A 72,089-nucleotide genomic window follows, 5' to 3' on the forward strand; every position below is an offset into this window, starting at 1 on the left:
CAATGATTATAAAGGGATCCCTGGGTGGCGCAGTGGTTTGGCGCCTGCCTTTGGCCCAGGGCGCAATCCTGGAGACCCGGGATCGAGTCCCATGTCGGGGTCTCAGTGCATGGAGCCTGCTTCTCCCTCTGCCTGTGTCTCTGCCTCTCTCTCTCTCTCTCTCTCTCTCAATGTGTGACTATCATAAATAAATAAAAATTAAAAAAATAAAACAATGATTATAAAGATAGCACCTGGGCTGGCAAAAGAGCACAGAAGAAAACTCGAGAATCCCTTACTGTAGAAATAAAAGAACTAAAATCTAGTCAGGCTAACGTTAAAAATGCTATAACTGAGATGCAGTCCCAAGTGGAAGCCTTAAAAACAAGAAAGGTTATGGACCACAGAGACAGACGTAGGGAACTCAGCCACTTACTAAAACAATAACATTCATATCATAGGAGACTCAGAAGATGAAGAGAGAGAAAAGGGGGCAGAAATTTTATTTGAACAAATTATGTAAACTTCTCTAACCTGAGGAAGGACACAGACACTGAAAACTAGAGCACAGAGAACTCCCACTAAATTCAACAGAAGCCGACCATCGCCAAGGCACATCGTAGTCAAATTCACAAAATACACAGACAAGGAAAGAATCCTGAAAGCGGCGGAGGCGGGGTTTGTGGGGGGAGGGAGTCCTTAACCTACAAGGGAGGATGAATCAAGTTTGCAGCAGATCTGTCCACAGACTTGGCAGCCCAGAAAGGAGTGGAAGGAAATATTCAATATACTGAATGGGAAAGTATGCAGCCAAGAATTCTTTCTTCAGCAAGGCTGTCATTCAGGACGGAAGGAGAGATAAAGAGTTTCCCAGACAGGCAAAAAATAAAGGAGTTCATGACCCTTAAACCAGTCTGGCAAGGAATTTTAAGGGGGACTCTTCTAGTGGGGGAAAAAAGAGACGAAAACCAACAAAGACTAGAAAGGACCAGAGAACATCGCCAGAAACACCAACTCTACCGGTAACACAAAGGCACAAAATTCATATCTTTTGATAATCACTCTGAATACAGATGGAATAAATGCTCCAACCAAAAGATATAGGATATCAGAGTGGATTAAAAGAACAATATCCGGGACGCCTGGGTGGCTCAGGGGTTGAGCCTCTGCCTTCGCCTCAGGGTGTGATCCTGGAGTCTGGGATCGAGTCCCACATCAGGCTCCTGGTGGGGAGCCTGCTTCTCTCTCTGCCTAGGTTTCTGCCCCCCATCTCTTTCATGAATAAACAAAATCTTTTTAAAAAAACCAAGATCCATGTATATGCTGCCTACAGATGTTCACCTTAGACCTATAGACACCAGCAGATTGAAAGTCAGGGGATGGAAAATCATCTATCACGCTAATGGACATCAAAAGAAAGCTGGAGGACCCATACTTATATCAGACAAACTAGATATGAAACCAAACACTGGGGACACCTGGTGGCTCAGTGGTTAAGCATCTGTCTTCAGCTCAGGGTGTGATTCTGGGGTCCCAGGATTGAGTCCCACATCGGCCTTCCCTTGGGGAGCCTGCTTCTTCCTCTGCTTATGTTTCTGCCTCTGCTTCTCTCTGTGTATCTTTCATGAATAAATAAATAAAATCTTTAAGTTAAAAAAGAACAAATACTATAAGAAGAGATGAATAAGGGCATTATTTCATAATTAAGAAGACTATCAATCTCTATCTGATTATCAGATCAAACAACTGTAAATATTTATGCCGCCAAAAAGGGGGTACCTAAATATAGAAACCAATTAACAACAAACATACAGAAACTCACTGATAATAGTACAATGACAGGGGATTTTAACACCCACTTATAACAATGGACAGATCATCTACGCAGAAAATCAACAGGGGCACAATGGCCTTGACTCACTGGACCAGAGGGACTCAACAGATATAGTCAGAACATTTCATCCTAAAGCAACAGAATACACATTGGTTTCAAGTGCACATGGGACATTCTCCAGAACAGATCACATCATAGGCCACAAATCAACCCTCAACAGGTACAATAAGGTTGAGATCATACCATGTACATTTTCAGACCACAACACTATGAAACTCGAAGTCAACAGCAAGAAAAAATTTGTACAGACTAAAAATACGTGGAGATTATGAACATCCTACTAGAGAATGAATGGAGCAACCAGGAAATTAAAGAGGAAATTTAGAAAATATATAGAAACAAATTAAAATGAAAACATGTTTCTCCAAACCTCTGGAATGCAGCAAAGGCAGTCCTAAGAGGGACGTACATAGCGATACAGGCCTACATCAAGAAACAAGAAGTCTCCAATACACAACCTAAGCCTACACCTAAAGGAGCTGGAAAAGGACAGCAACAAAGCCTAAAGCCTGCAGCAGAAGGGAAATAATAAAGATAAGAGCAGAAATAGACAATACAGAAACAACAAAACAGTAGAATGGAATAGCGAAACTAAGAGCTGGTTCTTCAAAATAATTAATAAAATGGATCAAGCCCTAGCCAGCCTTGTCAACAAGAAAATAGAAAGGACCTAAATAAATAAAATCACAAATGAGAGAAGAGAGATCACAATCAACACCAGAAAAATAAGACAGTTATAAGGGAATATTATGAAAAATTATATGCAACAAACGGGAGACCTGGAAGAAATGGACAAATCCCTAGGAATGTGCAAATGAGCAAAACTGAAATAAGATGAAATAGAAAATGTGAACAGACCCATAACTAGCAAAGGAGTTGAATCAGCAAGGCACCTGGGTGCCTCGGTGGTTGAGTGTCTGCTTTGGCTCAGGTCAGGATCCCGGGGTCCTGAGGGATTGAGTCCCACATCAGGCTCCCCGCATGGAGCCTGATTTTTCCCTCTGCTTATACCTCTGCCTCTCTCTGTGTGTCTCTCATGAATAAATAAATAAAATCTTAAAAAAAGAAAAAAGATGAAGAAAGACCCAAATAAAATCACAAATGAGAGAAGAGAAATAACAACCAACACCACAGAAATTTTTATAAGACCACAAACCAAACACCACAAACTTTTATAAGAGAAAAATTATATGCCAACAACTTAGAAAATCTGGAACACATAGATCAATTCCAGGAAATATATAACATAGCAAAAATGAAAAGGAAGAAATAAGAAACTTGAACAGACATATAATCAGCAAAGAAATTGAATCAGCAATCAAAAATCTCCCAACAAAGAAAGTCCAGGACCAGATGGCCTTCCCGGGGCTTTTCTACTGGACCTTTAAAGAAGAATTAATATCTATTCTTCTCAAAGTATCCCCCCCCCCAAAAAAAAGAAGAAAAGTAAGGAAAACTCAAATTCATTCTATGAGGCCAGCATTACCCTGATACCAAAGCCAGAAAAAGACCCCACTACAAAGAGAGAGAGAGAGAGAGAGAGAGAGAAAGAAAGAATTAAAGGCCAATATCCCTGATTAACAGAGATAAAAAACTCTCAATAAAAAACTAGCACAGTAAATCCAACAATACATTAAATAAATTATTCACCATGATCAAGTGGGAGTTATTCCTGGGTTGCCAAGATGGTTCAATATTAACAAATCAATCACTGTGATATACCACATTATTAAAATAAAGGATAAGAACCAAGTGACCATTTCAACAGATGCAGAAAAAGCACTGACAAAACACAACATCCAGTCATGGTGAAAACCGTCAACAGATTAAGTTTAGAGGGGATGAACTGCAACATAATAAAAACCTTAGATGAGAAACCCAGAATATCATCCTCAATAGGGAAAAACCAAGAACTTTTCCTCTACAGCCAGGACCCAGACAGGGATGTCCGCCCTCATCACTCTGATTCGACACAGCCCGGGAGTCCCTAGGCACAGCAATCACACAACAAAAAGAAATAAAAGGCATCCAAATCAGCTGGGAAGATGTCAGGCTTTCACTATTTGATGATGAATGATTTTCTGTATAGAAAACCCAAAAATATCCGTCAAAAACTGCTAAAACTGATAATTTCAGTAAAATCACAGGATACGAGGTGAACTAGCAGAAATCGGTTGCATTTCTATACAACAATAATGAGGCAACAGAAAGAGAAACTGAGGACTCGATCCCATTTATACTAGCACCAAAAGCAATAAGATATGTAGAATTCAGCCTAACCAAAGAGGTGAATGCCCTGTACTGTAAATCCTATAAAACCCTGACGAAAGAAATTGAAGATGACACAAATAAAATAGAAAGGCATTTCATGCTAAATGATTGGAAGAACAAATATTATTAAGAAGGCTATACTACTCAAAGCAATCTACACATTTAATGCGATCCCTATCAACATAGCTATAAATTTTTTCACAGAGCTGGAACAAATGATCCTAATATTTGTATGGAAAAACAAAACATTGAAAATAGCCAAGCAGTGTTGAAAAAGAAACCAAAGTTGGGGCATCACAATTTCAGACTTATAGTGATATAAACCCTAACCCTAACCCTAAAAACTAACACTAAGCCTAAGCCTAAATAGAACCCAAACCCTAACCATAAGTTGAACACGAACCCTAACACTAACATTCTAACCCTAAACCTAATCATAGCCCTAACCAAAACCTTAAACCCGAACCCTAAACCAAACCCTAACCCTAACTCTAACCTGAACACGAACCCTAACCCTAACCCCTAATACCTAACCCCACCCCTAATGGCAACCCGTAAACCCAACCCCTACCCCTAACCCTAACCCTACCCCTAATACTAACCCCTAACCCTTAACCCCTACCCATACCCCTAACCATAACACCTAACCACTAACCCTAATCCAAACCCCAATCCAAACCTTAAACCCTAAACATTAAACCCTAAACCCGAACCCTAACCCACAACCCCTATTCCCTAATCCCTAACCCTACCATAAACTCTAACTTTAACCCTAACCCTAACCCTCTAACCCTAACCCTAACCCTAGCCCTAACCCTAGCCCTAACCCTAGCCCCAGGCCTAGCCCTAACCCTTAGCCCTAGCCCTAGCCCTAGCCCTAAGCCATAGCCCTAGCCCTAACCCCTAAGCCCTAACCCTAACACCTAAGCCCTAGCCCTAACCCTAACCCTAACCCTACCCTTAAACCTACCATACCCTTAAACCTACCTCTACCCAATCCTTACACCTAAGTCTACCCCTTCCTAACCCTAATCCTAACTTACCTCTACCCTTAATCTTCTGATTCCTACCCCTACCACTACACCTATGCCTACCTCTTGAGTTCCACTTCCTCTAACTATAACCTTAGTCCTACCCCTACCCCTAACCCCACTCCTAACCCTACCCTTACCCATATCCTTAAACCTACCCCTACATGTAAACCTACCCCTACAGGTACCCCTACATGTAACCTACCCCTACATGTACATGTAACCCCTACCCCTAACCCCACTCCTAACCCTACCCTTACCCATATCCTTAAACCTACCCCTACATGTACCCCTACATGTAACCACTCTCCCTACTACTAGTAGTATGCCAGAACTAACACTATCCCTCTCCTTTATCTTATCCCTAACCTTAACCCTACTCCTACAATGACCCCTACCCCTAAACATACACTGTCCTTTCAAAACCAAACTAACCCTACCAATAACCCTGTCCTACACCTTCTACTACACCTAATCAACCTTCTACCCCTACCCATGTCTATCTTCCTACTGGTCACACTACAGCAATACTTTCCCCTAACCCTGCCCATCACCAACCCCAATCTCTATTCCTAACTTGAACCCTACATATACCTCTACTTCTACACTTGACCATACCCCAAACCCACTGATAACCCTAGTCCTAACTTTAACTCTACCCACTCCTCTAACCTACCCATAGCCCCACCCCTAAGCCCTGTCATGACACCTAACCCAGACTATCCTTAACAATAGCTCTACCCATCCCTATCTGTGCCCCTATCACTACCCCTACCCCTATGCCTACACTTATCAATATGCCATAAAAAATTCCCATTTGAAATGATTTGAGTGGAACTAGACAATATTATGATAATTTAAATAAATCATCAAAGAAAATAAGATACCATATGATTTCACCCATATGTGGAATTTGAGAAACAAAACAAATAAGCAGGAAGGAAAAAATGACAGAGACTCATCAATAAATAGACTCTCAACTATAGAGAAAAAACTGATGGTTACCAGAGGGCAGATGGGTTGGGGATGGATGAAATAGGCGATGGGGATTAAGTAGTGCATCTGTTGTGATAGGCAAAAAAATTATTTGATTAGTGAATAAATGTACATCAGCGATCCATTTAAGATCTGGGATTTACTGAGTAAAAAGTTTCCTTTAGAAGACCTTGTTACAGTGGTCTTATTCTCCTTCAAACATTCTAGAGCTTAATATTTAGACCTGCACTAGCCTCATGGGGAATTACACTATTTAGTAATAATATAATTTATTACCCTACTTTATTCACTTTTCTTCTCACTCTTTCCTCCGAGAAGCTCCTCTGTTCCACCGTGTAGAAATGTAATTTTCAACCAGGTTGCAAACGTATTGGGAATAATATGAGTGGATTGCATGGATTTAAGCATTCATAATGTCAGGATCAAGAAAGAGTGTCCTATATAGTGGGAATAAATTGAAAAGAAGGTGCAAAATGAATCTTATCTCTTATTTTTTTCTTAATAAAAATTTATTTATTTTATTTTAGAAAGAGAGAAAGAGAGCTAATGATGAGGGGGATGGGCAGAGGGCAGACTCCCCTCTGAGGGTGGTGCCCTATGGGAATCAATTCCACCACCCATGAGATCATGACTTGAGCTGAAACCAAAAACAGGATGCTTAATCAACTGAGTCACGCAGAGGCCCCAAATCTCATCTCTTCTAAGTTGCCCAAATACTGGCATCACACTTTGGGCAGATGCAGTGATGAAAGCACTAGTTTGCAATTTCTGAGACTTGAATTGGTTATTTTCAAAGTATCTGTGTTGAACTGTCTGTTGCCATCTCAACATCACATTATACATCCTTAGTTGTTCTCTCAGCGCCGTGGAGACACTGGGATGCTGCATCTGAGAGCGTCCCTTGCTGTCTGGTTCTAATTAATGATTTGTCGATGAGATAACTTGGTGCAAAATCTGGAAGTTGGAAGGGAAGCAGAGGCATTTCAGTTTGTACTCAGGCTGGTGAGTGCAAGGTAGAATCACAGTGCATTTTCAAAAGTATTTGAAAACTACCAACTTTACTGCTAAGACCATAGGTAGATGCTTTCTCAGAAATACCTGAGAGTCACTGTGATTTCCCATTAAGCTACTTGAACCATTCTCACAGGGTTTCAAAGTGAGATCTTCGGTGTTTGTTTCAACAGATCTCTTCGGTGCTCAAACTTTTCCTTCCCTCTCTCTTTCGTTACTTTTAAAAGCCGTACTGCCTCCACTAGCACCTTTCTTTCCAGTGTGATCACAGAAATCCTACCTTCGGCCGAAACCTGATCAATATAGGACCCATGTTGTAAGAATATGCACATTTATGATTTCTTACAATTACAATGTTTTGTGATTCCATATATAACTGACAGCATAACTTTAATCCAAATATGATGATTTGTCAGGTCTGAACCGATACCAAAAGATTGGGATCGTCCCTGCGTATTCTCAGACCATAATGCCTTGAAATTAGAACTAAATCACAACAAGAAATTTTGAAGAAACTAAAACACGTGGAGATTAAGGACCATCTTGCTAAAAGATGAAAGGGTCAACCAGGAAATTAAGGAATAATTAAAAAGATTCATGGAAACTAATGAGAATGAAGATACAACCGTTCAAAATCTTTGGGATACAGCAAAAGCAGGTCTGGGGGGGAAATACATCGCAATACAAACATCCATCCAAAAACTGGAAAGAACTCAAATACAAAAGCTAACCTTACACATAAAGGAGCTAGAGAAAAAACAGCAAATGGATCCTACACCCAGCAGAAGAAGAGAGTTAATAAAGATTCGAGCAGAACTCAACGAAATCGAGACCAGAAGAACTGTGGAACAGATCAACAAAACCAGGAGCTGGTTTTTTGAAAGAATTAATAAGATAGATAAACCATTAGCCAGCCTTATTAAAAAGAAGAGAGAGAAGACTCAAATTAATAACATCATGAATGAGAAAGGAGAGATCACTACCAACACCAAGGAAATACAAACGATTTTAAAAACATGTTATGAACAGCTATACGCCAATAAATTAGAATAAAATGATTGAATATGCTTTCATGTAAGGTATAAAATTTGATTACATTGATATAACTAGAATGAATTGGGAATTTTTAATTCATAAATGGGTTAACATATGAAAAGTTCCCCAAACAGACATAAATAAATCATACCTCTAATTTATTCTAAGGGTCACTACCATTTGTATAATATGAATAACTTTGACCAAAATCTGCAGTTCAATTATTTCCACACAGAAAATATTTTAAATACCATAGGTTGCAGTAAATTTCTTCCAAACTCCTGATCATGGTTACACTCTTTGGCTTCCTCCTTTGAATCACAAATGTTCTTAATGGCATCTAGAAAATGTTCTATTTACCTTGCTGCCCAGATCCAGCATAGGAATCAATGCTTATGGCATTTCTAGACTTAAGAATGTTATTCTGTATGTTGGCAAATTGAACACCAATAAAAAATAAATTTATTAGTTAAAAAAAAGAATGTCTTAAATTATAAGACTTGAAAGTCAGAATTACCTGTTGATCCGTGGGCTGCAGAATGGCTATTGTGTTAGCAGACATGAAAACCACATGAATCTTATTGTGCCTCTACACAGAGCTCTTGAATGGTCAGGTGCACTGCCAATAGAAAGCCATATTTTGAAAGGAATCTTTCCTAGAGCAGTAGGTCTCCACAGTGAGCTTAAAACCTTAGTAAGCCTTGTTCAAACAGATGTGCTGCCGTTCAGCTTTAATATTCCCTTTAGAGAACACAGGCAGAAGACAGTCAGCTTAATTCTTGTTTTTTTTTTAAAGACTTTATTTATTTATTTATTTATTTATTTATTTGAGACACAGAGAGAGAGAGAGAGAGAGAGGCAGAGACACAGGTAGAGGGAGGAGCAGGCTCCATGCAGGGAGCCCAATGTGGGACTCGATCCCGGGACCCCGGGGTCATGCCCTGTGCTGAAGGCCGCGCTAAACTACTGAGCCACCCAGGCTGCCCACCAATGGACTTCTTGATGCAGGATCTCCACAAACCTCCAACTGTGAGAAATGCAGTGTATGTAAAGTGCAACAGTGCAAAACAAATAAAAATGACATATACCTGTCCTACATTTTGTTTGTCCATTCATCACTTGGAGGTTACTTCCGTGGCTTCTGCTTTTTGGCTCTTATGCCTGATGCTTCTATGAAAATGTGTGTAAAAGTTTTTGTGTGAACCTATGTTTTCAATTCCTAGGTTAAGAATTTCTGGGTTATATGGCCCCTCTGTATTTAACTTGATGAACTGCTGTATTTTTCCAAGGGGCTGCACATTTTACAATCCCACCAGCAATGTATGAGGGTTCCAAATTCTGTACACGATCACTTGTTATTATGTACAATAGCACTTGTTATTGTTTGTGATAGATATAACCAACATATATGTACGAACAGAGTCACAAAGGTACACACACATACACATACGTATTTTAACTGTCTTACTGGCTGTAAAGTGGTATGTGTCTGGTTTTAACTCTCATTTTCCTAATGACTACTCTTCTCAAGTGTCCTTCTATGTGCTCTTTGCCTGTTTGTATAGCTTCTTTAAGTCCTTTGTCTATATATTATGGAGTGTTTGTTGTTCAGTTGCAGGAGTTATTTTATGTAAATTTAACCAAGGAAGTGCCACATTTTTACCAAGAAATAACAAAAACATAAAATTTAAGAAGTCCTGAATAAATAAAAAGACATCTCATGTTATCGTATAGTAGACTTGACATTGTTAATTAAGATGATAATAGTCTCAAACTGACCCATAGAGTTAATGCAATGTAATCCTTATTAAGTTTTCAACTGAATCTTTTGCATAAATGAGCATTCTGATCCTAAAATTCATATGGAATTGCAAGGGACCCTGAGTAACCAAAACAATACTGAAAAAGATGGGCAAAATTGAAAGAGAAATACTTTCCAATTTCAGAACTTAATATAAAGCTACAGTGATCAAGACCATGTGATACTGGCATAGCAATTGAGCAATAGCTCAAAGGAATAGAACTGAGACTCCTGTAATAGACCCATTTATGGTCCATTGATTTTTAACAAGGGTGCCAAGTTTATCCAATGGGAAGATAATAGCCTTTTCAACAAAGCATGTTGTGATAACTATTATCATGGAGAAGGTGACTTTACTCTCTACTTCAAACCATGCACAAACATTAACTCAATAGAAACATTTCAGGTTGTACTACAAAGCTGTGGTCATCAAGACAGTGTGGCTCTGGCACAAAAACAGACACATAGATCAATGGAACAGAATAGAGAATCCAGAAGTGGACCCTCAACTTTATGGTCAACTAATATTCAACAAAGGAGGAAAGACTATCCACTAAAGAAAAGACAGTCTCTTCAATAAATGGTGCTGGGAAAATTGGACATCCACATGCAGAAGAATGAAACTAGACCACTCTCTTGCACCAGACACAAAGATAAACTAAAAATGGATGAAATATCTAAATGTGAGACAAGATCCCATCAAAATCCTAGAGGAGAACACAGGCAACACCCTTTTTGAACTCAGCCACAGTAACTTCTTGCAAGATACATCCATGAAGGCAAGAGAAACAAAAGCAAAAATGAACTATTGGGACTTCATCAAGATAAGAAGCTTTTGCACAGGAAAAGAAACAGTCAACAGAACTAAAAGACAACCTACAGGATGGGAGAAGATATTTGCAAAAGACGTATCAGATAAAGGGCTAGTATCCAAGATCTATAAAGAATTTATTAAACTCAACAGCAAAGAAACAAACAATCCAATCATGAAATGGGCAAAAGACATGAAGAGAAATCTCACAGAGGAAGACATAGATATGGCCAGCAAGCACATGAGAAAATGCTCCATATCACTGGCCACCAGGGAAATACAAATCAAAACCACAATGAGATCCCACCTCACACCAGTGAGAATGGGGTAAATTAACAAGACAGGAAACAACAAATTTTTTTTCTTATTTTTTTTATTTGTGTTCAATTTACTAACATACAGAATAACCCCAGTGCCCGTCACCCATTCACTCCCACCCCCCGCCCTCCTCCCCTTCCACCACCCCTAGTTCGTTTCCCAGAGTTAGCAGTCTTTACGTTCTGTCTCCCTTTCTGATATTTCCCACACATTTCTTCTCCCTTCCCTTATATTCCCTTTCACTATTATTTATATTCCCCAAATGAATGAGAACATATAATGTTTGTCCTTCTCCGACTGACTTACTTCACTCAGCATAATACCCTCCAGTTTCATCCACGTTGAAGCAAATGGTGGGTATTTGTCATTTCTAATAGCTGAGTAATATTCCATTGTATACATAAACCACATCTTCTTTATCCATTCATCTTTCGTTGGACACCGAGGCTCCTTCCACAGTTTGGCTATCGTGGCCATTGCTGCTATAAACATCGGGGTGCAGGTGTCCCGGCGTTTCATTGCATTTGTATCTTTGGGGTAAATCCCCAACAGTGCAATTGCTGGGTCGTAGGGCAGGTATATTTTTAACTGTTTGAGGAACCTCCACACAGTTTTCCAGAGTGGCTGCACCAGTTCACATTCCCACCAACAGTGTAAGAGGGTTCCCTTTTCTCCGCATCCTCTCCAACATTTGTTGTTTCCTGCCTTGTTAATTTTCCCCATTCTCACTGGTGTGAGGTGGTATCTCATTGTGGTTTTGATTTGTATTTCCCTGATGGCAAGTGATGCAGAGCATTTTCTCATATGCATGTTGGCCATGTCTATGTCTTCCTCTGTGAGATTTCTGTTCATGTCTTTTGCCCATTTCATGATTGGATTGGGAAACAACAAATGTTGGAGAGGATGTGGAGAAAGGGGAAGCCTCCTGCACTGTTGGTGGGAATGTGAACTGGTGCAGCCACTCTGGAAAACTGTGTGTGGAGGTTCCTCAGAGAGTTAAAAATAGATCTGCCCTACGACCCAGCAACTGCACTGCTGGGGATTTACCCCAAAGATCCAGATGCAGTGAAATGCCGGGACACCTGCATCCCGATGTTTATAGCAGCAATGTCCACAATAGCCAAACTGTGGAAGGAGCCTCGATGTCCATCGACAGATGAATGGATAAAGAAGCTGTGGTCTCTATATAATGGAATATTCCTCAGCCATTAGAAACGACAAATACCCACCATTTGGAACTGGAGGGTATTATGCTGAGTGAAGTAAGTCAGTCGGAGAAGGACAAACATTATATGGTCTCATTCATTTGGGGAATATGAAAAATAGTGAAAGGGAATAAAGGGGAAAGGAGAGAAAATGAGTGGTAAATATCAGTGAGGGAGACAGCACATGAGAGACTCCTACCTCTGGGAAACGAACTAGGGGTGGTAGAATGGGAGGTGGGCAGGGAGTGGGAGTGACTGGGTGATGGGCACTGAGGGGGGCACTTGATGGGATGAGCACTGGGTGTTATGCTATATGTTGGCAAATTGAACTCCAATAAAAAATTATATAAAAAAAAGAAATCAAAGACCTAAAAGTATGGTATAAAACAGCAAATTTCTTAGTGTAAGCGGTAGGTATCCATCTTTGCAACTTTGGATTAAGCAATGGTGTCTTATATATGACCCCCAAAGCACAAGCAACAAAACAAAAAATAAAAAATTTGACTTCATCAAAATTAAAACTTTTGTGACCAAAGGACACTAACAGGAGAGTAGAAAGACAACACCAAGAATGAAAAAAGTACTCACAAACCCAATCTAAAAGGTGTCTAAGTAGTTTTAAAGAAACCTATTGGAAAGCCTTGTGAGGCTTGAATATAATAACATGAACTTATCCCTTGTAATTGCCTTAGAAAAGAAGATGGTTAACAGTCCTGACTTAACATAGTAAAATAAATCAGAACATAAACCTGAAGTTAAATTTTTTCTTCTTAGGGCCACATGGATAGGAGTTACAGCATTAAATATCTTTTAATTTTTCCACTCATATTTCTCTGAAGGACAGAATAACTAAACTTACAAAATGATTTCAAATTTTTATTTACTTTTTTCTCCAAGATTTGAAACTTGAATCTTCTCTTTATTTTCTGGAAAGAGAGAAAATCTTTTGGAGTGTGTCCTTGAAGGCTTGTTTGACTTGCTGGTTTCTGAGACTGTAAATGAAAGGGTTTAATAAAGGGGCAACCGAGGTATAAATAACACTTACACCTTTGGACAAAGTCACCCTTTCCTTCGCTGTTGGCTTTATGTAATTAAAGATGCAGCTACCATACGTAAGGGAGACCACAATCATATGAGAAGAACAAGTAGAAAAAGCCTTGGTTCTTTTCTGAGCAGAGGGGATCTTGAGAATGGTCTTGATAATGTATGTGTAAGAAAGAATCACTAATAGTAAGGTCACCAGAAGTGTTACAATAGCTAAGGCAAACGAAAGCAATTCCAAGAAACGAGTGTCAGTGCAGGAAAGCTGCAGCACAGGGGAAATGTCACACATGAAATGATCAATTATTCCGGAAACACAGAAATCCAGTGTGAGGCCCACAGCTAATGGTGAAAATGACAGCAGAAAGCCCACGGCCCATGAGCTGAACAGGAGTTGGTAGCACATTTTATTGTTCATGATGATCAGGTAATGCAGGGGTTTGCAGATTGCTACATAACGGTCAAAGGACATGGCAGCCAGCAGGTAAAATTCTGCAATTTCTAATTGGAGGAAAAAGAATAACTGAGATGCACAACAATTGTAGGAAATGACTTTGTTTTTAGTTATGAGGCTTATCAGGAATCTGGGAATACAGACTGTTGTCATTGAAGCTTCCATAAAGGAGAAATTTCGGAGGAAAAAATACATGGGAGTCTTGAGGCTGGGATGTAGCAGGGTGAGAAGGATGATGGTTAAGTTTCCAGTCATGCTCAGCACATAGTTGATGAAGAGAAACGTAAAAATCACAATTTGCAGTTGTGGGTCATCGGTCAGCCCCAGGAGAAAGAACTCAATCTTTGTTGACTGATTCCTCATTTTAGACTTGAGGCTTATGAAATCAACATAGGAAAACATCTCCAAGAGTGGAAAGAAGAGAGATTTTTTTTTTAAAAACCTCAGAAAAAATATAATCAGAAATGTAAGCAAGTTTAAAAGGTTGATCCAATTTAACAAGACAGATGATACTTAAAAATACAGCACAGATTAACCTAGGCGCCTCTGACTGATTGTTCCACTTTTGCACAGGCATGATAACGACATTACCAATTTGTTTTTCTTTTAACCTATTTGAACCTGAAAGAAAATGGAAATTTTAGCTGATCATTTCCAAATTATTTAATTCTGTTTCAATGTTCTAGGTAAAACATCAGCTTGTCTGTATTTGCTCTGAATATCTAAAAAATTATTTGAGAAAGTTCTTCTAACACATCAAAAACGATACCAATGTCAACTTGTAATGTTTATTCAAAACTCCTTAGCTCACTAACATGTTTTAAACAGAGGTGAAATATGGAAATAATGAGATACACATTTTTGTATGATTGAAATTTCCTGACATATACTATTATTTATTTTGTCCCGATGCAGTAATTCCCCATTGTCTCTTTATCTCATTTTACTTACTTATTATTTTTCTTTGGTTTCACATACCTCAGTCTTCTCATATCAGTTGCTTTTAATCATGAAATTTTGACTCTTGTATCTACATAAAAAAAAGAAGAATATATGACAGTTCAAAAGTCAGGGAATTCTACCTCACTTGTACTTCTGAGATTACTTTCATTTAGGATCTAGATATTTATCACAAATTACAAGTGACCTAGCATATCTAGGATACATTGATGTGAATTTCCCCCTATGGGAATATGGTAGAAACGGGGGTCAAAAATAAAGGATAAATTTTCTCTCTTTTATAATATATTTTTAAACTCAATATTTCAAGAGGAAAGTTAATTGCAAAGCTTTTCTCCAGAAGGATTCTAAAAACAGATATGCATTCTGGAAATTATATGCATCTGTTAATAACTTTCACTTCCACTCACAGTCATTAAATGACAACCCAGATATTACAAATAATTCAATTAGAATCTTCTTCGAGGCCAGATACGATTCATTTTCTCTATCTTCTTTTCTTGTATATTAAAATGAAGGAAAATGTCTCTATAAAAATCATAAATGAAAATGTAATGCTCTAAATGTAAAGACGTCTTGGGAAATCTCTCATATGAAAGGAACCCAAATTTTGTAACGAATATTTCTTGCTTCAAAGTGTGTACTAACAAACAGAACGGTTTGATCTGTTTTGCTCATAAGAGACACAGGGGATTAATTAAAAATTTTAAAGAAAGAAAAAAATAAATATCCCCTGGAGACTAATGCTGGGGGAATACCAGTTATGTACAAAATAAAACTAAACCAAACCAAAAAACAAAGAAGGAAATAAACTACTTTGAATTACTGTAAGCACAAACTGAATTTCATGAAATGCAAAACAGAACAGATATTCTCCCAAAAGAAAACTAGAAATAATTTAAACTCTACAGTTAATATCAACACAAATTTCAGATATTCCACTGTCCTGGAACAATATGACCAATTCTGCACATTAAGAAGGTTTACCCCAAAGAGAAACCTCTCCCTTGCTTCCTTAGTCTATGTTAGGATTTCATTAGCTGGTGACCCACGCTCCAAATTGGAAGTGTGGCAATACTTAAATGTTGCGCGATTTTAAAAAATTTGCAACAACATGAAATATAAAGAAAAAAAGCCATCAAATACACCATGTAGGTCATCTGTTCCATTTGATGCTCCATCTGCTACTCAATATAGTAGTATGTGTTTATAACAAAAAAGAATCTTCTACTAGATAAGCATGATAGAATCGTTATTTTCAGGACATTAACATTGATACATTATTAACGTGTACTTCTCCAAGCCTATTTAAGTTTCACCAGTGACTAAAAATTTTTCTTTATAGAAAAAAACACTGTTTATAACTACATGTTAATTTAATTTCCATAATGTTTTGGTCGCCTTTAATTTGACATAGTTCCCTAGTCTCTCCTAACTTTCAAGAACATTCCTTGAAAATTCTTTTTTTTTTCTTCTTAAATTGACTCTAAGTCAATCTTAGAATTTTAAACCCCATATACTTAACGTACAGTGTTATATTAGTTTCAGGTGTATAATACAGTGATTCAACAATCCCACACATTACTCAGTGCTCTTGAAGATAAGTGCAATCTTTTTCTTTTTTAATTTTATTCCTGAGAGAGAGAGAGAGAGAGAGAGAGGCAGAGACGCAGGCAGAGGGAGAAGCAGGCTCCACGCAGAGAGCCCAACGCGGGACTCGACCCCGGGTCTCCAGGGTCACGCCCTGGGCTGAAGGCGGTGCTAAACCATTGAGCCACCCAGGCTGCCCCAGTAAGTGAGATCTTATTCCCCTTCTTAGATTTCACTCATTCCCCCATGCACCTCTCCTCTGGTGACCATGTATTTGCTCTTTATAGGTACGCCTCTTTTTTTCTTTGTTTATTGGTTTTGTTGCTAAATTCGACATAGTGAGATCAAATATTTGTCTTTCTCTGACTCATGTTGCTGAGCATTATATTATGCTGCTAGCATTGTGTTCTTTACATACATCCATGTTGATGCAAATGGTACAATTTCATTCTTGTCTTTGTATGGTAATAGTTCATCTCTCTCTCTCTCTCCACACACACACACACACACACATTCTTTATCCATTTATCTATCCATGCACACTTGAGCTACTTCTATATCTTGGCTACTGTAAAGAATGCTGCAAAAACATAGGAGTGCATGTATCTTTCCAAATTGGAGTTTTCATATTCTTTGGACAAATGCCCAGAGGTGGGATTAATGGATTACATGGTAGTTCTGTCTTTACTTTTTAAAGAAACCTCCATACTGCCATCAACAGCGGCTGCACCAGTTTACATTTTCACCATCAGTGCATGAGGGTTTCTTTTTCTCCACGTCCTTGTCAACACTTACTGTTTCTTTAGTTGTTATTTTAGCCTTTCTGGCAGGTGTAAGATGATATCTCAGTTTAGTTTAGATTTGCATTTTCCTGATGGTGAGTGACGCTGAGCATCTTTTCAAATGTCTGATGGCCATCTGGTTGCGTCCTCTGGAGAAATGTCTGTTCATGTCTTCAGCCTATTTGTTAATTGAATTATTTGGTTTTTATGGAGTTGAGTTGCATAAGTTCTGTCTATACTTTGGAGACTCACCCTTTATCAGATATGTCATTTGCAAATATTTCCTCCCATTTGGTAGATTGTCATTAAGTTTTGTGGATAGTTTCCTTCAGTGGGCTGGAGATTTTATTTTGATGAAGTCCCAATAGTTTATTTCTGCTTTTGTTTCTTTGCCTCAGGAAACACGTCAGGAAAAATGTTGCTATAGCCGATATCAGGGAAATTACAGCCTGTGCTCTCTTCTGGAATTTTTATGGTTTCAGGTGTCACATTAGGTCCTTAATTCATTTAGAATTTAATTTTATGTTCTGTGTAAGAAAGTGTTCTGATTTCATTCCTTTGCATGTAGCTTTCCAGTTTTCCCAGCCCCACTGGTGGAAAAGATGATCTTCCCACTGCCTATTTTTGTCTCCTTTGTCAAAGAGTAATTGAATCATGGTTTGTTTCTGGGCTTTTTATTCTGTTCCATTGATGTCTGTATCTACTTTCCCTCTTGTACCATACTGTTTTGAGTTTGGTTTAAGTATGGTTTTGTTATGCCTCCAATTTTGTTCTTTTTCAAGATTGCATTGGTTACTTGGGTTTTTTTTGTAATTCCATACAAATTTTAGGCTGTTCCTTTTACTTTTATGAAAAATGCTGTTAGTTTTTCATAACGATTACATTAAATGTTTACATTGCTTTGGGTAGTATAGATATTCTACTAATGTTTGTTATTCTAATCCATGAGCATGGAATATCTTGCCATTTGGTTGTATCATCTTCAATTTCTTTCATTGATGTTTTACAGTTTTCAGAGTACAGGTCCTTCACCTCTTGCTTAAGGGACAGGCAATATTTACCTTTTTAAAATTCTACACTGAAGCACAAATGGGGAAATTAAGTACTGGCCTCAGATCTTAGCAGCTCTGTCACCAAGATTGTTGCCCAGTGCATTTTCCATTTGAACATCTTCCTTTCTTAGCTTTATGAAAAGCAATTTTATTCTCTTGAAATTCTTCCTCATACTTACCTTTATATGACACCGATGAGCCATAAGATTACTTCAGAAACATACAGGAAAATGTCTTCTATTTGTGCTAGCATATTCAGCCAGTTCCCACCTGTGCCGGATATACTATATTGTAGATTTTCTTTGCTAAAATTATGTCAGTTTCCTCCTTTATTTTAAACAGTCACACTTGTGCCGTGAAGAATAGAATGCAAATCATTGCTTCTCTGCCACTCTCTAGCAAAGTTCACCCTAGTCAAATTTGATTTGCCCTGTCTCTATTTTATATTTGCTCAAAATAAACAGTCACAAAATACATATGGAATGTTAGAAACCTTAAAAAAATGTGGAAATAATATGATAGTCCTCTTCAATAATGTTAATCTTAAAACTTAGGAAAGCAATATTTAAAGAGAGGACTGAGAGGGATATACCATCATTGAGTTATGAGTACACATTCTTAGTTTGGCTTCCCTTCGCTTGCACTTATAGCTCAAATTTTCCAAGTCTACTTGTTTGGGCCTCAAAACAAAGTTGTTCATTGATCTCCTGGGAACAAGGCCAAGTCCAGGCCATATCTGTGCTCTATTATAGATCATGAGGGATTTCTGGAAGCCATTGTTGCATTTCTCAATAGCCTTTTAACTCTTCTCTATGGTGAATCTCCCTTGAGAATAATTGTGTTCATCTTTGTATCCCACAGAGGACCTGAAATGTTGACTTCTACAAAATAATTACTTCCATTAATCACAATTACTTAACATTTCATGAGTAATAAAAGCAGTTGTGAAACTTACTTTCTTATAAAAAATAAACCCTCAATCTATTTTTAATCATCTGGAAATATAAATTTTTCTAAATATATCCTCTTTGTTGTTTTTCCTTAGGCTTTGTTGGTGTTGAAGCATTGAGAAGCAAGTTTATTTCATAGTTCTAATTTAAATAATAGCTATTATAAAGCACATAGTTTGGTCATTTTTAAAATGCTAATACACATGTTAATTTAAACCTTAGTACAAATAGCAATTTTTAAAAAGATTTTTATTTATTTATTCATGAGACACACACACACACACACACACACACACAGAGGCCAGAGACATAGGCAGAGTGAGAGGCAGGATCCCCATGGAGGCTTGATGTGGAACCCTATCCCAGGAACCCAGGATCACGACATGAGCTGAGCCAAAGACAGATGCTCATCCACTGAGCCACCCAGGTGCCCCACAAATAGCAATATTTAATTCAGTGTCAATTTGCCCATCCAATATTCATCATTGCCTATATATTTATTCATCATATTTTAAATATTTTAAAGAGAGATATTGCCACTAATACTAATATTTTGTTTATTCAAGATTTAGAAAATGTATTATTTTGATTATTTTAATGTTGTTTATATTTCTAAAATATTTTGGTAATAAAAATTATATGTGACTAGTAGAAAGGTATACATTTGTTACATAATTATATAAACTAATAATGCATAATTATATAAACTAATAATGCATATTAGTTAATATCAAATAAGTGTATATCTAAATAAAATAATAAAACATACATTTAACATAAAAATACAATTGTCAGTTCACATAGTGACATAAGTTCAGATAGTGACATAGTTACTAATGCAGAAGTAAATCACAGCGGGGATGCAAGATTTTTTGGAAATTACTTATCAGAAGAGGGGAATTAGACTGTGGAGAAAAATGGAAGAAAAGCAGGCATAACTCAAATTTATGACAGTATATACTGTGTTTATTTAATCTAGTAAAGGAGAACTCATATGATAGTGTTGACTTTATATAGTTGTACATTGTGAAACGATTACCATGATAGGGTTACTTAACAATATATCACTTGTAACTTGTATATTTACTCTCTCTCTCTCTCTTATTTTATTTATTTATTTATTTATTTATTTATTTATTTATTTATGGTGAGAACATTTAAGATTTACTCTCAGCAACTTTAAGTATGCAATAAGGTAATCTTGTAGATCAGTTTTGTTGCAATAATGAAATGGTGTTCTGTTTTTACCCTAAAAGCCCAATTAATAGGCCACAGGAAACTCTATTATATTCATGGAGGGCACATGTGCAATAATGCTTCAATTGGTAGCATGCTCATCTTCATGAATTTTTGTAATTGCTGCTTAGATATAGAGGCTTAATCCCAATTTAGGTTTGGGATTTGTTTTGCAGAAATTTAGGTTTGGGATTTATTTTTGGCAACTTTCAGCAAGAGGTACGTGTTTAATTGTCTTCTTTTTTTTATTCTTAGCAGCCATTGTTGATTAATGGCTGGATCCATTAATTGATTATGTGTGGCAAATAGTTATGCTCTGAATCTGTCATTTACCATTTGTTTATATATTGTTACAGTTTATATGGAAAAGCTCAGATGAAAAACTACCTTATTTCTATTCAGTAGTCAAAGTTGGTTCTCTAGGATCTTTTTGTTGGTATCTTTATGAATACATGGCTTTATAAATTTTGTATTTATTGTATAGGTCACATTAATGATTGCCATAAATATTTCAAGGGAGGCTTAAATTGGCATCACTCTCTCTTTGAAGTGCTTTTGCTACAGGGAAAAAATCCTCTTTTGGACAGTATACTTTTCTTCTTAATTGTTTCCTTCTCATCTTGCAGCACAAGTGTTCCCAGGCTCATGCTGTATTTTTCTGTATTGGACCTAGACTGAGTCATTTCTCCAAAGAAATCTCCTTACATTGGTTAGGAAATGGTAAATCAAGAAGAAGAATCTGGGGACTAGCTGTGATAATTACTATGAGTTCGATCATCCTTTCTAGGTATTTTCAGTGGACAGGGCCAGCGAACATTATATATATATATATATATATATAATTTCAAAGCAAAATGCCTATCAGTGCAATTTCAATGTACCATTCGAACTTAGAACTACAGTATTTTTATGAAACCACTTTTAGCTTTATCTCAGAATAAGAGCCCTGGCTATGAATAGAATTAGATAAAATTGTATCACACTAACCTTCATTTACTTCTTTTCCTCACACTGCACATACAACAGCATTAGAATAGCAGTGACAGCACTATCATCCATGATATTATTCCTACCTAGGAGCAATTTAAGACATTTTAAGCTATTCTTTCTGCCCTTAGATTAAATCCCACTTGGATGTACAGTTAGATTATAACATTTAAGATCGTTTGGAATACTTCTGCTTCATTTAGTTATCTCATCATCTAAATATACATTTATTTATATTTATTCCAGTTCGGTGTAATGACTTATGCTACTAAGATACACATTTCCTTCCACTCCTTTCATCACAATTAATTTTGACTTGCCTTCTAAGGATTTTGGAGGCAGATTCACTGAGCCATTTAAAATTTAAATAAAAAAATAATACTGAACATTGGCTAAATAAGAAGGCTAGAAAACATCTTCAGGGCTTTTGTTCTTAAAACATATCAATATCTTACCTTTCTGAAATCCTTACCATCAAGTAAATATTAACAGTGAACATCTGATAAATTAGTCAATGGCAATTTCATTGATGCTCAAGGTAAGAAAAGGACTCTAAAAAAATACATGAGATTTAAGTCTTAAAGAATGTCCATTTGACAGTCCAAGAGAATATTTTGACTGGTTCCACTTAATTTCTGGTATTTTAAATAAAAGAAAGTGATTTCTATTGTGCTAGGTGGAAAACTCCCTTAGTAATGTATTAATTTTGAAAGTCTATTTTTTTCATCTTATGCATTTACTGAGTTCTTTAGTTAAGCCTAATAAAAGTAATTTAAAAAATATATTTGAGGGTATCTCCAAAGCAATCTGCTTTTCTGATCATGTTTTCCTGTTTCTTTTTCCTTTATTAAAATGTTCAATAAAGTAATTGATCATGCTCAACTTAATATATTAAAGAAAAGGAAAAGAAGTTAATTAATACTAATTAATAATTTATTTATTTAATAATAATGACAATAACATCTAGCTCAGCTTCATAATTACACTAAAATACACTTCTGGCACTGATTATTCATTCTTGACTAATTCAAGTTCATGGGAATCCTTCTCTCTGCCTGTGTGAAAGACAAGATCTCCACAGTTGATCCCACTGAATGGTTGGAAGAATTGCTCTGTTGGAATTATCTTTTACTCTTCCTCATAATCATTTTAGATGACCATTTCCCTGAATCAATCTGAATATTTTATGCTTCTTTGATTCAATGAAGATGAGTAGACTCAGGTTTTTAGTAGTCATGCAATTGTATATAGAAACAAATCAAGAGAAAAATCACTAAATCACATTTAATAGTATTTTCAGAAATAGTAATGCACATATCTGTAGGGGTTTAGGCCGAATATCTGGTCAAAACCTCATGGTCTATAATTTATGTGGCACTTACTAGGACAGATAAGTAGCTGTTTTATTTATTTTACTTTTCTTTTCATTGGAATTAATTCTTAACATTAGCAAAGTCATTATTTATTTCAGTAGTATTTAAGGACTTATTTATCTCACTTAGTTCTTATAACACAGTTACTACACTTTATTATCTTTGTTCCTAAATGAAGAACTGAGGTTCAGAGAGGTTATGCACATTACATCAATTCATATACTAGCAACTAGTGTCAAATGTGATACGCAGTTAAAGTCTGTTCTCTTGAATTGTGTACCACATAGCCCGTATTCATTTGGAAACACACAGATGGAAACACAGTAACTTCCTGTCTTTAACTGAAAGACTACACTGATGTAATAAAAGAATGTACTATCCTCTTTTTATTTGATACAAACAGCTGCAAATTATAACCCTAATACATTCCATTTAATCTGATAAAATGTTGAACTAAGTAATGAACCAATGATAAGGTTTGAGAGATGTTCACTACCTTCTATATGCCTGACTTACCTCTACTTTTTGTATAGGTTCGCAAACACAGAATGGCTGGAATAGTAAAATATTAGTAAATTCCATCATTGTCATCTAGGGGAGCCAGCATTTCTGATAGCCTTTCCTTTGCCATTGAAAAAGTATATTTTCTATTATTGACATTTTGTCTTATCCTTCCCATTTTTTTTCCCACAGGAGGAATATGCTTATTTAACTGTATAGAGTAAGAAAGGACCAAATATATAAAATGAAAAAAAAAAGTATCAGAAAGCGTTTTAAAGCTCTTTGGCATGGTTTCCATGGAGATTCAACTTGAACAAGTACTTAATATTTTATCTATTCTCTCTGCCACTCATTCAAGGGGAATAAATCAGTGAATCAAAATTGTCAGAAGAGGAACAGGAAGGTACATAAACTACTAACACATAAAATATTGTCATTAGAAAGGAAATCCTGGAGGACAGGGTCCAATGTGACATAAAAAGAAAAACCCGAACAGGGAAACAACCTCACTAAGTGTGAAGTTTGCTTTCCTTGACATTGTTTTTCAGACAGAAATTACCAACCAAATATCTTAATTCCTAATGTAGATCTCTACTGAATGCGTCTCTATGTCATGCCATTTTTTTTAAACTGGTAATCTACCACATTGTACTAAGACTATTCCTTGATTCCATTATTATTAATATGCCTTCTAGTGAGAGTTTTTGGTATCATAATACTGTTATAATATTGTTTTTCCTGTTTATTGCTCACCAGCAGTGGCAGTTGAAAAGTTCTCATTTTAATTGATTAGAGTTCTAATTTATATGCCAATTATTACAGTAAGAGTTAGTACCTTCCCTGACTAGACTGTAATAATATAATTATGTGCAGACCAGATAATGTGAGTAAAAACACCAGTAAAATTGTGCTTATTCTAGTAAAAGCTATGCAAAATTTGCAAGTCTTTATAGGATTTCAAATATGTGTAAAAGAGAGCAAACAAGATTTTCTTTGTTTTGTTTTTCAAATTAGGTTATTATATTGACTGCTGTAGCTCAAGACCTTGGGCAAATTATGCAACAACTTACACATTGGTAAAAAAGGATAATCATGTCTAATTTGTCATATAGCCGTGGAGATTAAATATAATATGGTATGGAGCACACCTGGTTTTGCATATGATATAGAATGTATGCTCTCTATAGAAGAGTTGTTATTTATGAAATTCCTATCAAACTTTTAGGCAACACAAGAGTTAGTGGCTGCCTTGGGGCACCTGGGTGGCTCAGTTGGTTTAGCGGCCAACTCTTGATTTCTGCTAGGGTCATGATCTCAGGGTTGTAAGATTAAGCCCCATTTCAAGCTTTGTACCCAGTGCAGAATCTGTTTGTCCCTCTCCATCTACTTGTCCTCCAACCCTCATATGTTTTCTCTGTCAGAAAGAAAGAAAGAAAGAAAGAAAGAAAGAAAGAAAGAAAGAAAGTTTTTTTAAAAATTTAAAAATTAAAAGTTCGTGCCTCCCTAAACATTTATGTTATACTTTTTTTAGAAAAATAATGAAGAAAATAAGTTTATTAAAAAAGACATACTGCATGGCTTCATGTCTAGCAAAATACAATACATGACTTTCAAATAATTTGTAAGTAGTAACATATGCATCCAAGTTTATTAATCAAAGGGAAGAATTGGACAGGCACTACAAATAGTATGGAAAAACAATGGTGCTATAGATATTTATTTCCTGATTCAGATAACTTTAAAAGGAAAAATACTTTTATATCAGTAAGAGAAAAAAGTTTTAATAAATTGATTGAAACAGTGTTAACTATAAGTCATAACAGTATAAAACATTTTTTATTGGAGTTTGGTTAACACACATTAGTCTCAGTTGTACAACAGCATTTCAACAAGTCTGAACATTATGCTATGCTCACTGCAAGTGTAGCTGCCATCTACCACCATATGGAGATTATTACAATAGCGTTGATATTCCTTATGCTGTACCTTCTATCCTTGTAACTTATTTATTCCATAATTGAAAGTCTGGACACTCTACTCCCCTTCACACATTTTGCCCATCTCTCCATCCCTTCCTTCTGGCAACCATAAGTTTGTTCTCTGTATTTATGAATCTGTTTCTGTTTTGTTTGCTTGTTTTTTTATTGCTTTGTTTTGTTTTTGAGATTCCATATAAGTGAAATTGTATGGTATCTTTCTATGTGACTTTGTTCATTTGACAAAACATCCTTTAGGTCAATCCATATTGTTTTGAATGGCAGGATCTTATCCCTTTTTATGGTTGAGCAATATTCCATTAGATACACTCCCCCCCCACACACACACACCACATCTTCTTTATCCTTTCATCTATCAGTGTATACTTGGATTGCTTCCTGTATTGGCAATTGTGAATAATATGGCAAAAGACACAGGAGTTTATATATCTTTTGGAATTAGTGTGTTTGATAAGACATTTCGATTAATCAGAATAGTTAACACATGATTTATGTTCCATAACTACGTTTTATGTTCACAGTCATAAATCACTGACATGGAACCTAGAGATAGTTTTAAAGGAAGGCACAATCAGCCACATCCATATTATCAAACCTGTTTAGCAAGTGAGTTCAGCATTTCCTGTAGTGTGACATGGATATAGGAAGATAGTACAAATTAGTTTAAATTTCATTTTCTTTTGTTGAATCTTTATGATAACATTCATTAATACTACCCAAAACTTGTATTTGTTTGCATGAAACAGTACTTCAAGGACCAAATTTTGAAGGATTGTGTACTTTCTGGTCCCTTAGGATGTAAATAAAAGTATCCAGCATGAGAGCAACAGAATTATTGACAATCGCTACTCCTTTTGTCAATGATGCTTCTTTTTTTTCTTTTGCAGAAGAATTAACACAAATGGAAACAGAAATGGCAATCATGTGAATAGAACGAGTAGAGAAAAACGTTTTTCTCTGATTAGCAGATGTGATGTATATATAGAGCAAAATCACAAATGCCAAAGTAAATAGTAAAGTAGCCAAACAAAGTAAAAAGCCAATTACTCCTAGGAGCTATGCATTAGAATAAGATAGTAGTAAAAGGGAAAGATAGCCAGCCACATGCAAAGTGATCAATGACATTGGAAACACAGTAATCCAGTTGGCTGAGGAGTATAAGTTGTCAGAAATCTGCCCAGCAATGCACGTAGCATAAATAGGTTACAGGGTTTCCTGTTCATGATGGTTGTATACCTAAGGATCTTGCAAATGGCAACATAGTGATCAAAGGATGTGGCAATTAGAATTTGAATTCAGTCACCCCCATGAAAATAAATAAAAATAATTGGGCTGCACAACTGTTATATAAAATGATATTATCCCTGGTGGCAATTGCTCCCAGAAATCTAGGTATACATATAATTGTAAATGAGATTTTTAAGAAAGAGAATTTGTAGCTAAGAAATTCCCAGGCATCTGTAGATGAAAGCCCACCCAAGTTAGGGTGGTAATAGTCAGGTTTCTGTTGATGCCTAACATACATGTGATAACTAAGAAGACTAAAATCACAGTCAGAAGATCAGGATCATCAGAAAGGCTCTGCAGGACAAAATCTGGTTATTTCGCTGATGGTTATTCCTTTCTCTTCCATTTCATTTATTTTAGAGATATGAGACAATATTAATTAATCTGGAGGACATTACCCTAAGTGAAACAAGCTACACAGAACGATAAAAAATTGCATGATTCCACTTATATGAGATGTTACAATTAGTCTAACTCATGGAAATGGAGAGTAGAATGGTTGCTGCTTTGGGAAGGAGCATTGTGGGAAATAGGGACTTGCTTTTGGCTGGTATAAAGTTCAATTCTGTAAGATGAATAAGTTCTGAAGATGTTGAAGATGAATTATTTTGAAGAACATTGTTGCACCACATATTGCCTAGTGTTAACAACACTATCATTCCATTAAAAATATAAATGGATAGATTGCAAAATAAATTTTCACAAATATCATTTGTACTTATTCACAATTCTAGCAGGGAGCTATAGAGACCAATATTAATAACACCTGTTACTACTTATTGATAGCTAATTATGCTATCTGCTTGACAAATTAATTTCTATCCCTATAGTATATTATATATGATTTATCTGACACCTGATTCACCAGTGGGAAAATATATGTTAAGAGGTTATAGAAACCCTAAATGTGTCAATGATTTGCCTGCTTTAACATCCAAATTATACATCAGATAGGATGAAATTGAAATACCGTTCATAAGTTTTCTTTTACATTTTGAGTCTTCTTCAATTTTCTATCACTTAATTTTTTCTCAACAACTCCTGCTCTGTATTTCTCAATTGAATATATTGCTTAGGGATCATTAGGAATCTTGCACCACTAATTAGGAGGATAGTATATTTTCTCTTACTAAAAAGTGGTTTATATTATTTAAAATACTTTATAGAATTCATGATCTTTCATTTTCTCACACACACATCTGCACAATACAAATATGTCTTTCCAAAATATTTTAGATATTTAATACCTTAAGTGGAATGAGTGGGAGAGTATATTAACAGGTGAAATTATAACTTAATATGAAATAGAAACTTTTCCTCCATTAAGAAACTTTTATCTCCTACAAAATTTAAATGATTTTGCCATTTAGGCATTAAATTAACTTAAATACATGCCCAGTTTCAAACTAGTCCAAACCTACAGGAGGAGCTATACGTACATGTTTCACATAGACAGGAAGCAGAGCCTAGTGCCAAAGAGAAAGTGGAATTATCCTACATATCTAAGGCATCTATTTCTTCACTACTTTTTACAATATGTGTATACAAATGTATGTATGTGTCCATCTACCCATCTACCTGTATATCTATTGAGTCATTAGGGGATTTGAAAATATGGGGATAATACATATTGAAAATATGGGGATAATACATATACTTTTGGCACCATGCCTGCAAAAGTATATATTGTTAAAGATCTATGTTTTTGTTTTGTTTTGTTTTGTTTACTAATAGATGAATTATTGGACATACCCTATGTAGTAAGGAGTATTTTTTGGTTTTTAAAAGAAAGCATTCACAGTTTTCAATAAATCATATAGCATTTGAAGTTTTTTTCCTAGAGACACTGCAATATGGTAAAGGGAATTTCTGACAGAGATCAATGAAAATAAAAAAATTATACTTTCTGTATAGAGTAAAATATCACATCAATATTAACAGTGTCTCCTCCATTTCAAATGGTAATTGTCTTCATAAACAAAACCTTACAAAGTAAAATAATTACTTGCTTTATGCTTGTTGCACAAGTGTAACTAACAAAGGGTTCAGAAAAATGGGAACCAGAAGGACATATGAAGTTCTTTCAATTGAACACAAAATATATTAAATGTGCTTGTGAATTATTAGAAAGGAAAACAGAAAATCAAAGAAAAAAAGAATAAGTGCAACTGTGATTCAAAGAAGTTGCTCAAATTTCATGTTTGTATATTTTTAGTTGCTCTGCAAAATGTGTGTCTAATTCATGATACCACAGCATTTCATTTCCTTGAGAAAAATACAATCTTTCTTGCCCTGTTCATGAAGGCCTGCTTGACTTCTTGGTCCTTAGGCTGTAAATAAAGGGGTTCATCATGGGGGCTACTGATGTGTTTAGCACAACAACTCCCTTGCTCAGAGACACTCTGTCTTCCACTGAGGGTTTACTATACATGAAAACGCAGCTGCCATGGGAGATGGAGATGACAATCATGTGCGAAGAACAGGTGGAAAAGCCTTGGTCTCTGACCAGTAGAAGGAATCCTCAAAATTGTTCTGAGGATATATGTGCAGGACAGATCTATGAATGCCAGAGTGAACATTAATGTGAACACAGCACAGGAAAACCCCAGTATCTCTAGGAATTTTGCGTCTGAACAAGAAAGTTGCAGCAGGGGAAAATAATCACAGGTGAAATGGTCAATAATATCAGGCTTACAGTAATTAAGAGCAACATGAGCACAGGGGATACGATTAAGAAGGCAATCAGCCATGAAGAGTAAGCAAGGAGTATGCAGACTCTGGGATTCATGATGGTCATGTAATGCACAGGTTTGCAGATGGCATTGTATTGGTCATAGGACATGGCAGCCAGCAGGTAAAATTCAGTGACTCCCAACAGAATGAAAAACAATAACTGAACAATGCAAACGTTACTGGAGCTACTCAATATTCTGGGCTTTAGGCCATGAGATGTTTTCTTTAAGAACTTCTCTTGGCCTGAAAGAAGCAAAGACTCCTCTAGAGAACCCACTGAGTGGGTGGAGGGATTGAATCGCTAGCAGTTTATAGCAAATACCAACTACTGCCCTCAAACTTTCAGCTCTTTAGTCATCAGTATTCAAAGAAAAAAGGAAAAGTATGTAAACCTAATAATAAGATGATGTTTTTGAAACAATATTATTTCTTATTTATCAAATTCTAAGTTATATCGTTATCACAAAAAGTATATTGGCTCTGTGGTTTCAGAAATGTGGGTTAAATACAAATGGGCCACTTAGTATATATGTAACTTCATATATATATGTAACTTTAAATGGTACTTAATTTCCTTAAGTATCAGTTTTCTCTACCATGGATGTGAAATTCAAGGGTGTTTTGGGAATTAATTGAAGTAGTATAAATGAAAGTGCTATATGAACCACGTGGCACTTACTACACTTTCAGAAGAGCTGGCTTATTTATCTTCTTTTCCTTAACTTGGAATTGATCTCCAACTTTGGGCAGAATATTGATAGTAACTGTGATTAAGCAAAGACATTTATTCCAATGACATACTAAGGGTTTATATGTTCTATCTCATTCAGTCTTTATGACACACCTATGGAACTTTGTCTTTATTCCCAAATGAAGCACTAGGGTCAGTCTGGTTTTGTACCTTAGATATATTCATATAACTAATAAGTGTTCAATATAGCCAGGAACTACCTACAATTAAAGTCTAGACTTTCTTAAAGAAAGTATTATATAGCCTATATTCAATTAGAAACAGAGGCACAGAAATGGTAATTTCATGCTTTTCATTTAACGGAGAATGAATAAATTGATCCAATAAAACAAAATATACTTTCTGTCTCCCTTTCTGATATTTAAAGACTGCTAACCCTGGGAAACGAACTAGGGGTGGTAGAAGGGGAGAAGGGCGGGGGGTGGGAGTGAACGGGTGACGGGCACTGGGTTTATTCTGTATGTTGGTAAATTGAACACCAATAAAAAATAAATTAAAAAAAAACAAAAAAACAAAATATACTAATATCTATATGCAGTTGCAAAATAGGACTCCAGTATACCCTATTTAATCGAATTACAAGTTGAGCTGATAAGTAATGAAGCAATGATAAGGTTTGGGAGACTCCTTTGCCTCCCTAGACTCTGACTTAGCTCTGATTTTCACGCAGGCTCACTAACAGGCTGTGTGGCTGGAACATAAAAGACATTAGCAGTTGCCACTGTTGTACTGCGGGAAACCAGCACTCCTGGATAGAGGTCCTCCAGCGAACCCCTTTGCTTTCTATGTTAACGTCTTTGTCTTACACTTTCCATTTTATCTGGAGGGAATATATTTCCTTGAGTACAGAGCATGAGAAAGGAGCAAATATATGAAGAAGAAAAAAATATCAGACGATGTTTTAAAACTATGTGGCATGGTTTCTCCACAGATATTGTGTAACATGAGCAACTTAATGTTTTACCCGATCTCTTTGGCACTGGCTCACAGGGAATAATTCAGTGAATCAAAATTGCCAGAACAGGACTACACACAAAGCACTAAGGAATATAAAACATCATATACATTAGTAATGGATTTGAAAAGGAATCTTGGGGCACAGTGTCCAAAGAGACAGAAAAAAATAAAAAAAAAGCAAGCAAACAACCACACTAGGTAACGTTTGTTTCCCTTCACATCACTTTTAAGAGATTAACAACTGAACATCTAGTTCCTTATGCACATTGTTACTGAGTGAACATCTACCTTATGCCATTTTTAAAAATTGACAATTCTCTATATAGTATTAAGTCCATTTCTTACTCCATATATTTAATCTTCCTTCCAATAACAATTTTTGGTACTATAATACTGCTAATACTTTATACGTTTTTGTCTTTGCTCACCATCAATGGCAGCTGAAGAGTTTCTTGCTTTGGTTTATTAAAGTTCTACTATATATGCAAGTATAATATTAGGAATTAGTACCCTCCCTGACTAGACTATAATAATATAATCATGCCCAAATGATATGAGAGTGTAAAATACCAGTAGAATTGTGCATGTTCTAAGTAAAAGCTATAGATATTTGCCAGTTCCCACAGTTTTAAATATGCATGAAATAAACACAGGGTTTTGTCTCTTTGTTGTGTTTTTCATATCCAGTTATCACATAGGCTATTATACCTCAAGACCTCAGGCAAATTCCTCGATCTTTCAAAGCATCAATTTGCACATTCGTAAGAAAGATATGATTAGCCTAAGTTGCCATATAGCTGTGAAGATTAAACATGATGCTAATTAGAACATACCTGGTTGAGCATATGGCACAGAATAGTTGCTCTCTATAGAAGATGCATTATTATTTATGAAATTCCTATCAAACTTTCACATGGCATAGGTATAAGGGTGACTGTCTACATCTTTCTCTGTTACGTATTTTAAAAAATGACACAGATATGGGATGGCTGGTGGCTCAGTTGGTTAATCATCTGACTTGAACTCGGAGCATGATCTCAGGATCCTGGGATTGCGTCTCCATCAGGCTTCCTGCTCAGATCCTCTCCCTCTGGCCCTCTCCCTCCCCTCCTCATGTTCTCTCTCTCTTTGAAATAAATAAAATCTAATATATTTATTTAAGAGAGAGCAAGAGTGAGAGCGATCACAGAGCAAGAGGAAGAGGAGAATCATACTCACTGTTGAGCAGGAAACCCAACTCAGGGCTTGATCCTAGAACCCTGTGATCATGATCTGAACTGAGGGCAGACACTTAACTGACTGAGCCACCCAGGGACCCCAATAAATAAAATCTTTAAAAAATAATAATACAGTTAAACAAGGGGCATACATTAAAAAGACATAACACATGCCTTAAGCATAATTAGAAAGCAAAAGATGTATGATTTTTAAATAATTTATAGGCAGTAAAATAAACACTCAGGTGAGTGGGAAGAACTGGACAGATATTGCCACTAGTATGCACAAAATATGATTGTTAGATAATCTATTTAATATTTTTTAAAAGATTTTATTTATTTATTCATGAGAGACAGAGAGAGAGATAGAGAGAGACAGAGACAGAGAGAGAGGCAGAGACACAGGCAGAGGGAGAAGCAGGCTCCATGCAGGGATCCTGACATGGGACTCGATCCCAGGACTCCAGGATCATGCCCTGGGCCGAAGGCAGGTGCTAAACTACTGAGCCCCCCAGAAATCCCCAATTTATTTCATATTTTTTATAGCTCTAAGAAAATGTAAGAAAAAATGTGATGTTAGTAACAATGTAGGGTTTAAGAATTAGTTAATTCAAAGTGTGTTTATTCAAGTCTTTAAAGTAAAAATAAGTACTTTTATTATTTCGAATGATCAGAAAAATGATTTTTGTTTTATAGCCACTAGCGTTCGATCTAGATTTGTAAATCAATGAGGAAAAGGAAACTATAGAGGGTTTGAAAGAAAGACACAATAGTTACTTTTGGTTTAAAAGAAAGCTTATGAGCAGTGAGTGTTATTCTATATGTTGGCAAATTGAACACCAATAAAAAATAAATTTATAAAAAAAAGGAATAAGCAAAAAAAAAAAAAAAAAAGAAAAGAAAAGAAAAGAAAGAAAAGAAAGCTTAAGGAAATGAGCACAGCCTTGCAAGTATCTGTGAGATGAGTATTGAAGGATATTGTAGAAGTTGAAATTTCATTTTTCCATTGCTGGATCTTCACTATGGCAGCCATTCATGTTAATACATACTTTCATTTGTTTCTAGAAAACACTACTTTGTTTTTTAAATTTTTTTTTATTGGAGTTCAATTTGCCAACATATAGCATAACACCCAGTGCTCATCCCGCCAAGTGCCCCCTCAGTGCCCGTCACCCAGTCACCCCCACCCCCCGCCCACCTCTCCTTTCACTACCCCTTGTTCATTTCCCAGAGTTAGGAGTCTTCCATGTTTTGTCTCCCTCTCTGATAGAAAATGCTACTTTGTGAAGCAAGTTCTTCAAAGCTTGTTTAACTTGCTGGTTCCTCAGGGTATAAATAAAAGGGTTCAACATGGGGGCAATCGAGGTGTTGAGAATAGCTACTCCCTTGGTCAGTGATGCTCTTTCTTTTGCTGAAGTCTTGACATACATGAATATACAGCTCCCATAAGAGATGGAAATGACAATCAAGTGAGAGGAACACGTGGATAAAGCCTTTTTCCTTTGACTAGCAGATGGGAGTCTCAGAATGGTGCTAAGGATGCTCACGTAGGATTGAATCACTAATGCCAATGTGAAGAACAGAATAACAAAAGCGAAGTAAAAGCCAATCATCTCTAAAAGCCATGTATCTGAGCATGAGAGTTGTAAAATGGGGAAATAGTCACAACAGAAATGATCAATTACGTTGGAAGCACAGAAATCTAGCTGGAGGATGAGGATGAGTGGTGGGAAAATGGTAAGAAATCCTAGTAACCAGGACCCAAAGACAAGCAGGGTACAGATTTTCTTGTTCATGATGATGATATAATGAAGAGGCTTACAGATGGCAACATAACGATCAAAAGCCATGACAGTGAGAAGAGGAAATTCAGTAACACCCGTGAGGATGATAAAAAATAGTTGAGCTACACAACTGTTATAGGAAACAGTCTTGATTTTAGTAACGATTGTCCCCCAAAATCTGGGGATACAAACACTGGTGAATGTAATTTCTAAGAAGGAGAAATTCTGCAGGAAATAATACATAGGAGTCTTGAGATGACAGTCTATCAAGGTGAGGATGATGATGGTTAGGTTTCCAGTGACACTTAATACATAAGCCATAAATAAAAAGATAAAGATTACAACCTGAAGCTGTGGGTCATCTGAGATGCCCAAGAGAACGAACTCTGTAATCATTGTATGGTTTCTCATGCTGCTTCTTATTTTCTTTAAGCAAAATCTCCTGTTGAAGAACAAAACAAAAAGAAAGAGTATGTGAATAGTAAAGGAATTTAAGATTTATTTTTTAATAATTTTTTTCATAAGATTTTTAAAAATTTATTCATGAGAGGCACAGAAAGAGAGAGAGACAGTCAGAGGCAGAGACACAGGCAGCGGGAGAAGCAGGCTTCATGCAGGGATCCTGATGAGGGACTCGATCCCTGGACTCCAGGATCACACCCTGAGCCAAAGGCAGATGCTTAATCACCCAGGCATCCCAGAATTAAAGATTTAAATGTTCACATTATCAGCTCCAAGGAATGAAGCAATGGAATTGTTTTCCTGTTTTTTTTTTTTTAGTTTTGCAATATCCATTCAATCCTGTTTAAACAGAAATATTTAAAACATCCACTCTTGCAAAGGAAAACCATGTTCACAGGTCTATGTTAAAAGTCCCTTCATGAGTGACTTTACATATGTACCTGTAACCACATTGTCTATATGTACAATACATCTCTTAATTATATGTTTCTACAACAATGTGTAGTAATTGTATCTTACTTTCATATTGAGACATTGTGTTCCAGTTTCCAAAATTGTGTGCTCTAAGGACTGAAATATCTGATTTTCAGTTTTAATTTTGAGGCCATTTAAAAACTTTATTGCATTGTAAGGCTTTGGTCGAAATTGACGACCTAACCTCAATTCCAGAGCTTAATAATAGCTATAATTATTTTATCCTTACTGTGCATTCTTTTAAATATGCTCCACTGGAATAGAAGTGTTTCCAATTACATAAATATAGGACTAGAATTATATTTTCATAAATAAAAGTAAAATTCTTAATTTATGGGAAACAAAAGTGAAGCCAGAAATATTGTCACATAGATAGACCTTACATCAATAATATAGTCCTAAAAAAAAATAATATAGTCCTTACTCCATATTGATCCATTTAAATCATTTTTATTATGTTCCTTATGTAAATTAACAATGAGCTTTGTTTTGTAATTATATTCACTTTTTCTTTTCACTCAAACTTTTTTGAGAACAAGAAGGAATCATAAAGGGTTTTTTTTAAGGCCAGTATATCTCATTGCCTTCTTTCTAGAAGGAGAAGACTAAGTAGAATAAAGAAAATTCTAAGATTTACTTTATAGAACGACAAATTGCTAAACTATAGTCTATATGGCTTTTGTCTGTGTTGTTCTCCCCTTATCTTGGCAACAAGCATTTTATTTATGCTATAGTTCTCAATAATATCTATTGTACTTCTTTTTATAGCATGAACTGGACAAGTCAGTAGGTCCGAAGTGTCAAAGCTTGTATAGTTTTCCTTCTTTTAATTTTTTCCTGAATATCAGCATTGTCTTCCTTTAGACACATTTTTGCAACACATTGCAACAAAATTGGCATACCAAAAGGCAGAGACTACTATTCTATTTTGAAGAAACATTAAAATATAAAATTATAAATAGTAAATATGTTAAAGTGATCATTTGGGGATCCTGCAATGTATTCCAAAAAATAACTCTTGAATGGGAGAAGATATACTAAAAATATAAAAAATATATTTTCGACAAATGCAGGATACACTTACTTTCTGATATGTATAATGATTCCAGACAGAAACATAATCCCAGGGACGCCTAGGTGGCTCAGTGGTTCAGCATCTGCCTTCAGCTCAGGTCTTGATCCCGAAGTACGGGGATCAAGTCCCGCATCGGGCTCCCTGCAGGCAGCCTGCTTCTCCCTCTGCCTATGTCTCTGCCTTTCTCTCGGTGTCTCTCATGAACAAATAAAATATTTTAAAAAAAGAAATATCATCCCGGATTTTCTCAATTCACTTAAAATATTAGAGGCAATGCATTCATAAGCTACTTCCTGAGACTTTTTGTCATTAGTTCATCCTTCCTTTATGACATGAAAGCCTTTTACACAAAGAAAATGCAGGCTTGATTGCATACCAGTTTTCTACAGCTTCTCCTATAAGTAAAGTAAGGTTTCTTTATTTATTTTATCTTTCTATATAAACATAAACATTGTTCTGATATGAATTTTTAAAAGCTACTATTGTAAACCTGAGAGTTCTTTAGGTAAATTTCCAGGGAACACTGCTTAATGACCGAAAGGTAAGCCATTTCAATGGATAAAAGGAAAACAAATTTACCTTTGCTAGTCCCTGTATAAATGTATGAGAGACCAGAATAAAGAAAGGCAAGAGGTAAGAGAGATGGACCCAAGAGGTATAGTGATGTCATGACATACATCTTCCAGAGAGCCAAGCAATATAGTGACAAAAGCAAAACTGTAGCTACCAGCATATATAATCAAACTAGTTTCCCCTTGGCTGTATTTCATTTTTCTAGTATGCACATGGCACTTGGTCTTCACTCAGAAGATGATTTATTCTCAATTCCTTTAGGGTTCATTAAATATAGAGCTGAGCTCCAATGCTTCATTGAAGATAGCACTCAGGTTTTATTCATTTATACATCTCCACTAGCACAAAGAAGAATGAATCCATCAAGAGAGATTTGTAATATTTTGAAACTCAGAGGCATATTTGAAACTCAGTTTTTATTTTTTATTTTTATTTTTTTCTTTAGAATATGTTTTCAAGGCTCAATACTCTTTTTTTATAATAAATTTATTTTTTTTATTGGTGTTCAATTTGCCAACATACAGAAAAACACTCAGTGCTCAGCCCGTCAAATGCCCCCCTCAGTGCCCGCCACCCAGTCACCCCCACCCCCCACCTTCCTCCCCTTCCACCACCCCTAGTTCGTTTCCCAGAGTTAGGAGTCTTGCGTGTTCTGTCTCCCTTTCTGATATTTCCCACTTATTTGTTCTCCTTTCCCCTTTATTCCCTCTCCCTCTTTGCCGATGACATGATACTCTACATAGAAAACCCAAAAGTCTCCACCCCAAGATTCCTAGAACTCATACAGCAATTTGGTAGTGTGGCAGGATACAAAATCAATGCCCAGAAGTCAGGGGCATTTCTATACACTAACAATGAGGCTGAAGAAAGAGAAATTAAGGAGTCAATCCCATTTACAATTGCACCCAAAAGCATAAGATACCTAGGAATAAACCTCACCAAAGAGGTAAAGGATCTATACCCTAAAAACTATAGAACACTTCTGAAAGAAATTGAGGAAGACGCAAAGAGATGGAAAAATGTTCCATGCTCATGGATTGGAAGAATTAATATTGTGAAAATGTCAGTGTTACCCAGGACAATTTACATGTTTAATGCAATCCTTCTCAAAATACCATGGACTTTCTTCAGAGAGTTGGAACAAATTATTTTAAGATTTGTGTGGAATCAGAAAAGACCCCGAATAGCCAGGAGAATTTTAAAAAAGAAAACCAGATCCGGGCGCATCACAATGCCAGATTTCAGGTTGTACTACAAAACTCAGTTTTTAATATTTTAATTTCAAGAGGTATATAGATATAATACCATGAGAAATAAGTGTCAAGGAATCAGTTATCAAATCAGTGGTATATAACGACAGACAGAACGGCCCTTATGTTACTAACTAACCCTCCAATTGCCCTCAGATTTTCAAATTAACCAGTATTAAATATTCTATCAGAAATTTCATTCATAAACATAGTGATATTCACATAGTTGGAGAGCATATTTTTTAATACAGTGGTAATACAATTTTTCTACAGAAAATGTTTGGTAATTTTTCTTTTTTTAAGTTAACAATATGTAATGGAAATCATTCCTTGTCAAATTGTACAGATGGGGACACCTGGGTGGCTCAGTGGTTGAGCTTCTGCCTTTGGCTCAGGGCATCATCCCGGGATCCTGGGATTGAGTTCCACATCGGGATCCCTGCATGGAGTCTGCTTCTCCCTCTACCTGTGTCTCTGTCTCTGAATTAGTAAATAAAGTATAAAATTTATACAGATGGGACTCCTCTTCTTCATAGAATGCCAGAGGAAACTTCTAATAGTTTAATAATTTCATTATTCGTTAAGATTCAAGGAATTAGCTTGCTAACAATTTTACATCATTAGCTTAAATGCTAAGTCCATTTTATGCATTCATTTGCACATATACAAATACTAGAATAAAATATATATATGAGTACCATATTTTGATGACATTTCAAAATTTCCCTCCTACAGACAAGAATGAGCCCTTTTTATTGCTTTCTAGCCTTCACAGATGTTGGAAACCATTCATACATTCTATAAACAGAGAGACAGAAATGAAACCACAATTCACATAATGAATTATCTTAAAAACCGGATCACTGTGCCTAAATTTTGAGGTTCCTTAAGAGACTCAATATCTTTGTACACTTACAAAATTTATTTAACCTTTCTATCAATTTCTCTACTCAGAAAATGAGAAGACTAGTACTCTTATAGGATATTGTAAAGGTTAAATGAAATAGTGAATGAAAGTCATTCACATTCACATATGTTCTTTTCCCTGCTGGAAGTGGTTTATTTGGCATCTCAATTCACTTCTAATCATTCATCGATGTGAGTTTGTTTGTTTGTTTGTTTGTTTATGCTTGAATATAGTTGACACATAACTATTCTTTACATTAGTACATTAGTTACATTGTTATATTAGTTTCAGGTGGAAAACATAATGACTTGACAAGTTTACGTTATGCTATGTGCACCACAAGTATAGCTATGATCTGTTACCATATAGAGCAATTACAGGAGCGGTGACTATATTCCTTATGCTGCACATTTTATTCCTGTGACTCATTAATTCCATAACTGGAAGCCTGGACCTCTCACTCCTCTTCAGCTATTTGCAGCCCCCCTCCCCTCTGGCAACCACATGTCTGTTCTCTGTATTTATGGTCTATTTCTGCTTTTCATCTGTTTATTCATTTGTTCTTGTAAATGCTAGCTTTATTTCACCCTTTATAGTAATCTTCTTGATTCTTTGGTTTTTGCAAACTTTCATAATTCCTTATGCAACATTTTCATATTAGTAATCATATTTTAATTGTTAATGAGGTGACACCCTTGTTAGAATAAGTTTCACATGTGGCTATATACATATAAGTATGAATTCAAGAAATTAGGTTTAGAGGGAACATAATTCAATATAATAATGGCTGTAGATGAAAAACCCACAGCCAATATCATCTGAAATGGAGAAAAAAATTAGAACTTTTCTCATACAGTCAGGAACAAGACAGGGATCTCACTCTCACAACTTATGTAACATAGTACTGGAAATCTCAGCCTTAGCAATCAGACAACAAGGAGAAATAAAAGGCACTGAAAAATGCAAGGAAGAAGCAAAGCTTTTTCTATTTGCAGATGACATGATGCCTATGTAGAAAACCTGAAGGACTCCATCAAAAAATTTCTAGAGCTGATACACAATTTAGTAAAGTTGTAGGACATAAAATCAGTGTCCAGAAATCTATTGGACATTGGCACTTCTATACACCAATAATGAAACAACAGAAAGAGAAATGAAGAAATCAATTCCAGTTACAATTGCACCAAAAACCATAAGATACCTAGCAATAAACCTAATCAAAGAGGTGAAAGAACTATTTTCTGAAAAGTATAAAACAATGATGAAAGGAAAGGAAAAACAAATAGAAAAACATTCCATGCTTATGGATTGGATGAACAAATATTGTTAAAATGTCTGTACTGCCCAAAGCATTCTACAGATTTAAAATAATTCTTATCAAAATATCAACAGCATTTTTCACAGTTAGAACAAACAATCCTAAAATTTGTATGGAACCACAAAAGACCCTGAATAGTGGAAGAAATCTTGAAAAAGCAAAGCAAAGCTGGAGGAATCACAATTTGACTTCAAGTTATATTACAAAGCAGTAGTGCTCAAAATAGTATGGTACTGGCACAAAATAGACACATAGATCAATGAAATAGAGTAGAAAACCCAGAATAAGCCCACAACTATATGGTCAATTCATTTAAACAGTGGAAAAAAGAATATCCGAAGGGAAAAAGATATTCTCTTCAGCAAATGATGTTAGATAGCACTATGCAAAAGAATGAAACTGGACCACTTTCTTATACAATACACAAATTAAATTCAAAATGGATTAAAGTCCTGAATGTGAGATATGAAACCATAAGAGTTCTAAAGGAGTGCACTGGCAGTAGCCTCTTTGACACTGACTGTAGCAACTTTCTTCTAGATATATCTCCTGAGGCAAAGAAAATGAAAGCAAAACCAAACCATGGGGATTACACCAAAATAGAAAGCTTCTGCACAACAACGGAAATAACCAACAAAATTAAAATGCATTCTACAGAATGGGAGAAGATATTTACAAATGCCATATCCAATAAAGGGTTAGTATCCAAAATATATGAAGCACTTATAAAACTCAACACTCCAAAAATGAACAATCCAATAAAAAAGGTAGGCAGAAGACGTGAATAGACACATACTCAAGGAAGACATCCAGATGGCTAACAGACACACTCATTAAGGAAATGCAAATTGATAAACATTATATGTCCTCATTCATTTGGGGAATATAAATAATAGTGAAAGGGAATAGAAGGGAAGGGAGAAGAAATGGGTAGGAAATATCAGAAAGGGAGACAGAACATAAAGACTCCTAACTCTGGGAAAAGAACTAGGGGTGGTGGAAGGGGAGGTGGGCGGGGGGTGGGGGTGACTGGGTGACGGGCACTGAGGGGGGCACTTGACGGGATGAGCACTGGGTGTTATTCTGTATGTTGGCAAATTGAACACCAATAAAAAATAAATTTATTATAAAAAACAAAATTACAATGAGATATCACTTCACACCAGTCAGAATGGTTAAAATCACTAATACAAGAAATAAGAGCTGTTCACGAGGATGTGGAGAAAGGGGATCTCTCTTGCACTTTTGGGAGGAATAAACTGTACAGCCACTTTGGAAGACAGTATGGAGGTTCCTCATAAAGTTAAAAACAGAACTACTCTATGATCTAGCAATTGTATTAATAGGTATTTACAAAAATATTAATTTCAAGGGACACATGCACCTCGATGTTTGTAGCATTGTTAGCTACAATAGCCAAATTATGGAAAGGCTCAAGTGTCCATCCACTGATGAATGGATAAAGAAAATGTGATATATTATGGAATATCACTCAACCATTAAAAAGCAATGAAATATTCCCATTTGAAATGATGTGGGTGGAACTAGACAATATTATGTGAATCTAAATAAGTCAGTCAGAATAAGACAGACACCATATGATTTCACTCATACGTGGAATTTGAGAAACAATACAAATAAGCAGGAAGGAAAAAAAAGACAGAGACACATCAATAAATAGACTCTCAACTATAGAGAACAAACTGATGGTTACCAGAGGGCAGATGGGTTGGGGATGGATGAAATAGGCGATGGGGATTAAGTAGTGCATCTGTTGTGATAGGCACTGGGTGTGGTGTGAAAGTGTGGAGTCACTGGGTTGTATACCTGAAACTAATATTACACTGTATGGTAACTGGATTTTAAATACAGACTTTAAAAAATAAATAAATACAAATATAAAAAAATATTTCATTGATTAGTGAATAAATGTACATCAGCGATCCATTCAAGATCTGGGATTTACTGAGTAAAAAGAGTTTCCTTTAGAAGACATTGTTACAGTGGTCTTATTCTCCTTCAAACATTCTAGAGCTTAATATTTAGACCTGCACTAGCTTCATGGGGAATTACACTATTACTAAATAAAATAATTTATTACCCTACTTTATTCACTTTTCTTCTCATTCTTTCCTCTGAGAAGCTCCTCTATTCCACTGTGTAGAAATGTAATTTTCAACCAGGTAGTAAACGTATTAGGAATAATATGAGTGGATTGCATGGATTTAAGCATTCATAATGTCAGGATCAAGAAAGAGTGTCCTATATAGTGGGAATAAATTGAAAAGAAGGTGCAAAATAAATCTCATCTCTTATTTTTTCTTTTTAAAACTTTATTTTATTTTAGAAAGAGAGAGAGTAAGAGAGAATGATGAGGGGGATGGGCAGAGGGCAGACTCCCCTCTGAGGGTGGTGCCCTATGGGAATCAATTCCACCACCCATAAGAACATGACTTGAGCTGAAACCAAAAGCTGGATGCTTAATCAACTGAGCCACGCAGAGGCCCCAAATCTCATCTCTTCTAAGTTGCCCAAATACTGGCATCACACTTTGGGCTGATGCAGTGATGAAAGCACTAATTTGCAATTTCTGAGACTTGAATTGGTTATTTTCAAAGTATCTGTGTTGAACTGTCTGTTGCCAACTCAACATCACATTATACATCCTTAGTTGTTCTCTCAGCACCGTGGAGACACTGGGATGCTGCTTCTGAGGGTGTCCCTTGCTGTCTGGTTCTAGTTTATGATTTGTCGGTAAGAGGACTTGGTGCAAAATCTGGAAGTTGGAAGGGAAGCAGAGGCATTTCAGTTTGTACTCAGGCTGGAGAGCGCAAGGTAGAATCACAGTGCATTTTCAAAAGTATTTGAAAACTACCAACGTTACTGCTAAGACCGTAGGTAGATGCTTTCTCAGAAATACCTGAGAGTCACTGTGATTTCTCATTAAGCTACTTGAACCATTCTCACAGGGTTTTTTTTTTTTTTTTCCTCACAGGGTTTTGAAATGAGATCTTTGGTTTGTTTCAACAGCATTCTCTCCGGTGCTCAAACTTTTCTTTCCCTTTCTCCATTACTTTTAAAAGCCGTACTGCCTCCACTACCTAGCTCCTTTCTTTCCAGTGTGGTTACAGAAATCCTACCTTCAGCTGAAACTTGATCAATATAAGACTCATGTAGTAAGAATATGCACATTTATGATTTCTTATAATTACAATGTTTTGTGATTCCATATATAACTGACAGTAGAACTTTAATCCAAATATGCAGATTTGTGAGAGGTTAGCAAAGACACGAGGTAGGACAGTGTACTATTCTACAGCAAGTCTTTGTGGGTGTAAAAACCAAAGGGTCAAGTGAGCTACTAGTGCAAAGGAGAAATGTAGGTTGAATCTTGCAACATGCTGCATCCAAAAAGGAGAGTAGATGGTATTAATTTGGACTTGGGATGAGATGCCAAACAGAGCAACAAAATGGTGAATTTTGTTGAATTTTTTCCTCTTCATGTATCTTTGTTACTTTCCTCTAAAGACAATTCCCATAATTCTGTAATTCCAATTGCCATGGAGAATGGGAATTGAGGAGTAGTCACCAAGGCGTAGGAGAATAGCTCCTACCGATTAATTTTCCTTTAGCAGATACTTATGTCAGAAGGCCATTATAGGGCGATACATGCTTTTAGGGATTGATATTTCAGGATATGGTGTGTACTTGCTTATTAGGATGGTCAAAGCAAATGATTCAGTCTTGTGCAGAGATTCCTCAGATATAAGAACACCAATGTGTGGGAATGGGGAGGGAAAACTGGCTATGACGAAAGAATGCCAGAGATTCCAAATTTACTAAATCAAATATGATACAGTGAGATTTGGCTAAATCATATTTACTAAAAAGGAAAGAACTTAAGGATGCATGCAATAAAATGCATGAACCTCCAAAATATGGCTAAGGAAGAGAATCCAGACAATTTGTGATTTCTTTTATATGAAATTCCAGAAAAAGCAAAAGTAACTTATGTGGCCTAAGACAACAGTGCATACCTGAATTCAGTGGCAGGAATGGGGAGTAGAGGGAATGGCTCTGAAGACGCAAAGGGAATCATTTAGTATCCTGCAGAAAATCTATATATGCTTTCTCAATACTTGACAACATTTGTTAGAATAAAATGATTGAATATGCTTTCATGTAAGGTATAAAATTTGATTACATTGACATAACTAGAATGAATTGGGAATTTTTAATTCAAAAATGACCTAACTCTGGGAAATGAACAAGGGGTAGTGGAGGGGAAGTGGGTGGGGGTTGGGGTGACTGGGGCACTGAGGGGGGCACTTGGGGGATGAGCACTGGGTGTTATGCTATATGTTGGCAAATTAAACTCCAATAAAAAAAATGGGTTAACATATGAAAAGTTCCCCAAACACAGACATAAAAAAAATCATACCTCTAATTTCCTCTAAGGGTCACTACCATTTGTATAATATGAATAACTTTGACCAAAGTCTGCGGTTCAATTATTTCCACACAGAAAATATTTTAAATACCCTAGGTTGCAATCAATTTCTTCCAAACTCCTCTTCATGGTTACACTCCTTGGCCTTTTCCTTTGAATCACAAATATTCTTAATGGCATTTAGAAAATGTTCTATTTACCTTGCTGCCCAGATCCAGTATAGGAATCAGTGTTTATGGCATCTCTAGCCTTATGAATGTCTGTCTTAAATTATAAGACTTGAAAGTCAGAATTACCCGTTGGTCTGTGGGCTGCAGAATGGCTATTGTGTTAGCGGTCGTGAAAACCACATGAATCTTATTGTGCCTCTACACAGAGCTCTTGAATGGTCAGGTGCACTGCCAATAGAGAGCCATATTCTGAAAGGAATCTTTCCTTGAGCACTAGGTCTCCACAGTGAGCTTAAAACCTTAGTAAGCCTTGTTCAAACAGATGTGCTGCCATTCAGCTTTAATATTCCATTTAGAGAACACAGGCAGAAGAGAGTCAGCTTAATTCTTGTTTTTTTAAGATTTTATTTATTTATTCATGAGAGACACACACACAGAGAAAGAGACAGAGACCCAGGTAGAGGGAGAAGCAGGCTCCATGCAGGGAGCCCAACGTGGGACTTGACCCTAGGTCTCCAGGGTCAGGCCCCGCTGAGCCACCCAGGCGTCCCTGAGTCTGCTTAATTCTTCAGAGACCTAGGACTTCAGAATCAATGAGCATTGGCTTCAGCTTGGGGTCACCAGCTGCATTAGCCTTGACAAGACAGTCAGCCTTTCTTTGAAGCTTTGCCGCCAAACATCGGCTACTCTTCTCTAACCATGAAAGTCCCAGATGCCGTCTTTCTCCACTAGAAGTCTCTCTCGTCTGTATGGAGAATCTGTCCTTAAGTGCAGCCACCTTCGTGTACCACCTTAGCTACATCTTCTGGAAAACTTGCTGTGGCGATGACATCAATACTTGCTGCTGGTACTTTTGTACTATGGACACGGCTTCTTTCCTTAAACCTCATGAACCAATCTCTGCCCACTTCAGACTTTTTTCTGTAGCTCCCTCCCCTCTCTCGGCCTTCACGGAATTGAAGAGAATTAGAGCCTTGCTCTGGGTTAGGCCTTGGTTTAAGAGAATGTTGACGCTGCTTTGATCTTCTATCCAGACCACTAAAACTTTCTCCCTATCAGCAGCAAGTCGCTTCCCTTTTTATCACTCATGTGTTCATGGGAGTAGCACTTTAATTTCCTTCCAGAACTTTTTCTTTGTATTCACAGTTTGGCTATCCGGTGCAGGAGAACCAGCTTTTGGCCTACCCTGGCTTTTGACATGCCTCATTTAGCTGAATCATTTCTAGCTTTTGACCTAAAGTAAGAAACATTGGACATTATAGGCCACTTTAGAGTCATTATTTAGTCTGTTTTCAATATTGGTGTGTGTCAAGGAATGGAGAGGCCAGAAGAGATGGAGAGAGAGGGAACAGCTGGTCAGTGGAGCACTCAGAACACACACAGCTTGTGCTGATTACATTTGCTGTCCTGTATGGGCAGTGCTCATGGTGTTCCAAAGCAGTTATAATACTAACATCGAAGATCACGGATCGCCGATGACTGTGACAGTTAGTAGCATTGAAAAAGCTTGGAATATCATTTGAATTACCACAGTGTGATACAGAGATGAGCAAATGCTGTTGGAAAAATGTCACCAATGGACTTTTTTTTTTTAATTTTTATTTTTTAATTTATTTATGATAGTCACAGAGAGAGAGAGAGAGAGGCAGAGACACAGGCAGAGGGAGAAGCAGGCTCCATGCACTGGGAGCCTGATGTGGGATTCGATCCCGGGTCTCCAGGATCGCGCCCTGGGCCAAAGGCAGGCGCCAAACCGCTGCGCCACCCAGGGATCCCTCACCAATGGACTTTTGATGCAGGATCGCCACGAACCTCCAACTGTGAGAAATGCAGTGTATGTAAAGTGCAACAACGCAAAGTGCAATAAAAATGAGGCATACTTGTCCTACATTTTGTTTGTTCATTCATAGCAATTGAGCAATAGCTCAAAAGAATAGAACTCAGAGCCCTATAATAGATCTGTTTATGGTCAGTTGACTTTTAACAAGGGTGCCAAGATTATTCCATTCCATTGGAGGATAATAGTCTTTTCAACAAAACATGTTGTGATAACCAACTATTTTTATGGAAAAGATGAGTTTAGTGTCTACCTCAAACCATATGCAAACATTAACTCAGTTAAAACCAGACCTAAAGGTAAGATATAAAGCTACAAATTTCTTAGTGTAAGTAGTCAGCATCCATCTTTGCAATTTGGATCAAGCAATGGTATTTTATTTTATTTTATTTATTTATTTTTTTAAACTTTTCTTTTTTTTTCTTTTTTTTAATTTTTATTTATTTATGATAGTCACAGAGAGAGGGAGAGGCAGAGACACAGGCAGAGGGAAAAGCAGGCTCCATGCACCGGGAGCCCGACGTGGGATTTGATCTCGGGTCTCCAGGATCGCGCCCTGGGCCAAAGGCAGGCGCCAAACCGCTGCGCCACCCAGGGATCCCAAGCAATGGTGTTTTAAATATGACACCGGAAGCATGTGTGTGCGCGCGCGCGCACACACACACACACAATTAATTAAATTAAAAATTGACTTCATCAAAATTGAAACTTTTGTGACCAAAGGACACTAATAGGAAAGTGAAAAGACAACCCGATGAATGAGAAAAATACTCACAAACCCAATCTAGTAATTTTGGAGTAGTTTTTAAAGAGCTTATTGGAATGTTTTGAGGGCTTGAATATAATAACATGGACTTACTCCCTTATAATTGCCTTAAATCCCTTTTTCCCCCCTCTGGTCTTACATGTATTCCCCTTCATTTCTTCCAAGTGAATCATGATACAATCACAGGATCGGCAGAAGAAACCTATGAAGCATATTCAAGTAAAACATGTTTTCATTAGTTTTGCTTCTGGTGACTGGAATTTGCTTGATTTTCACATGAATAAAAACATTGCCGCTTTAAGTACCATCTGAGAAATCAGATTGTGAAGTTAGAATCCACATATCTCCTCAGGTACTCTTAGAAAGCAGTGTGTGTCTCCATAAAAGCATGAGGAGAAAAGGACGTGCACAGAATCTTTTTATTTTCTTTACCATTGCTTTTAATGCACTTTAAAATGTATCTACATCAATTGGGAACAAAGAAACAAAAATAGACATTTCTTTGTTTTTCATAAATAACTACTCTCCATATTTGATAACAATTTCAAACCATTATTTTACCTTCCCACAAATATAATACATACAAAATCTTTTCTGAAATAATAAGGTCAGCAAATTAAGTAGTCTTAAGTCTTTTTTTTTGAATCTGACAGGATACTAATAATACTCTCTTCTTTAAAAATATTGAAATTATAAGGAAGTAAGTGCAGGGATGGGCAGAAGGAAGGTTTAAGGAGGACACAGTTCATTCTTTTAAATTCTTTCACTTATCCCTTATAACCAAATGTTCAACAGTTTCTCTCAGTTTTTTTCTCCTAAATATCTCAGGAACCATCTACTGAAGCTTCAAATTCATTGACACTGTTGCATTTCAACTCTGAAATAGCTCATTTAGTTTAAAACATTACTCTCTCACTTGTCTTCCTGACTCCAATCCAAAAACCCATCCAGTACCTTTAACATAACTATTTTTATAAACTAAAAACCTGCTCACATAGGTTTTTATATTTAAAAAGGAAATCTTCATAGAAACCACTTACTGAGAATTGCTGCAGTCCATTTTTCTACATTGTACTACAGGTAAATTGAAAAGACATTTTTGAAATGAGAACACTGACTTTGTTTTTAAATAAGCCAACCAGGTGTGTGATTCTTATTCACTCCAAGTTTCCAGATCTAAGGCTCTAACAGATAAAGTCTTGCCACATTTTAGAACATATGAGCTTTTTATGACTTCAAAGCTTGTCTTGTTGAAAACATTTTGAGAGACTTTTGAAGAACTTCCTAGAGTCCCCACGGTAGTCCATGTTGTTATATTGATGTCTGTATAATTCTATAAATTTCTTATGATGAATATCTAATTAAAACAGGGTTTTTTGAGGAGGTCAGTAACATATGTTATAGAGCAAATGAAATTTCACCTTTGTGTTGATGACTTAATAGAAGAATCCTACCGTAGTACAGAAAGGAATGCTGATCATAAAGAGAAGTGGAAGGGAAAAGATGCATAGTGCTGAAAGATTCAGTTAAAATATTATGAAGTGGGACGCCTGGGTGGCTCAGCAGTTGGGCGCCTGCCTTCGGCCCAGGGCGTGATCCTGGAGACCCGGGATCAAGTCCCACATTGGGCTCCCTGCATGGAGCCTGCTTCTCCCTCTGCCTGTGTCTCTGCCTCACTCTCTCTGTGTGTTTCTCATGAATAAATGGAGAAAATCTTTTAAAAAATAAAATAAATAAAACATTATGAGGTGAATAATTATTATGAGGTGAACTAATTGAAGGATAGATTAAGTAAATTTATAAATAAAGTCAAATTTTTTGTTTATTTTTTTCCTCCAAGATTTGAAACTTAACATTTCTCTTCATTTTTTGGAAAAAGAGAAAATCTTTTGGCGTGCATCCTTGAAGGCTTGTTTGACTTGCTGGTTTCTGAGACTGTAAATGAAAGGGTTTAATAAAGGGGCAACCGAGGTATAAATAACACTTACACCTTTGGACAAAGTCACCCTTTCCTTCGCTGTTGGCTTTAGGTAATTAAAGATGCAGCTACCATACGTAAGGGAGACCACAATCATATGAGAAGAACAAGTAGAAAAAGCCTTGGTTCTTTTCTGAGCAGAGGGGATCTTGAGAATGGTCTTGATAATGTATGTGTAAGAAAGAATCAGTAACAGCAACGTGATCAGAAGTGTTACAAGAGATAAGACAAACGAAAGCAATTCCAAGAAATGAGTGTCAGTGCAGGAAAGCTGCAGCACAGGGGAAATGTCACACATGAAATGATCGATTACTCTGGAAGCACAGAAATCCAGTGTGAGGCCCACAGCCAATGGTGGAAACGATAGCAGAAAGCCCACGGCCCATGAGCTGAACAGGAGTTGGTAGCACATTTTGTTGTTCATGATGATCAGGTAATGCAGGGGTTTGCAGATTGCTACATAACGGTCAAAGGACATGGCAGCCAGCAGGTAAAATTCTGCAATTTCTAATTGGAGGAAAAAGAATAACTGAGATGCACAACAATTGTAGGAAATGACTTTGTTTTTAGTTATGAGGCTTATCAGGAATCTGGGAATACAGACTGTTGTCAGTGAAGCTTCCATAAAGGAGAAATTTCGGAGGAAAAAATACATGGGAGTCTTGAGGCTGGGATGTAGCAGGGTGAGAAGGATGATGGTTAAGTTTCCAGTCATGCTCAGCACATAATTGATGAAGAGAAATGTAAAAATCACAATTTGCAGTTGTGGGTCATCGGTCAGTCCCAGGAGAATGAACTCGATCTTTGTTGACTGATTCCTCATTTTAGACTTGAGGCTTATGAAATCGGCATTGGAGAACAACTCCAGAAGTGGAAACAAGAGGATTTTTAAAAAGCTACAGAAAAAAAATATATGTAATCAGAAATTTAAGCAAGTTTAAAAAGTTGATCCAATTTAACAAGACAGATAATCTTTAAAATTCTAACACAGGTTAACCTAGGCGCCTCTGAGTGCTGGTTCCATTGAAGTGACAGGTATGATAACGACACTATTAAATTTTTTTCTTGTCCCTTTTTGAACCTGAAAGATAATGTAAACTTTAGCTGATCATTTCTAAAAGAGTTGAATTCTGTTTCAGTGTTCTAAATAGACAGAAAATAGCTTGACTTTAAAATGTATTTTCTATGAATAGCTTAAGACTTATTATTTTTTTTTTGCAAATATAAAACTTTAAAAACTTGTTTCTTTTTTTTATTGGAGTTCAATTTGCCAACATATAGCATATCACCCAGTGCTCATCCTGTCAAGTGCCCCCCTCAGTGCCCGTCACCCAGTCCCCCCACCCCCCGCCCACCTCCCTTTCCACCACCCCTTGTTCCCAATGTTTATCACAGCAATGTCCACAATAGCCAAACTGTGGAAGGAGCCTCACAACAAATAGCTTAAGAATTACGGAAAAAATTCTGGTAACATCTTGAAAATTAGTACCAAAGTCAACTTGCAATATTGATACAGAACTACTTAGCTCATTAAAACAATTAAAAATTTGTGAAATATACAAATCATGGCAGTTTCATATTTTCTCTGATTGAAATATTCTGATATATACCATTATTTTGTCCCTATGCAGTAATTTCCCATTGTTCCTATATCTCATTTCACTGTTATTATTTTTCTTTGATTTCAAATACATCAGTCATCTCCTATCAGTTACATTTAATCATGAAATTTTGACTGTTGCATCTACATAAAAATGGAAGACTATATGACAGTTCGTCAGTGGAAAAAAACAACAACAACAACAAAACAAAACAAAAGTCAGTGGATATTACCTGACTCTTACTTGTGGGAATGCTCTCATTTATGACCTAGGTGTATACTATAAGTGACTTACCCTATCTAGGATACATTGATATAATTTTCCCACTATGGGGATATGGAAGAAACAGGGGTCAAAAAGAAATGATGAATATTCTCTCTTTTATAATATTGTAAAAAAAAATCAATCATTTAAAAGGAAAGTTAATTGTAAAGCTTTTCTCCAGAAGTATTCTAAAAACAGATATGGAAAATAAATAAATAAATAAATAAATAAATAAATAAATAAATAAATAAAATAAAATAAAAACAGATATTCATTCTGGAAATTATATGCATCTGTTTATAACTTTCACTTCCACTTACACCCATTAAAATGACGGGACCCAGTTATTACAAATAATTGGATTCCTCTCTCAGGCCAGGTAAAATTTATTTTCTGTCTTCTTTTCTTATATATTAAAATGAAAGAAAATATCTCCATAAAAATTCTACATGAAAATGTCATGCTGTAAATGGGAAATCCCGCATACAAACAGAACCCAAAGTTTTTAACAACGAATTCTTGCTTCAAATTGTGCACTAGCAAAATGCAGAGTTTTATTATTTTGTTCGTAAGAGACACAAGGGATTAATTAAAACAGAAGAAAAGGAAAGAAAAAGAAATGCCCCTGGAGACTGGTGTCAGGAATAATATTATTTGTGTAAAAGATAAAACAACAACCAAAACAAACAAACAAACAAACAAAGAAGGAAGGAAATTAAAAGTACTGTGAATCACTTTCAGCAAAAAGCTGAATTTCTTTAACTACAAAACAAAACAGATATTCTCCCAAAAGAGAACTAGAGATAACTTAAACCCTACAATTAATGCCAACACGAATTTCAGATATTCCACTGCCCTGAGTTAGTTTGACCATATGTAGCTTTAAGAGGATTTACCCCAAAAGGAAACTTTTCTTTTGCTTCCTTAGTCAATGTCAAGATTTCATTAGCTGGGGACCTAATACCTCAAATTGAAGGTGTACTGAAGTACTTAAATGTTTTGCTATTTTTAAAATTTTTGAAACAATAGAAAATATAAAGAAAAAAAATGAACAAATACACCATGAATATATTTTATACCAGCACCATTTGATGCTCCATCTGCCATTCAATATAGTGGTACGTATTTATAACAAGAATATTCTATGCAGAAGCTTTTTATTTTGATGAAGTTCCAATAGTGTATTTTTGCCTTTGTATCCTTGCCTCAGGAAAAATTTTGCTATAGTTGGGATGCCTGGGTGGCTCAGTTAAGGGTCTGCCTTTGGCTCGAGTCATGATCCTGGGGTCCTGGGACTGAGTCCTGCATCAGGCTCCCTGCTCAGAGGAGAGTCTGCTTCTCCCTCTCCCTCCATCGCTCCCCTTGGTTGTGCTCTCTCTCAAATAAATAAATAAAATCTTAAGAAAAACGTTGCCATAGCCAAAGTCAGAGAAATTAATTCCAGTGCTCTTTTCTAGGATTTTTATGGTTTCAGGTATCACAGTTAGGTCTTTAATCCATTTTGAATGGATTTTTATGTATGGAGTAAGAAAGTGATCCAGCGTCATTCTTTTGCATGTAGCTTTCAAGTTTTCCCAACCCCACTGGTGGAAAAGATGATCTTCCCACTGCCTATTTTTGTCTCCTTTGTCAAAGAGTAATTGAATCATGGTTTGTTTCTGGGCTTTTTATTCTGTTCCATTGATCTATGTGTCTAGTTTCCTGCCAGTACTAATGATGACTAAAACTTTGTAATATATTAATATAATATTTTAATATATGATAATATAGTATTTTATTATAATTATAATATTTATAATATTTTTTACAATTAATATTGTAATTTTAAGTCTGGAATTGTGATAACTCTAATTTTGCTACTAGCTTTAGCTCTTCAGTTTTTTTGTGGTTACATACAAATTTAGGGTTTTGGGGTTTCTTAGTTTTTTTGAAAAATACTGTTAGTATTTTGATAGAGACTGTATTAAATGTATAGGTTGCTTTGGGTAGTATAGACATTTTACCAGTATTTGTTCTCCCCACCCAGGAACATGGAATATCTTGCCATTTGTTTGTATCATCATCAATTTCTTTCATCAGTCTTTTATAGTTTTCAGAGTATGGGTCTTTCACCTTCTTGGTAAAGTTTGTTCCTAGATATTTTATTGTTTTCAGTGTGGTCGTGAATGGGATTGTTTTCTTAATTTCTCTTTCTGTTGCTTCGTTATTGATGTATAGAAATACAACAGATTTCTGTGCATTGATTTTGTATCCTGTGATCTTAATGAATTCATTGATTAGTTGTAGTCACTTTTTGGTGAAGTTTTTAGGATTTTCTCTATATAGTATCATGTCTTTTGCAAATAGTGAATTTTACTTCTTTTTTATAAATTTACATGGCATTTATTCCTTTTTCTTGTCTGATTGCTGTGGCTAATACATCTAATACTACGTAGAATAGAACTGGTGAGAGGGAACTTCCTTGTCTTGTTATTGACCTTAGGGGAAGAGCTCATTATTTCCCCATTGAGTATGATATTAGCTGTTGAGAATATGGCATTTATTTTGTTGAGATATGTTCCTTCTACATCTATTTTGTTGAGCGTTTTATCACGAAATGGATATTATAGTTTTTCAATAATGTGTTAAGGGTTTTTGCATCTATGTTCATCAGGGATATTGGCCTGTAGTTTTCTCTTTTGTGGTGTCTTCATCTGGTGTTTGTATCAAAGTAATGCTTTCCTTCCTCTTCTATGTCTTGGAAAAGTTTGAGAAGAATAGGTCTTAACTCTTCTTTAGAATGTTTGGTAGAATTCACCTGTGAAGCCGTCTGGTCCTGGACTTTTGTGTGTTGGGATTTTTAAAATTATTGATTCAGTTCATTGCTTATAATTGTTCTGTTCAAATTTTCTTTCTTCCTGTTTCAGTTTTTGTAGCTTTTATGTGTTGAGATATTTATTAATTTCATTTCATTTAGGTTGCACAATTCTGGGGCATACAATGTTTTTATAATCTTTTATAAATCTTGTGTTTCTGTGTTGTCAGTTGTTATTTCTCCTCTATCATTTGTGATTTGTTTATTTAAGTCCTTTTTTTTTTTAAAATGAGTCTGGCTAACAGTTTACAAAATGCATAGATCTTAAAAAAACCAACTAGCTCCTTTTTTTCCTGTTTTTTTTTTTTTAGGTTCTATTTTATTTATTTCTGCTCTAATCTAATGTGTTAAACTTCCTCATTACTATAGCATACTTATTTGTTTTTTGAATACTTTTCTATGTATTACTCAGCGCCATATAAAATGGTCAACACTTGACCCTGTGGGGTACTTATTCTATTTTGTCCTGAAGAAACTATCTAAAGATTACAAAGATTTCTCAGAATGATATGGTTTCAAAGAAGTGTATTCCTCAATGGACACAAACTTATATGTTATGTAAGAATTCTCCCCAGGAACTAAAAAATTTTAAATTAAAAAATATATTTAAAAACCCCTACTATTTACTGTGTCTCTTGTGAATTCAGTATAGATTTCCATAATCTGCTCTTCTGCACAGTCATTTTAATTAATTAATTATTTCACGCACATTTAAAAAAATCCTTGAGTCCCAGATATATAGATAAGGATTTAAAGACAGAAATAAAAAGATTATTTTAGTTGATGCATTTCCTACATATCCTCACTTTCTTTTCTGAAAGCTGTCTTTACCCCAAATAGTCTTTGTGATATGATTCAGTGATCTTAAACTGACATTTAAAATACCCAAGTAGACAGAACATAAAGACTCCTAACTCTGGGAAATGAACTAGGGGTGGTGGAAGGGAAGGAGGGCGGGGGGTGGGGGTGAATGGGTGACGGGCACTGAGGGGGGCACTTGACGGGATGAGCACTGGGTGTTATTCTGTATGTTGGCAAATTGAACACCAATAAAAAATAAATTTATTATTAAAAAAATAAAATACCCAAGTATTCTTCACTTTGTGTTAATGGAATATTTATCTATGTCCATGGCTAGTCTTCCTTGCAACTTGTGACCATGTGTACAAATTATGTCCAAAAAATGTAAACGGAAATGATGTGAAATTTCCTTTGTTTTTTCTTTGGTAAAAGGGGTTTGCCCTCCTCGTCCTCTCTACCCTCTCTCGTTGTGATATCCACACATGGGAGGGCAAACCATTTGAAGCCATGAGTATGAGCAATCACACTAGGAATACACTGGCCAATCAACAAGAGAGAGCACAGAACACACCTAGGTTTGTGACATCATTGCAAGTCATATCAGCTTAGAAACACAGTGACCTCATGGGAGAGTTTCAACATCCTAGTCTGAACAATTTAAATAAGACAAAAATACAGTTATTTTTGTTAAAGTACTGTAATATTTGTCTTCCTTATACTCTGTGAAATCTATAGTATTATCAAAACTTGTTTCCTCTGACATAACTATATTCCATAGTGAAGAATGTAGGTTCCATGCACTTTTTTGTAACAGTGATTCTGGGTATTTCCTCCTATCAATTTTTCAGTCCATGATCCCCATTTTTTTTGCTTCAGATTGTTGGGCAAATATTTCTTGAACTCTTAATACCAATTATTTTTAAATTGTTAATTTTATAGATCTAATAAAAATTATTAATTCTAAATATTTCACTGACCATGCATTCAGGTCTCTGTATTTTTGTTATTTTCATGATTTTTTAGTCTTTAGACCTTTCTGCAATTTTTATCATATATGCAAAACTGCAAATGCCAATGATTTTGGATGACGATTTATTCCTAGAAATAGGATTTAATTTACTTCATTTAAAAATTTAATCTATTTAATTTATTCAAATAAATTTATTACATAAATGTAATTAATCAATGAATTCAGTTTATTCTGGCATGTATTAAAGACGGACAACCTTGGACAAAACAAGGAATGAGATTATACAACTCTGTATTCCATGTTTTTGACAAATGATAAGTTCTTTGTGTTTATTCCTAGAAGTAAGATTTCAGTGGTCTCAAATAAAAGCCTAAGTTTTGACTCGGGTTTCTCCATTTTGGCAAATCATAAATGTCAAATATTTGTCTGCAGAGACTCGGAGACAGCAGGAATTTTTTCTTGGATTCTAAATCAGTTACCCGTGGCTTTGTACTGCTGTTATGTTTACTCTCTGATGACATAAGGAGTTTTTGCTAATGTTTTAGAGAAGGCTACTTGTTTTCAACAAGCCCTTTTATTTGAGAAAAATTTACCCAGTTTCTGCTAATGTAAATATCTTGTATTATCAGTATTCTATTGTCAAAATGAAAAGATACCACCAAACAAGCAAGTCTATTAATTAATGTCTGAATTTATTTGTATTCCATTAGTTTTATCATTAATTTTCTTTCCCTTTTGCAAGCTCTAATCCAGGGTACTACATTGCATTCAGTATATTCATGACATCTACTTATCCGGTAGACATATTTTTCTGGTCTTTGGCATATTTTCTTATTTTTCAAGTACTAGTTAATTTGGAAGGGTACTTGTTTTTTTTAAGATTTTATTTATATATTTATTAGAGACACACACACACACAGAGGGAGAGACAGAGACACAGGCAGAGGGAGAAGCAGGCTCCATGCAGGGAGCCCGATGGGGGACTTGACCCTGGGACTCCAGGATCACGCCCTTGGCCAAAGGCAGGCACCAAACCGCTGAGCCACCCAGGGATCCCCAAATTTGCACCCGTTCTTAACGCCTTTCCCTCCCTATTTAGATATATGGTGTCATTCTTTACATTCTTTCACTTATGAGTTCCTCAAACTCCATTTATGAATCCCACGTATACCATTTTTACCTCTTTTGTCCTTCCTACTATTTTCCTCCTACCTAAAATTTTTCCTTCCACTAGAGTCCTCCTTTAACATTTCTTGTAGGGCTGGTTTAGTTGTCATGAAATCTTTTAACTCTTGTTTATCTATGAAACTGTCTATCTCTTTTCTATTCTAAGTGTGAGCCTTCATGTATAGAGTATTTGGGGCTATAGGTTTTTTTTTTTTTCTTTTAGCTCTTTGAATATGTGATGGCACTTTCTTCTGGCTTACAAAATTTCTGCTGAATGAACAGCTAAAACCCTCATAGGAGTTCTTCTGTATGTAACTGTCTTCTTTCTCTTGCTGCTTTTAAAATTCTCTTTATCACTACTTATTGCCATTTTAATAATTATGTGTCTTGGTGTGGACCGCCTTGGTTGATTTGGTTGGGCATCTCTGTGCCTCTTGGATCTTGATTTCTGTTTCCTGCCTCAGATTCAGAAAATGTTCAGCTATTAATTATTCAATTAAATTTTCTGCCATCTTTTTTCTCTTATCAGATTTCTATAATGTGAATGAGATTACACTTAGTGGAGTCTTTGAGTTCTTTAAGTCTGTTTTCATTTTGCATATTTTTCTCCTCTCATCTGCTCAGCCTTATTAGTTTCCATTACTCTATCCTTCAGGTCGCTAATTTCTTGTGCTTCCTCTCAGTGGCTCTTTATTCTATGTAGTATTTTAAAATTTCACTTATTGTGTCCTTTATTTCTGATTGCTTCCTTTTATCTTTTTGTTAAAGGTATTACTGAGGTCCTCCACTTTTTTCTCAAGTCCAGTGAGTATGTTTATGATCATAACTTTAATTTTTCTATCAGGCATATTATTTATCTCCATTTCACTTAGATCTTTTGCTGTGTTTTTTTTCTGGCTTTCATTTGGGATATATGCCTCATTCTCCTTTTTTCTAACACTGTGTCTGTTTCTTCATATTAGGAAAGTCAGCTACTTCTCCAGTTTTTGAAAATAATAGCTTTATGAAGAAGAGTCCCTGCATTGCCCTGCAGTGGAGTGCTCCCTGTTCACCAGAACCAGGCATTGCAGGGGTGTCTCCTCTGTGTGCTCCACATGCCTTGCTGTTGTGTGTTAGCCACTTTTTCCTTCATTACAGTCATCTACAGTAGTGCTCCTTGCCTCTTGTGAGCAGTGTTGTGTCATTGTGGTGTTGTTGGATCAATCTGGGGTTGCCTTGGGCTGAGTTTAGGTGGACCAGGTGTTTGCCAAAGATGCAGTAGCACCAAAGTGCAGGGTGTTTTCCCTGCGTTGTCCCTTGAGAAGCTTTCAAGGTGGGTGGGTCCAACTGTCGTCCCCCAGCCCACTGCTAGGGCTGCAGTTGTTATCTCTCCTTCACCCCAGGCACTTTGGAGTGATGCTGGCCCTTCACAGGGTTACTTGCACAGTGCCAGGCTTTTGCCTGGTTTGAATGGGCTCTGGCTAAGAACATATTGGTGGGGGGGGGTAGTGGGGCACACAATGCCTTTAAAGTTTGCCTAGTAGTGAGAGAGGATGTATACTCACCACCAGGAATGGGTTGGTGAGGGTGGGTTGTGCAGTTTTAACAAGATGTGTTTAAGTGTTCGTGGGAAGGGAGCCACCAATACAACTGGGACTGAGGCCCTGCACAATGCACAGGTCCAGAGATGCAGTGTTGGCAGGATTTTCACTGGTAGTCTGGAGGAGGGCATTTGCAGCACCAGGACTGAGGCAACTGTTACTGAAAATAGCAGATCTGCTGAAGATGGAAAGATGGGCAGGGTGGCCATAGTATAAGTGAGTTGGGTAATGAATGTTGGCACTGCCTGCAGATGGCTCTGTGTTTATGCTGGGGGTGGGGAGAGAAATGTTGCCTGTCAGCTCCTTTGCTCCTGGAGAGTCTCCCAGGGGTCTCTGTCCCTCCAGGATGTGCTCTCAGATTGGTAAATAACACTTCCTCCCATATGCCACAGGCATGATTCTTGTAAGTAGCATATCAGTGGGTCTTGTTTTTTTTATTCATTTTGATATCCTATGTCTTTTGATAAGAGCCTTTAGTCCATTTACAGCCAGAGTAATTATTGAAAGATATTAATTTAGTGCCATTGTATCACCTGTAAAGTCACTGTTCCTGGAGATGTCTCTGTCCTTTTCTAGTCTTTGTTATTTTTGGTCTCTGTTTCTGCTCAAAGGCTCCCTTTTAATATTTCTTGCAGGGCTGGTTTGGTGATCACGAACTCCTTTAGTCTTTGTTTGTCTTGGAAACTCTTATCTCTCCTTCTATTGTGAATGACAGCCTTCCTGGATAACGTATTCTTGGCTGCATATTTTTTCCATTTAGCACATTGTATATATCATGCCTCTCCTTCTAGCTTTCCAGTTCTCAGTGGACAGGTCTGCAGCCAGCCTTATATGTCTACCCTTGTAGGTTAAGGACCTTTTCTCCCACACTGCTTTCAGAATTCCCTCTTTATCTTTGTATTTTGCAAGTTTCAGTATGAAATGTAATGATGTTGATCTGTTCTTGTTGATTTTGAGGGGAGTTCTCTGTGCCTCTTTGACTTGAATACCTGTTTCCTTCCCTAGATTAGTGAAGTTCCCAGCTGCAATTTGTTCCAATAAACCTTCTGCACCCCCTTTTCCATCTTCTTCTTCTGAGACTCCTATGCTATAGATATTATTTCACTTTATGGAATCATTTAGTTTTCTAAGTCTACCTTTATGGTTTAATGGTTTTATTTCCCTCTTAGTTTCAGCTTCATTATTTTCCATAATTTTATCTTTTTTTAAAGTTTTAAAAAAAATGTTTTTAAAAATTTTTTTTAATTTTTATTTATTTATGATAGTCACACACACACACACAGAGAGGCAGAGACATAGGCAGAGGGAGAAGCAGGCTCCATGCACCGGGAGCCCGACGTGGAATTCGATCCCGGGTCTCCAGGATCGTGCCCTGGGCCAAAGGCAGGCGCTAAACCACTGCGCCACCCAGGGATCCCCATAATTTTATCTTTTATATCACTTATGCTCTCCTCTGCTTTTTCAATCCTCATAGTAATTATATCTCATCAGGTTTTTATCTCTGCTTTAACATTTTTTATTTCAGCCTGACCAGTTTTGGGGTCTTTTCCTCTAAAGCAAGGGTTATCCTGGTATCTTCTATGTTTTATTCAAGTCCAGCTAGTAGTCTAAGGACTGTTCTAAGTTTTTCTTCAGATATATTGCTTATATCTACTTTGAACAAGTCCCTGGCTATGATGTCTTCCTGACCTTTCTTTTGGGGCAAATTCCTCCATCTTGTCATGTTGGCTAAGTTTTTATCTTTTGTATGTTATGAAGGGTTGTTATGTTTCTTGCACCTCGGAGTAGTACTAAATTTTAAAAAGTCATACAGTGTCCAGGGCCTGGCACTTAAGGAAGTGTTTTTGGTGTATGCCGTGTGAATTCTGCTGTTTTGGCAGCTCTTTCCCACAGGTCCATCCTCTGTAGAGTTCCTCCTTGGTGGCAGTGAGGAGTTTCGGGACCTTTATTGAGGTATGCTTTGATTTGTTTGTTAAAAAAAGCCGGGGAAAAAAAGGAAAGAAAGAAAAAGAAAAAAAGGGAGTGGGTGGGCGAAGCCTGCTTCAAAAAGAAAAGGAAAGGGAACAACAACACAACACAAAAACAAACAATCAAAAAACTATAGCCTGATTTCAAAGAAAAAGAAAAGAAAAAAAGAATCCTGATTCAAAAAATAAAAAGAATAAAAGAGAAGAGAGAAAAGGAAATGTAAAAACAAACTAACAAACAGAAAACTGTAAGCCCAATTCCAAAGGAAAAAGAAAAAAAAAAAAAAAGAGTAAGACAAAAGAAAAAAAATGCCACCAGGTTCTATTTCTACCAGAACCGAAGGGGATACTGTGGGGCACTGTATTCTCAGTAAACTTGTTTCATGTAGAGTCCTGTCTGTGTGCTCTTCTGGGGGAAAGGGTAGCTGAGTTGGCTCTGAGTCACCTGCCCCAGTAAAGAAAAAGCAGTTGCCTAGCATTAGGGGGCGGGGGTTGATGTCAGTGGCTTCCACCTCCATTAGGGGCCACTGTGTTGCCCTCTGATGTCCAACAGTGTTTGCAGCCTGGGTAAATTGGTGACACCCCCCCTCTGTTCAGGAAGCCCTCACTGGAGCCAGGGCCATCAGGAGGCCAGTGCCAGGTATCTTGCATTTATCTCTGGTGAGGCTGGGATTCAAAGCTCCAACTCATAAAGGAGCCACCACCACTTGGATATGCTCCCTCCTCTGGATTAGAGGCTCCCTGCACTCTGACTAGTGTTCTTTGTCCCAGAAAACCAGTCTCCTGCCCTTGAAGTGGGCACATTCTATGCTGTGGCACCTCAAATAGCAGTAACCAGGTTATCCCCTCTCTGCACAGGCTTCTGTCCCTTGCAGATGAAAGGCCATTTGTTGATGTCTACAGTGTCTTTTGTCCTTGGAGACGGTATATATCCTCTTCCCTGTGTAATCCAGGAAGGGGAACAATCTCTCCCAGTGCGACCCATGAGAACCCTACACCACTTTGTGCCTCCTCCCCATCCAAAGTCTTCCTTCTCACCAGGAGCACTCACTACAGCTCCATTCTGGAGTATCACACTTCTCAAAGCTCAGAGTTTGACCATAAAAAACCTGTGCCACGCAGCTCCCCCAACTCCCCAGTCTGTGGTCCAATAGGTTTTCTTTTTTTGTGAACCCTACATCTCCTCTCTCAACCTCTCTTTCCCTTCTCTTTCCCTGTGCAAAGGGTTCTCTCCCCTGTGAAACAGGGCAGCCCTCTCCCCTAACTCACTTCCACACACCTCCACCTGCCGCACTGTCTCCCTCCAACCATGGAAATCTTTCTTCCAATCCTCAGATCCATTTCCTGGGTATTTCAAGTGATCAATACAGCTGTGTTCCAGGGATGAGGAAAGCCCAGATCCCCCTACTTCTCTGCTATCCTAGCTCCACCCCACCCCAGGTGTTTTTCAAACTGCTGCTTCTCTGCAGGGCTGATTGTTGTGCTTTTTTTAAGGACAGGGGTTCAGCTTTCTATTGCCTTCCAGGCCCACCAATGAGCCACTGATTTTTAAAATTCCAGGCTTTGAGTCCCTCTGTTTGTAAGAACTCATGAAATTCAGCTTCTCTGGTTTTCTGACATCCTTTTTTAAATTAAAAAAATCCTAAAGAAAGTTTTGTTTTGTTTTGTTTTGCTTTTCTTGCACTTGTTTTCAATCAAGGAGGCAAGTGTCCACATTTATCTTTCTTTGGTGAAGATTTATATTTCTTATTCGAGTTTTGAGAGAGATGGATTTTCCTGGTTCAGGTTCAATATATCTACAAGCAACACAAATTATCCACTGTGTATGAACACTGAACTGCTTTGTTACTTAATTGTATAAAGTCCAGAAAAATCCAAAACATGGGCCGGCACTTCCTCTTACCTATGATGATCTGTTTCAGGATTTGTTCACTCTTTTTACCTTTGTAGACATTGTAGATTTTACTTACTTTTCCACCAGCTCAGCCACTCATCCTTTCATTTTCTTTTTAAATTTGTTTCAGAATTTTTAGAATTCTTTTGCCAGGAAGATCTTTGAAGGATCTGAGTGCCATCTATTAGGAAATGAAGGCTCTTCTTTATGTTCCCAAGGCTTGATTTTTATTACTGTTTTTTTTTTTTTTACTATAACTGTATATATTGCCATTTATTTTACTGGACAATGTATTAATTTTCTTTGGATACTGTAACAAATTATGACAAAATAGATGGCTGAAACCAATGAAAACTATTCTTTCACAATTTTGGAATTCTAAAATCTGAAATCAGTTTCACTAGGCCAAAATCAAAGTGTTGGCAGATACAACCCAGCAATTGCCCTGCTGGGGATTTACCCCAAAGATACAGATGCCCGGACACCTGCACCCCGATGTTTATAGCAGCAATGTCCACAATAGCCACACTGTGGGAGGAGCCATAGCATCCATTGACAGATGATGGATAAAGAAGCTGTGGTCTATGTATACAGTGGAATATCCTCAGACATTAGAAATGAGAAATACCCACCATTTGCTTCGACGTGGATGGAACGGGGGGGATTATGCTGAGTGAAATAAGTCAATCAGAAAAGGACAAACATTATATGGTCTCATTCTTTTGGGGAATATAAAAAATAGTGGGGGCGAACAGGCAGAGACACAGGCAGAGGGAGAAGCAGGCCCCATGCAGGGAGCCTGATGTGGGACTCCATCCCAGGACTCACTATTAGCCTCTAAATGAGTGGGAAGTATCAGAAAGGGAGACAGCACATGAGAGACTCCTAACTCTGGGAAACGAACTAGGTGGTGGAAGGGGAGGAGGGCAGGGGGTGGAGGTGACTGGGTGATGGGCACTGAGGGGGGCACTTGGCGGGTGTTATGCTATATGTTGGCAAATCAAACTCCAATAAAAAAAAAGAAAACTAACAGCTATTTGTGGCATTTATTTATTACAGTTTCACAGATTCTAAATAGATTATGTGAAATTTGACAAATGTATCACTATGGAAAAAGTCAGGAAGTTGTCACAAGATTAGAGGGAATTCCTTTCTAGGCGTATCTGTAGCTCATGAATTAGAGAAAAAGAAGATAAAACCAAAGCCAAAACCAAACCAAACCAAAACAAAACAAAAATCTCACCAAACCAAATTAATATGTTAAGGACATAGTTTATTTCTTTTTAATAAAAGAAATCGATATTGGAGTTTATCTGCAAAATGTGAATACTTATAATATATTGTATTCAAATTATTAAAGAATGGTTATTTAAAACCTGATACAGGGATCCCTGGGTGGCGCAGCGGTTTAGCTCCTGCCTTTGGCCTGGGGCGTGATCCTGGAGACCCGGGATCGAGTCCCACGTCGGGCTCCCGGTGCATGGAGCCTGCTTCTCCCTCTGCCTATGTCTCTGCTTCTCTCTCTCTCTGTGATGACTATCATAAATAAATAAAAGTTTAAAAAAAAAAAAAACCTGATACACTGATCAAGGTAGAAAAAAGAGGAATATATTGACTTTAAATATGAATCTGTTCCAGTCAAGTATGTTATTTACTTGGAGTTTACAACCTTGTCATGAAAATAAGTGGATCCTTGAGGGAACTTTAAGAAGATAGTGAAATAGGAAGCACCCCGAATCTTGCTCCCTACCTGGGCATCATTTGCATTGGGAGAATCTGTCTGATGGAATCAGTTTAGAACTTTAGAGTCTAATGAAGGCTTGTAACTCCCAGAGGAAGGCTGAGATGATAAATTACTGTTAATTTTGGTGATTTTAGATCTTAGCACAGTAGCAGTTCCCCATCCCATGACCCCCAAGTGAGGAACTAAATATTTAATTTTTAATTTAATATTTAACACTTTAAATTTAAATGCATATATCCACATATGGCTAATGGCTGTTAGACAGTACACATCTAAGTAATCTAATTAATAGTCTAGTAAAAAAAAGTAGGTCACATCCAAATATATTTGCTAGATTACTGAGATAGAATTTAACTACAAAAAGATCACCTTTGGGGGGGGATATATTTTGATGAACTCTGAAAAATATATAGTCATGCAACCACCACTGCAATCAAGATATAAAATATGTCCATTGTAAAATGTTTTCTCATGACACTTTTATGGTCATTCATTCTCACTATTAGCCTCTAAAACCTTTGATTAGATTTCTACCCCTATAGTTCAGTGATTTTCTGAATTATAGAAATATAATCGTAGAGTATATAGATATTGCATTTGGCTTCTTTCACTTAGCATAATATTTCTAAGATTCAATCATTTAAAAATTTTTTTATTTATTCATGAGAGACAGAGACAGAGAGAGAGAGGCAGAGACACTGGCAGAGGGAGAAGCAGGCCCCATGCAGGGAGCCCGATGTGGGACTCGATCCCAGGACTCCAAGATCATGCCCTGGGCTGAAGACAGGGGCTAAACTGCTGAACCACCCAGGGATCCCCTCAATCATTTTTTTAAATTTTTTTAAATTTTTTATTTATGATAGGCACACAGTGAGAGAGAGAGGCAGAGACATAGGCAGAGGGAGAAGCAGGCTCCATGCACTGGGAGCCCGACGTGGGATTCGATCCCGGGTCTCCAGGATCGTGCCCTGGGTCAAAGGCAGGCGCCAAACCGCTGCACCACCCAGGGATCCCTCAATCATTTTTTATATCTAATTCATTGCATTATATACATATGCCGTAATTTGTTAAACTATTTACAAGATGGTGGATATTGGATCGTTTCTAGTTTTGGGCATTAACATAAAATGTATTTTACAGGTAAAATCAGTTCAGTTGAAGGATCAAAATAATTTCATCAAACATCCATCTGAAGCCTCAACTTATTAATCTGATAAAATATTATGCTTGTTACTTGCAAATATAACTCACTACCAGGTGTCAGAGTGTAAGATGGTTTACATTAATGTCTGAAATTGCTTCTTTGCTAATTGGAAGCAAGGTAGTGTCTTGGGCTTGTATAAACCGGTTTGGGAATTTTCAGTGTTGTGCCAGGACAGTGAACTGCTGATGATCCTGTTAAATATTTCATCAATTATTATAAATCACTTATTATACTCCTCTGGGATACTTTTACTTCAACTTTTATTTAAAGTGGATTACAGTGGTGTCTTTTATTGCCAGTCATTAGTACTTTTGGACCTTTGATCCCCAAAGATTAGGTTTTCTTTTCCTTTATTTCAGTAGAAACCCTGGATCTATAGTAAGTAGAAAGTGATAAAACTGCAGCATTTCATAAGTGTACAGGGATCAATATGGAATTTCTCTTGGAACAGCTGCTTATCTTTCATCAGATGATGCCCCGAGTCTTTTTCAGTTGCCGTATTTCATTTTATTTTAAAGTATAACTACTCATTTTGAGGTTTTGAATGACAGCAATTGTAACAACAAGCTTTCACAAAATGCAACTTATCTGGAATAGAAGATGGATGTCCATTAAAATTATTAATACTTGAGTTCTGGGCTTCAAAGTGAGTATGAATCTGAGGGAATGTGGAAATTCTTTACAGAAGCACTGTATATACATGGTCCTTCCCACAAAAATCATTCATAGTAAGTATCCAGCTCAGAAAATAAAATATGATGATAAGAGAGTAAAATCATAATTAATTATGTCAAGAAACATCTCTGCCATGCACACTTAAGGGAACACTAGATACAATAGGTTCAAGGAGGTAAGGCAACTATAATTTTAACTTGACTTCAAAATCAGAAGTTATATCAAATGCACAAGTCCAATTCAGGGAGTTGAATTTGAGTTCTCAATTTTTAAGGTCTGTAAGTGTTTTTACACTTATATGCTACAGTCATTTGTTGGGTGTGTATTAACAGATATTGTAATCTATTTTATTCATATACAGTTGCATCTAAATTTCATTTTTCTCTGATTCTCTGTATGAATCATGTATTGCCCTTGGTTAAGTGATGTGGAAAAAATGCTGAGCAACTGTTTTCTCAAATGGAATAACATAGTTCTAGAACAGTCTGATAGATCCACCTGGTAACCAAAATTGTATGAATAACTCCTAGAGCATACTTTTTCAAGTCAGAAATAGAGCAAAGTTGGGAGTTTTAAGATGAACATAAACATACATTTTTATAAAAAAGTTTGTGACCACTCAGTAGCTGAAGACTACAAGTCTTCAATTGCCATTAATAAAATTTAAGCTATTCCCTAAAATCTGTTTCAGAAAACCACATTAAGCATAGAGAATCCTAGTTTTGTTCCTCTCCTAACAAAAAAATTAAGAAACAGATAGCAATATTAATTAGACAAAAGCAAAAGAATAAAAATAACAGAGTGCTTTAATAATTTATTTCCTTTAAAACGTTGCAGGTAACACATATAATGAAACAGACTAGCATGTTTCACATAAAATGGAATACTATATCATGGAAATAAATAAAATGTTTATACTTAGAAAGGACAGAGAGTAATATAATGTTTGAGAGGAAAAATTTTACTCTACTATTCAGATTCTTTTTTGCTGGTTTAAGAATTAAATTGACATGAGACATTAACAGGACAATATCAAATTAATTGCATATATATGGGATGGGAGCTTTGTAAGATTATGAGAATTTTGGGCAGTCAGGCATTTGAGGCTACCATTTTGAGCTACAAAGGATGTAGGGGTCTGGGACTTCAAAGACAAGGAAGAGAATTCAAAGGAAAATGAAAAAGAGTAAGTGTTTGGGAAACAATTTTTTGCTGGGTCACACAGAAAGAATGAACATAAGGAAGAATTTTAAGAACCAGACTTTGCTAAGGTCCTCCCTCTCGACCACATTTTAGATCTTGCCAATTCATATTAGCATACAAACAACCATAATTATTTGTGGTAATATCTCCCTTTTTGGAGCAAGTCTTTTACATAAATTCTTTTAGACATTTGAGGAGGTAAAAAGGAAAACATTCTGAGATCTCCATTTCTTAAAAAAATCAACTTAATCGTCATGTCAAAGAGACACATTTTGGGGTGGCAGATTTTACTTTCCTACAATAATTTCTGAAGTAATCAATAGTTTTATAAAAATATGGGGGAATATTAAAAAGCAGTGACCCAAATTATGTGGATATATTAGGAATACACCTCAAAAAGGTTAATTGAAAAAAATAGAATATTTTTATTAAAATTTGTTTGTTTTGTCATGTTTTCCTTTGTTGTATTTATTATATATCCTGAAAGACAACCAACCATTTGAATGTCATAGCATAGCCAGTCAAGAAAGTTGATAATAATTGTGTATTCTTAGTGCAGAAAAAAATTCACTTTATCTAATTAATGGAAATCAATCCTGTTTAGTCATTGACTATCATAGGAATTATCATATATAACTCTAAATCCTGGTTTTGAAAATCACTCGGATACAATTTCTAAAACACATAACAACTTAGTCTCTTTTGCTCAGGTGAAATAAAAATGATGGAAAACTACACTAAAAATGATTCATCTTCTTTTATTTAAATTATGCATACAGAGTTGAGTTGACTCAGGAAGAATGGGTAAAAATGCATATTAGCCAAAGAAAATATTCAAGTTCCAGAGAAAAAATTGTGAGAAATATTACTATAAAGAGAAAAAATGGATAGGAAAGAATTTAGAGTTATCTTTAGCATGTAATTAGGTATCATTGTAAATTTCAGATGGAAAAATAATTTACAAATAGATAAATTAGAGAATATATGTCCTTTTCCACTTTAGGTAAATATATAAATATTTAGGTTAATATATATATATATTTAGTTAAAATATGTAATTAGTATATATATTCATTTGGATTTTTAAAAAAGATTTTATTCATTCATGAGAAACAGAGAGAGAGGCAGAGACACAGGCAGAGGGAGAAGCAGGCTACCTGCAGGGACCCCAATGTGGAACTCCATCCTGGGACCTCAGGATCACACCCTGTGCCTAAGGTGGCGCTAAACCTCTGAGGCACTCAGGCTGCACCTATTCATTTAGTTTATATGTATTTAGGTTAATTTCTATATATTCAATTTATATACATTTAGGCCTATTTATATATATTTAGGTTTTATATATATATATATATATGTTAATGTGTGTATATATAGGTTAATTCACATTACACTACAGTATATTATATTCATGTATATGTTTGACTTTGTCCTCTTTTCTTATGTATATTTGATAAGGCTTATAAAAGAGAGATGAAAAACCATTCAACGGAAATAGAGTTTATTCTCCTAGGACTGACAGATGACCCACAATTGCAAGTTGTGATTTTTGTGTTTTTATTTCTTAATTACACCTTGAGCCTGATGGGAAACTTAACCATTATCCTCCTCACCCTGCTGGATCCTCGCCTCAAGATGCCAATGTATTTCTTTCTCCGTAATTTCTCATTTCTAGAAATCATATTCACAACGGTATGTATTCCCAGATACTTGAAAACCCTAGTGACTAAAGAAAAAACCATCTCATATAATAATTGTGTGGCTCAATTATTTTTTATTCTTTTACTGGGAGTTACAGAGTTTTACCTTCTGGCTGCTATGTCCTATGACCGCTATGTTGCCATCTGCAAACCCTTGCATTACCCAATCATTATGAACAGCCGAGTGTGCTATCAGCTTGTACTTGCTTCTTGGCTGACTGGATTCCTAATCATCTTTCCCCCATTGCTCATGGGACTCAAGCTGGATTTCTGTGCTTCCAAAACGATTGATCACTTTATGTGTGAAACTTCCCCCATCCTGCAGATATCCTGCACAGACACACATGTCCTAGAATTGATGTCTTTCATCTTCGCCGTGGTGACACTTGTGGTCACATTGGTGTTAGTGGTTCTCTCCTACACTTGCATCATGAAGACCATTATGAAATTCCCTTCTGCACAGCAAAGGACCAAAGCTTTTTCCACCTGTACTTCCCATATGATTGTTGTCTCCATGACATATGGGAGCTGCATCTTTATGTATATTAAGCCATCTGCCAAAGAAAGGGTGACTGTATCCAAAGGTGTAGCTTTGCTGTATACCTCAATCGCCCCTTTACTAAATCCCTTCATTTATACCCTAAGGAACCAGCAGGTGAAAGAAGTCTTCTGGGATATGTTACAAAAAATGTTGTATTTTTCAAAAAAAAATTGTGATAATTGCTACAAATCACAATGTTGTCATAAAAACAAAAAATCTTTCATTCATTTCTTTTTTAAAAAGATTTTATTTATTTGAGATAGAGAGTGGGAGCAGAGTGGGGGCCAGAGGGAGAGGGAGAAGCAGGCTCCCTGCTGAGCAAGGAGTCCCATGCTGGGCTTGATTCCCAGACCCTGGGATCATGACCTGAGCCAAAGGCAGACACTCAACCAACTGAGCCACCAGGCACCCTCATTCATTTCTTCTGATCATGTTTTTCTATTGCATTACTTATCCCATATAGGACATTCTCTTGAAGAATCCTGCAGCTCAGTCTCACCCTCATATTTTATTCTCGCTAATGAAAACACCCTGCTGCAATAACTTACTCTCTGAAGTGGTAATGCAAGCTTTAAATAGCATTTTTTATTGTATGTTAGCTACTAGAAACCATGACTTTAAATAAAATATGCCTTTTATAAGTATAATTTGCTATACGTAATTTGTTAATTGATTAAACACATCTTGTGTATCTCTCATTTCAGATGTTGCAAGGCTCTCAATCCTTATGTTTGAGAAACTTGTCCTTAAGTAAGGAGACAAACACCTAACTCTAATATTAATATATAGTGTATAATTAGTGTTGTCATAAAGGGATATTAAAATATGATGGGGCATACCATATAGCTTCTAAGTAATTTTGGAGTTCTGGGAGGACTTTTAGGAGAAAGTAATAATTATATTGAGACTAAAAATATACAGTAGGAAAGAAGACTGAGTTATAAATATATGCGAATAGCACAGAGGTGTTAGATAATGACATACATTTGGAGAATTCATATATCTGATGCTTTAAAAAGGGTTTTTGAGATATTCAGCCTGAATCCAGTAAAGGTTTTCTTACAAATACAAAATGGAATACTGCACAGAATATATAACATTTTTGTGCCTCAGATTTTCCATATATAAAGTAGGAGAAAAATTTTCAAAGTTTTTATTTTATTTATTTTAGAGACAGTGTGTGGAAGGGGGTAGGGATGAGCAGGCGGAAGGGGAAGTGGACTCCTCACTGAGCCTGGAGCCCATGAGGGGCTTGATCTCAGGATACTGAGATCATGATCTGAGCCAAAACCAAGAGTTGGATGCTTAACAGTTGAGCATCCAGGGACCCCTAAAGTAGGAGAAATTTAATCCACATCTCATAGTTCATTAAATATATGCTATTAAAACTGTTTTAGCACTCAGTAAAAGATATCACTTATTTTTGAACATTCAAAAATGTGGTTCAATTAGTACTTCATATGCTGTTATACAGATAGAGAAAACAAGCCTAGAGAAATTGAAGGGATCTGTATACCACAACTGTATTTTGGACTTAAACTTAGTATTTTAGTAATGTTGAAAGGTTTTGTGTAAGACTCACTTTGGTAGTCTTACAGATGTAGATTATATTATTCCTACTTCTTTCATTCCTCTGTCTGGAATATAGCCAATATACTCTATGTTACTGATCTGTTTTCTAAAATTGTTGTAAAATAAATGCAATGTTTTCCATAGCAGCATAGTGTCAATTAAATCATTACCTGATATAAGGTGTATTTGCCAAAATCTTTCTCTCAATTCCAGTTTGTTTTCTACCTAGCAAAATTATGTTAAGTAATTCTGACCTGAAGAAAAAATGCACGGATTCTTTTCCTTTGGCAACAATAGTGTAAGCCTCCATATTAAAAAATTCAGCAAACTTCCAGCCAGGAAAGATTTATTTCCTTTGTGTAGATATTCCACCCTTAATTTTGGTTTAGGGAAGTGATAGAACCATATCTTTCATCTACCTCACTCCTTTTCGTTCATGGTAATTAGATTAATACTTCCATCTGTTTAGAAACCCTATATAAATGCATCTGACCTCAATTGCTTGCCATTGTTTTTAGAATTTGCTAAACAAAATAACTGACTTTGGTATTTTTATAGAAATTTTGGTCAAAAGGGAATTCTCATTTGACTTACAAATTTGCAAGCAATTTTTTAAAATTCATTACTGAAAATATGATTACTATTACTTTCATTAAATGATTCTGAGAATCTTCTAAAACTATTAAAAACATTTTTCCAATGCTCTAATCTCATAATTCTAATTTCCATTTCTTTTGAAAGCTTCATAATTAGGAATTTAAAGTCCTTGGAAAACAAGATTATTGTTTAGATTAAAAGAGTTAACTTATTTGAACCCCTTTATTCACTAATAAGGGTTACATTATTCAAATAGTTAATGTATAACTACAGCAATCCTTAAGGACATCTGCCCAGAGTCTGTGAAGTACTTGTCCAAAGATAAACATCGGCTTGAGGAACCACAAGAAAAAATTCAGTTGTGTTCAAGCCAGTATAAAATAGCTGTGCTCACAACTGTTGTAAGAAATGGTCTTATTGATGCAGACTGGGTCCTAGGACCCAGTGGAGGGTCCCACGGGATCAGCCGAGAGGGTCCCTGGCTTCACACA

General features: G+C 36.3%; 4 protein-coding genes across 8 annotated transcripts in view; 1 reads left to right on the forward strand and 3 right to left on the reverse strand.

Annotated features, from left to right (window-relative positions):
• Nucleotides 1–8,734: 8,734 nt before the first annotated feature.
• LOC140616750 (olfactory receptor 6C6-like) lies at nt 8,735–30,101 on the reverse strand. 5 transcript variants are annotated; one of them, XR_012017121.1, is made up of 4 exons: nt 29,975–30,080; nt 21,405–21,490; nt 14,826–14,877; nt 8,735–8,836 (listed from the first exon to the last, which is right to left on the reverse strand). XR_012017121.1 is itself a non-coding variant. In XM_072797511.1 (4 exons), exon 4 carries the CDS (start codon nt 14,247–14,249, stop codon nt 13,272–13,274), a length of 978 nt encoding a protein of 325 aa, XP_072653612.1. In that variant the 5' UTR covers nt 14,250–14,468; nt 14,826–14,877; nt 21,405–21,490; nt 29,975–30,080; the 3' UTR covers nt 13,249–13,271. The 5 variants fall into 5 exon arrangements, 4 of the variants coding, with proteins under 4 accessions (XP_072653612.1, XP_072653614.1, XP_072653613.1 ...); XM_072797511.1 differs by lacking the exon at nt 8,735–8,836 and adding an exon at nt 13,249–14,468; XM_072797513.1 differs by lacking the exon at nt 8,735–8,836 and adding an exon at nt 13,249–14,468 and having other exon boundaries at nt 14,799–14,877.
• Nucleotides 30,102–33,440: 3,339 nt separating this feature from the next.
• On the reverse strand, nt 33,441–34,415 carry LOC140616922 (olfactory receptor 6C3-like). The gene has a single exon (XM_072797580.1). It carries the CDS (start codon nt 34,413–34,415, stop codon nt 33,441–33,443), a length of 975 nt encoding a protein of 324 aa, XP_072653681.1.
• A 14,733-nt stretch (nt 34,416–49,148) lies between these two features.
• LOC140616751 (olfactory receptor 6C6-like) lies at nt 49,149–50,087 on the reverse strand. Its single transcript, XM_072797515.1, has one exon. The coding sequence runs from the start codon at nt 50,085–50,087 to the stop codon at nt 49,149–49,151; it is 939 nt and encodes a 312-aa protein (XP_072653616.1).
• Nucleotides 50,088–68,661: 18,574 nt separating this feature from the next.
• Nucleotides 68,662–72,089, forward strand: part of LOC140616923 (olfactory receptor 6C6) — a 3,434-nt gene continuing 6 nt past the window's right edge. The window contains exons 1-2 of the mRNA XM_072797581.1: nt 68,662–69,625; nt 71,872–72,089. The exon at nt 71,872–72,089 is cut by the window's right edge and continues 6 nt beyond it. Coding sequence (XP_072653682.1) covers nt 68,662–69,625; nt 71,872–72,089 — 1,182 coding nt within the window. The remainder of the gene's footprint in view (nt 69,626–71,871) is intronic.

Source organism: Canis lupus, chromosome 25, assembly GCF_048164855.1.
Source record: "Canis lupus baileyi chromosome 25, mCanLup2.hap1, whole genome shotgun sequence".
NCBI lineage: Eukaryota > Metazoa > Chordata > Mammalia > Carnivora > Canidae > Canis > Canis lupus.

Excerpts from the sequence above, each read along its gene's own strand:
- LOC140616750 (XM_072797512.1), bottom strand. The coding sequence starts at position 14,249 with ATGTTTTCCTATGTTGATTTCATAAGCCTCAAGTCTAAAATGAGGAAT.
- LOC140616922 (XM_072797580.1), bottom strand. The coding sequence starts at position 34,415 with ATGAGAAACCATACAATGATTACAGAGTTCGTTCTCTTGGGCATCTCA.
- LOC140616751 (XM_072797515.1), bottom strand. The coding sequence starts at position 50,087 with ATGAGGAATCAGTCAACAAAGATCGAGTTCATTCTCCTGGGACTGACC.